This window comes from Dioscorea cayenensis, chromosome 18 (genome assembly GCF_009730915.1).
Source record: "Dioscorea cayenensis subsp. rotundata cultivar TDr96_F1 chromosome 18, TDr96_F1_v2_PseudoChromosome.rev07_lg8_w22 25.fasta, whole genome shotgun sequence".
Taxonomy (NCBI): domain Eukaryota; kingdom Viridiplantae; phylum Streptophyta; class Magnoliopsida; order Dioscoreales; family Dioscoreaceae; genus Dioscorea; species Dioscorea cayenensis.
In genome coordinates, this window is record NC_052488.1 from 19395599 (window position 1) to 19450894 (window position 55296).

The 55296-nt window shown below is 32.6% G+C and overlaps 6 protein-coding genes across 9 annotated transcripts in view; 2 read left to right on the forward strand and 4 right to left on the reverse strand.

Annotated features, from left to right (window-relative positions):
- The window catches only part of LOC120282216 (putative lipoxygenase 5), a 4106-nt gene extending 1851 nt beyond the window's left edge, over positions 1 to 2255 (reverse strand). The window contains exons 1-6 of the mRNA XM_039288976.1: positions 1743 to 2255; positions 1321 to 1601; positions 1004 to 1241; positions 506 to 829; positions 316 to 401; positions 110 to 217 (exon numbers count right to left, since the gene is read on the reverse strand). Coding sequence (XP_039144910.1) covers positions 110 to 217; positions 316 to 401; positions 506 to 829; positions 1004 to 1241; positions 1321 to 1601; positions 1743 to 2133 — 1428 coding nt within the window. The 5' untranslated portion in view covers positions 2134 to 2255. The remainder of the gene's footprint in view (positions 1 to 109; positions 218 to 315; positions 402 to 505; positions 830 to 1003; positions 1242 to 1320; positions 1602 to 1742) is intronic.
- Positions 2256 to 27461: 25206 nt separating this feature from the next.
- On the reverse strand, positions 27462 to 28553 carry LOC120281984 (protein BIG GRAIN 1). The gene has a single exon (XM_039288678.1). It carries the CDS (start codon positions 28414 to 28416, stop codon positions 27508 to 27510), a length of 909 nt encoding a protein of 302 aa, XP_039144612.1. The 5' UTR covers positions 28417 to 28553; the 3' UTR covers positions 27462 to 27507.
- A 2874-nt stretch (positions 28554 to 31427) lies between these two features.
- Positions 31428 to 36882, reverse strand: LOC120281979 (pentatricopeptide repeat-containing protein At1g09900-like). The gene is made up of 2 exons (XM_039288674.1): positions 33124 to 36882; positions 31428 to 32081 (listed from the first exon to the last, which is right to left on the reverse strand). Exon 1 carries the CDS (start codon positions 36553 to 36555, stop codon positions 34879 to 34881), a length of 1677 nt encoding a protein of 558 aa, XP_039144608.1. The 5' UTR covers positions 36556 to 36882; the 3' UTR covers positions 31428 to 32081; positions 33124 to 34878.
- Positions 36883 to 37551: 669 nt separating this feature from the next.
- LOC120281980 (eukaryotic peptide chain release factor GTP-binding subunit ERF3A-like) lies at positions 37552 to 52113 on the reverse strand. 4 transcript variants are annotated; one of them, XR_005542855.1, is made up of 20 exons: positions 51750 to 52113; positions 50881 to 50934; positions 50507 to 50617; positions 50093 to 50204; positions 47068 to 47113; positions 46757 to 46828; positions 45555 to 45617; positions 45322 to 45476; positions 45166 to 45230; positions 44489 to 44639; positions 44074 to 44179; positions 43849 to 43984; positions 42868 to 42932; positions 42541 to 42726; positions 42386 to 42458; positions 42211 to 42299; positions 41852 to 42066; positions 41226 to 41338; positions 39896 to 40114; positions 37552 to 39283 (listed from the first exon to the last, which is right to left on the reverse strand). XR_005542855.1 is itself a non-coding variant. In XM_039288675.1 (17 exons), the coding sequence occupies exons 1-16, from the start codon at positions 51871 to 51873 to the stop codon at positions 42229 to 42231; spliced, it is 1590 nt and encodes a 529-aa protein (XP_039144609.1). In that variant the 5' UTR covers positions 51874 to 52113; the 3' UTR covers positions 41511 to 42066; positions 42211 to 42228. The 4 variants fall into 4 exon arrangements, 1 of the variants encoding a protein (XP_039144609.1); XR_005542856.1 differs by lacking the exon at positions 41226 to 41338 and having other exon boundaries at positions 41852 to 42062; XR_005542854.1 differs by lacking the exon at positions 41226 to 41338.
- On the forward strand, positions 38686 to 39309 carry LOC120282886. The gene is made up of 2 exons (XM_039289718.1): positions 38686 to 38876; positions 38953 to 39309. Exons 1-2 carry the CDS (start codon positions 38700 to 38702, stop codon positions 39307 to 39309), a joined length of 534 nt encoding a protein of 177 aa, XP_039145652.1. The 5' UTR covers positions 38686 to 38699.
- LOC120281986 (serine/threonine-protein kinase STY46-like) lies at positions 39291 to 41217 on the forward strand. The gene is made up of 3 exons (XM_039288681.1): positions 39291 to 40361; positions 40685 to 40827; positions 40898 to 41217. The coding sequence occupies exons 1-3, from the start codon at positions 39854 to 39856 to the stop codon at positions 41081 to 41083; spliced, it is 837 nt and encodes a 278-aa protein (XP_039144615.1). The 5' UTR covers positions 39291 to 39853; the 3' UTR covers positions 41084 to 41217.
- Positions 52114 to 55296: the final 3183 nt, after the last annotated feature.

Sequence of the window (55296 nt, forward strand, 5' to 3'; positions counted from 1 at the left end):
AAAATTATTAATTAAATAATTTTGGGGGGAGGAGGGAGGGAGGGGGAATATTTATGTTTAAGATTTTAATTATTAGAAAAAATAAAAAATAAAAAAGATGAATTGGTACCTGCTGTACGGACATGCCGTGGAGATGGCCAATTATGTGCTCTTCTTTGATGGCTGATTCGGGTGGGCCATAGATGGAGGGGTCAAGCTTGCTCACGGGAGGGAATACCTGGAAAATTGGCAAATTTTAATGAATTAATTAATTATTCTAAAAAAAAATCAAGTAATTAACATAAAAATAAAATAAAATAAAATAAATATAATTACCTTAAGACACTCAATATTAACCGGGTTAATTCCGGCAAGAGCTTGCCGGGCGAACTCATCGTCTCGTAACCAAGCAAACTTATCCTCTGCAAAACATCATGAGCGCGCAACAAATTAATCCAAAACTGATTTATTTATATGTAAGGTAATTATATAAATTGAAAATGAATTATAGGAATGGTATGCTTACTTGATAAAATATCAGGAGTGTCATAAAGGAGCATAGCCTGACCAGACTGAGGGAGTTGTCCAACCAAAGGGAGCTTCTTGAAAAGATGATCTTGCAAGCTTTGCTGCAAACGAAGCCCTTCTTTGAAAAGATTATCAATATCATGAAATCCCTTAAAATCACGGCTTTCAGGAGCAAAACTAGCAACCAAAGAAGGTACTATAATATGTAACAATGCTTTCTTTGCTCCAGCTATCAACATCTCTTGTTTCTCTTCTTCAAATGCTTCATCTCTTGGCACATAAACTGGCAATGGATCCTCCACCCTACTCTCAGCCCTCATATCTGAAGAGAAAAAAAAAAAAGATAAGTATATGTTTAGTCAAATTGGTTTGGTTTGAAAGCATAATTAGTTCTAAAAAGGAGAGGGTCAAGTCAAAATGTCAAGGGTTGAAGTCAAAGTCAATGGTCAAATAATTCACATTAAACATTCATTGAAAACTAAGAATTAATAATAACCTGAATCAGTTGGGGAACGTCCAGTTCTACATCTTCTCGGATATGGCATTGCATCTCCTCCAAGAATTGGTCGGACATAATCTACACCCTTATCCGGATTGCCTAAGTCATTGTAGGTTGCATAATCATAAACCCGGTCAGTAAGTTTTCGCTCTCCGGTTCCATCACCTCTTAGCTCCCTTAGCTCTATATCTCTCAATGCTTTCAACCCCGGCGGAGTCTCGAACGGCAAATAAGGCTATAAACACATATATAATTTTAAAACATATATATATATTATTTGGGCTCGATTCAATCCAAAAGCTTTAATTACTCACTTTGTTACTGAAAAAGACTCTTTTGTTAGGGTGATCTTTGGTAGATTGAACCCAAGAATTGCAAGGGAAATGCACAGGACCAGAAGCAAAACCTTCAATGACAATGCTATCCAAGTAGAATTCCATTTGATGCTTATTTGTGATCAAGATAGCACCCGGCATGCCGAAGCTAGAGTCGACGATGAACTCGGCCGTGTAAACAACACGGTCGGCTTTTACATTTTTCTTCTCGAACCAATCTTTAAGCACGGCTTTGTTACTAATCTTCGGCTTCTTTGTCTCTTCAAAATATATATATAGATGATATATATTAGGAAGATATATATATATATATATATATATATATATATAAAAGGAAGATACAACATAAATTATTATAATTTTTTGCACATATATAAACCAACCAAATTTAACAAACATACTTGGTTCTATCTCATTGCTAACAAGCTCCAAGGCGATGTTCCTTCCAATCTTATCAGAGAAGGCATCAAAGTAATTGAAAATGTTCTCTTTTAAATCTTTCTTCATCTTTCTCTTGACTGTAACTGAAGCCCGGACTTTGAATTTCACCGGTGGCTCAACAGCAGCAACAGGGCTTACCACCATCTTTTCACTGATGACGGCCTTCACCGGATGTCTCACCAGCTTCTTAACTTTAAAAGAACTACTTCTTTGTGTCATAGGAACAAAGGAAGGAGAGAAACATAACTTCTTGTGATCTGATCTATGAAGCAGTAAAGAGCTTGTTGATGGGATTGCAAATGATCTTTGGAGAAAAGAAGAGCCCAATAACTCTTTAGTGGTAGTAGTCATTGCTGATCTTAATTTTTCTCTCTTTTCCTTTTTCTTTTCTTTGCTTTTACTTGAGGAGAGATTTCCCAATTTACAGAAAGAGAAGAGGAAGGAGAAGAACAGCAGAGGAAAATTTAGTCTTGACCGTGTGGGGGCAAATGGGGGGATTGGAGGAATTAAATAGATGAAGTGAAGGGTAAAATGGTAAAATTATATGGTCGCCACGGTTTGCACCGTCCACACGTTTTTAGTTTGCAATAAGTGTGGGAAATCAAAAAGGCAACTTCACTGCAGTTGATATGGCTTTGGTGGCTTGCCAGCTTGGTCCCGGAGCATTATTCATTAGCCGGTTTGGTCCCCACCCCAATTCCTTTCTTGGGAATAATTGTGATTTATCTTAACTTTGTTCCGTTAACATTATAGAGGTTTTTTTTTTTTTCTTTTAATTTCGAGTTAGAGTTTGTCATCTAAAATACCATTTAAAAAACCAATGAGCTTGTTGCCAAGTGATATCCCGGGTCCCTTGTTAGAAGAAACACGAGTTCAATTCTCTCTGACCACGCTACCCAGTTTCAAAACGGTGAATATGTTGTGGTAATTTCTCCGTTTGTATACGCCTTTAAGAGTTGGCATTTATCGATCTACCTCAATATATATATATATATATATATATATATATATAAAATTTAAATAAATGATATTAAATTTGATTCTTTTTATGTGTAAAAACACTCCATTAAAGAAGATATATCTCACTATTTCTTGGTCTATATATATATATATAATTTAAATAAATGATATTAAATTTGATTCTTTTTATGTGTAAAAACACTTCATTAAAAAAGATATATCTCACTATCTCTTGGTCTATATATATATATATATATAATTTAAATAAATGATATTAAATTTGATTCTTTTTATGTGTAAAAACACTTCATTAAAGAAGATATATCTCACTATCTTTTTAGTCTATTAGATCAATAGATATGATTGGACACATTTCCAAAAAAAAAATAAACATGTATATCTATATCAGATAACTCTCAATATTTCATTTTGAATTAGTTTAGATTTGTAATACTTAAAAAATCAGTATGTTAAAGGCAAAAAGAAAAATAATATTTGCCGGAATTTGTCTAGAAAATTACTTCCATACTTTGGAAAAGTCATATTTACTTGGCATCTCTATGATTAAAAACTAACTTTATAGTTATATATCAAAATTATAAATTTACCCTTTAGTAGTTTTGGTATGAATTTCATAGATTGCTTAAGTTCTTAAATCATATATAAACAAATATAATTTTTAATAATAATAATAATAATAATAATAATCAATTTTTTGCGGGAGTAAAAAAGGCAACTTTTTGCAAATCTTCTCATAATTTATATTACTTTTTATATTTCTCACATTTCCATTACTAACTTTTTCATTGTAATTCCCAACTCTTCATTCTTATATCTATCACCGGGATTAAAAATTTGAGAAAAATTAAAAAACCATATATTTTTTTTAAAAGTTAAATTGTTTTGTAACTATTTTTTTATTTTTAAATATTTTTATTATTTTATAGCTGAATGAATACCGAATGGATCTCTGCATAGGATATTTGTGTTTTATAAAGGAATCAGGATCGAATTTCAGCTCACACATTGTGAAAGCATATATATATATATATATATATATATATATATATATATATATATATATATATATATATGTTGATATAATAATTTCATATTTATGGACGCTCCTATCACATGGCATGCTCACGTTCCATCAAAATAAATAAATTAATAAATCTAATTTATTTTTAATTTGTGTAAGAGTTTGGCAGTTTTTTATATATAGTCAATCTTTATATACTAGAGTTGAGTTTAAATTAAAGCATTAATAAATGGAGTACGTCCATTAGCATTAAGTTATACACCTTATAATAACAAAATCATTTGTAAGTTAATTTATGTTTTTTATGGTACGAAGAGACCTTTGTTGTGTATGGCTCATATACACAAGTAAATTACCAGATCTGGGAACGGAGTGGAGTGGCGTGACAACATCTGTCATATTATGGGAGCATCAGTTTGATAGGTTGAGTGCGGGGGAAACGCCCCGCGGTAGGATGCAAGGGTAATTTTATATTTTGTTAGGATTATGATTTGATAATCTTGTAATTTGTATCCGGATAGGATTTGTATCCGGATAGGTTTAAAATATGGATATGTTTAGAATCTAGATAGGGTTAGGATCCAAATAGGTTTGTATTTGGATAAATTTAGGTTTTTACCTATAAATATTTGTCACCCTAGTCTTTTGTCTCAACTGTGAGGAGAGACAAGTGAATAAGAGGATTACGGCTGCTCCACTCCCGAGGACGTAGGCACATTGTCGAACCTCGTAAATCTTGTGTCCTTTTATTGTCTCATTGCTCTCTTGATTTTCCCTGCGGATCCTCTATTTTACCTAACTATTTTCCTAACAAGTGGTATCAAAGCGAGTTTTTTTTTGCTGGCAGGATGAACTATATTACAAAATTCGATGTGGAAAGGTTCAATGGAACTGGGAATTTCGGATTATGGCAGCGGAGGGTAAAGGATTTGCTAGTGCAGCAAGGGATGTTGAAAGCATTAGAAGAGACAAAGCCTCAAGGTTTGGAAGACCAAGTTTGGTTGGATTTACAAACAAAAGCGGCGGTACTTATTCGGTTGTGTTTGGCGGATGATGTTATGTATCACGTCATGGATCTCTCGTCTCCGGTGGAGGTCTGGAAGAAATTGGAGGGTCGATATATGTCGAAATCTCTAACAAATAAGTTGTATCCGAGCGAAAGCGTGACGGCTCGAAGATGCGGGAAGGTGCGGATCCGGTACAACATATCAATTTCTTCAATCACACGTCGATGATTTGCGAGAATCGAGGTCGTGATTGAAGATGAAGACAAAAGCTATGATTTTTGCTGTGTTCTTTACCGCCTTCATATGAGCATCTAGTGACTACACTTACATGGGGGAAAGATACGCTCAAAGTAGATGAGATCACTACGGCGTTGTTAGCCCCACAATCGCGGAAGCAAAATAATCTTTGAAGGTTCTCAAACGGAAGTGTTGTATGTGAAAGGCAACCAGAAAGCCCGGGAGAAGGCGGGGGAAAGATGATTTCGACAAAAGGAATTCCAGTAGTGAAGATTTGTTCAATGTTATAAGTGCCGACAGATGGGGCATATTAGGAAAAGACTGTCCAAACAGGAAGCAACAGATTGATGAAAAGAACAGTAATTCATCACGGTTTGCTAATGTGATCCAGTAGCGGTGATTCGGGATTGTAATGATGGGGATCTCGCTTTCGCTTTCATCATGTAAAACCTCGATTCATGGATTTTTGGATACGGGATGTTCGTTTCACATGACATGGAACAAAGACTGTTTGATTCATACAAATCGTGGGATTTTGGTTTTTGTCTACATGGGCAATGATAAAAGCTTGTGCTATTACTTTGGAAAAAGGCGCGATCAAGATTCGGATGCATAATGGTGTTGTTCGGACTTTGTGTGATGTTCGACATGTTCCGTAATTAAAGAAGAATCGATTTCTTTTGGGTACTTTGCATAGAAACGGTTTTGGCTATAAAACCGAAAAAGGATTGCATTGTGGTGAGTAAGAATGGTTTGATAGTGATGAAAGGAGAAAGGAGTGCTAGGAATATCTACACGCTGATGGGAAATACAGTTGTAGGTGGAGTTGTTGTTGAAGTTACAAAATCAGATCAAGGCAATCACTACAGGGAAGTTCAAGCATTGCTTGGACTTGATCAATGTCTCTAATGCTAAAGAGACATGGCACTCAATCTATTTGGAAGATAAGAAGCTCCCTGGTTTATATCTTCATGGGGTATATTCGCTAAGGTGGAGATTGTTGTGTATGGCTCATATACACAAGTAAACTACCAGATGTGGGAACGGAGTGGAGTGGCGTGACAACATCTGTCATATTGTGGGAGCATCAGTTTGATAGGTTGAGTGCGGGGGAAACGCCCCGCGGTACGATGTAAGGGTAATTTTGTATTTTGTTAGGATTATGATTTGATAATCTTGTAATTTGTATCCGGATAGGATTTGTATCCGGATAGGTTTAAAATATGGATATGTTTAGAATCTAGATAGGGTTAGGATCCAAATAGGTTTGTATTTGGATAAATTTAGGGTTTTTACCTATAAATATTTGTAACCCCTAGTCTTTTTGTCTCAACTGTGAGGAGAGACAAGTGAATAAGAGGATTACTACTGCTCCACTCCCGGGGGACGTAGAGCACATTGTCGAACCCTCGTAAATCTTGTGTGCTTTTATTGTCTCATTGCTCTCTTGATTTCCCCTGCGGATCCTCTATTTTACCTAACTATTTTCCTAACAACCTTGATATGAATTTGAATTTAGTTCAATAATCAAATATAATTCATGAAGTCAAAAAGAGACGCTGTTGGTATACAAACACTTTTTAAATTACTATTCAACTCAATCTCAATTTGAAATCAATTTGTTACAAATTGGATTAATAGAACTTTGACCCCCTTTCTTTTCTTTTTTTTTTTAATCAAAAAGCCCAAATAAAATGAAGAAAGAAAAAAGTGTCTATGTTGAAGACCGGAACAAGAACCAAGTCTTTAGTCTTCAAAATAAATACAAATAATTTTTTTTTATTGCAAGCCTAAGTACAAGTGTACAACGCATTGTGGTGCTCAATCTATTCTATTATAAGAACATGCAATTAATATACTCTCCAAAAGTTGGTCAAATTTCAATCCCCAATCTAGACCCGTTTCTGTAAATTTATATTCCACAAATAAACCTACTTGCAAAAAAAAGAATCTATTCCTCAAAATCATCACATCAATGAATCACATCAATAAAATCATAATCCATGATGCAAGTTGAGCCAATTTCTAGATATAAAACCTTCTGTAACTTCAACTAGTGCATGATGATAACCATGTTACATTAGCAGTGAAGGAAGTGGAGTCTATTCATGCACCAAGGAAAGAAAAACAAAAAAGAAAAATACATTGTTTTGGATATCATCAAACTAAATATGATATTTATCTATAGATCATTTAGATTTCATCGAAGAAAATACGTTTGAAAAACAATTTATTACAAAAACATGTCACCTCTTTATTTGAAAAAAAAAATTATCGTTAAAAAAAATGTATGTATTGCTGATTTTTTTTTCTCTTCAAAGTGCAATATCAATGAGAACTAAGGTCTATATATATTAGCTTCATCCTCGTAGATATTGATTAATGCGATGGTATGTTTGATTTAGTTATGTTGACTGAGTCAAAGCATGTGTTTTTATTTAGATAAGCATTTGATTGTTGTTGAAGAAGTGGCAACCGTGTGTTAAACATTCCCATCCTTGGTTTACAGACCATGGTTTTAGTATGCTAATAGTCTCCTTCACTTCATACCTACTAATCTTTGTTTAATGTATTCTCTTTATCCAACTAATTTCAACTGCATGTTTATTGTTCCTATTAGTATATGTTTACTGGTTTTATTATATAAAATATTACATATATTAGTTAATCATAAACAAGTCTATATAAACTAAAGTACAAGTGTGAGTGTATAGTTTAATACATAAAAAAGGTCTATGGTAGACACTATTAACATTAGAAATTCAAATAATCACATGTTTGTTGTTATCATTAAGAAAGGTATAATATATTGCAATATATATTATTGTACAACAGTGGAGGTTTATTATAATATCTTTTATTATAATATATTATAAAAATTCTTGTTTTAATTCCCTCATTTATTCTATATCAATCTTAGCAGAACCGGACAGAACATTGAACCATTTAAAGTCCCAGATCACTTTCACAAATTTAACCATTGGGTCAATATTCGATCAATATAAATAGTAATAATAAAATTATCATATTATATTATGTAATAAATAATAAAACATTATGTTACATGATTTCATTGTTTGAAAAGTAAAAAAAAAAAGAAACTATTAATTAACAAACAAATTTAAGCATGCTACAACCAACAAATTTGAAGTTTTAACATATAAAAACTAAAATTAAAAAACTAAATTAAAAGTCCATATTATTAATATCAAACACATCCATGATCCGTTCAATACACAACCGCATGAGTATTAACAACATATTTTTTAGTTTAAAATGACATAAAAGACTCTGTATTTTTCATATACTTTTTCCGTTCTTTTTTATCTGTCGTGATTAGCCGAATCTCACTTACCAAGAAACTTATTTATTTCACAAAATTTTATAAAGATTTAGTTATCTTCCCAAAATTACCCCTAATTTATATATTCACATTTCTCTCTCATATTTAATTCCAAGAAGAGAATTGAATAGAGTGTTAAGGGTAATTTTAGAAAAAAAATAATAATAAATGTTTCTTGATATTAAAAAATGACAAATAAAAAGAAAAATAGATTTGTGATAGATAAAAAAGAACGGAGGGAATATAAAAAATCTATTAAGGGCAATAATGTAATTTTAAGGGTTTACAAAACCGATCTGGTTTATTAAAAAATGGGCAGTTCAACGGGTTATTAATTAGATCCGCGATTCAATATGGCTCATTCTGGGCCAATTACAACTCTTGGTTAATTACAAAATTAGACCATGTCTATGACCGGTTCACCAATTCAATTGGTCAAACTAGCGGTCCGGACTTGTTCCGAAAACATTAGTCTATATATACTCTCCTAAACAATCACCAAGTTATTATTAAAAAGAAATAAACTATACAAACATGAGTCTAGTATTGCATGAGTGCAAAGGTCTATTACAATATTGTACCTTTATTATAAAATATAAATATATATTTTAATTCCCTCCTTTGTTCTTTTCTCCCATATACCATGAACTCTTTTATACTTCAATAATATATATACATATATTGAAAAAATGAACACAATATTTATTTTGACGGTTCATGTATTTATGTATAGTTCTGAAAAAAACAGACAACAGAAGAAAAGTATAGGACAAGCATGCATAAGCTTTTGAATTGATTTGATTGGTGATGGAGGTTAGCCAAGAATGGTGGGGCTTGAAAAGAAGGAAGAAGACACTTGGCTCTCATTCCCTAATAAGATGTGGCTAACCATCATTCATGTGCTTCTAATATTTCAACACATGCCCCAATATTTATTCATTTATATATATATATATATATATACATTTCTTCTATCACATATTATTGATATTATTCATTATCATGATATTTAACAATGATAAACCTCATCCATGAAGTCAGATTTTTTTTTTATTATACATATATTAAAAACAAAAATAACTATATATGAACGTACAAGCACAACCTAATATCAGATTTGAAAGATAACTATGGTGATAGAGAAAGTTCAGAGCTAGCATGGAAATTATTGATTTATGTTGCACTGTGCACACATGATATCCTCGTTGTTTTTTTGTTTTATTGTTTAATCTATTTAGAAGTGAATATATATATATATATATATATATATATATATATATTGAGAGAGAGAATGAGTAATGTAAAGACTTAAATTTGAAATTTATAGACGTCAACAGTAGTTATTGGATAGTAGCCTGACAGCAATTATCATCAGGAACAGTTCAAAACGCTTTCTATAATGTCGCACAATAACATAAACAATATAAAGATGTGCAATATTTATATAAATAAACGGTCGTTGAATGATGATTCAATAACTGTAAATTTATGATGTATATAAACAAGCCGGCGTTGGATGATGATTAAAAAAAAAAATTATAATAGTATGTTTTTACAGAACAGTATTCTAGGGGCGTATCTTTTTAATATATATATATCAAAATGACATGCAAAATGAATGAAGTTACAAGTACCAATTAACTAGCAATGAAGCGATGTAAACCCCCTGAATGATGTCACCCAAATGTTAACTTGTCTTTATTTAAAAAAAATCATGAAAATTAAGATAAAGAGTTTAAGAGATATAAAAAAAAATTAGCTGGGAAGAAAATGTAAGAGTTCTGAAGAGTGACAAAGCGTAACATAAAACAGTAAAATCAATCGATTATCTTATTTAATTGATCTTAAGTTATTAACTTATCCTAATTTGATTAATATTTTTTAATTCTTTCAAATTTCTATCAATTTTATGTACAAATAGGTTCAATAATTAGGCCAATGATCAGTGCCATCCATATCCTAGGACCTAGGATGCTCATCAAAGTGAGGAGTGAGAAATAAATTTTTGTGTGCAAGAGTACTGAGTCTATTGACTAGATAAATAATACTAGTACCTGAAGAGTGAAGTGTCTCCCTTGAGTCTTGACTTTATAGACTCTTTGGAATCCAAAGTCATCCAAATGCACTTAAAACGGTGAAACTTTCACTGTTTCCTCTCATGCTGCAACAGTGCTTCCCAAACTTTGCCCACTTTACATGATATGTCTTCTCCATTTCAACATCCATATTATTTGCTTTACACTTTTCTTTAAATAACACTCAACATCATTAGTTGATCATATCATATAATAAAAAGTATGTAAATATTAAGGTGGCTTCTACACGTCGTTAAAAAAAAACTACAAGTATTAGTAATAACTTGATTTATCTAGTTTTTAAAAACATATTATTGGTATAAATGCTTAATTTGTTTATTAGTTTTAGTTTTTTGAGGTGGATGTCTTACATCTAAGATGATAAAATTTTAGTAGTACTCAATAAAATTTTATATTGTAACCTTTGTTTTTAATCTCAATTATAAGTATATTCAAGTACAAAAATTAAATTATAATAAAAAATTATAAACAATATTTATTTTACCACTTGTATAATAATATGAAAGTTGGTATTTTATTATCATCAAAACTCAAATTCATAGGATTCGTTGTTTGTCTGTATATATAAGTAGTGAATAATAGGTGATAAATACCCGTTTTTATGAATATAAACAGTACTGAATAGTACTAAAGCCCCAGATGTACATTATTTATGCAGGATAAGAATCCCGTATGAACAGTACTGCTGTAAGAGTGATTTAAACCCATAATCTTCTCTTTATATTTTGCTAGGTAGTCAGAATCGGACCGGACCTTCGAACCGGAGGAGGCCAAGGTTCAAGGTTCAAGAGTCAAGAGGTCCAACCGGGGTTGAACCGGATCAAACCGGATTTAATAAATAAAAATATAAAATAAAATATATTAAATATTGTATTAATTTTTAAATCAAATACACATCCTATATTAATTTTCAAATCAAATACACAACCAATAAAAACAAACAAGTATTGATTCCATATTCAAAACACAACATTTAACAACATTTAGTTAAACTAAATTGATATGAAACACTAAATAATATTAATCTCATCAAGGCTTGAAGGCATGATTAATAATCAATAAGTTGATAAGAATCATTAATTAATAATCATTAAATCATAAGATAATTATTAATTAGATTATCATTAATTCATAATACTATAGATAATTAGATATAAATATAAGATATTCATATTACCAATATCATATTAGGCTGATTTATTTAAGTTTTTTTAATTTTTTTAATTAAGTTTTAAAACCGGGAGAACCGGCACGACCGGGCGGTTCTCCCGGTTCATGGCCGGTTTTCCATTGCCCGGTTTTCTGAGCTGAACCGGACCGGCCAAGTGCCCGGGTCCGGTCCAACCCGGTTGGACCAGCCGGTCCGGTCCGGTTCTGACTGCCTTGATATTTTGGTGTCATACCGTTGGGCTATGAATATACATATTTTTTTATCAAATATATTTTAAGAGATACAATAATAAATATAATATATTTTCATAAAAACAAATACTCTAATATGTGCTTATATAAACCTATATATCTAAAATTTCCCATAAGTTCATAAAACGACATGTGTTAAGAAGTTCCTGATCTCTCGTGGACAGCGGATCGATCGAATGAGATCCGGTGAGCAGTGGGACTCTAATGTCGTTGTCATGGGCAAAAGTGTCAAAGCGTTTGGGCAGGCTGTCTTGGACGGAGATCCGCGTTGACCGAGTTCTAACGGCACGTGAAGTCAGAGTTCCGCCCCTGAACCTGCGCCGAAATCAAGCCGGCTTTGCGGGCATCCCTAGTCTCTACCCAGTTATCTCCCCTCTGACACGTGTCATTACAGTGTATATGATGTATATATAATTTTTTCCATCATTGTCATTTATATATATATATATATTTGTTTTTTTTCTAAATTAAAAAAATTCACATTTGATATTGACTAGCTGATATATTGTTATTTGTTTTATGTGTAGAATATTTGTATTTTTTTGCCAAAAGAAAGAAAAGAAACAGATTTCGTATAACATCAAAGTAGATATAGATTGAGATATAAATTTTTCGCGTCTACATTTTAGATATGATTTATTAAAAAACAAATATAGAGATGTTTATGAAAAACTCGAAAGATTAAAAACGGATATTAACCGATAACTAATACTTTCTCCATTTAAAAATATATGTCGTTTAAGGATGTTATACAATAATGAAGGATATCATTAAATTTTTAAAATTTAACATAAAAATCAACCAAATTACTAAACTATCTCTCTCTTCAAACTATATATTTTTCTTGTGACTATAAATATTATTTTCTTTATTTATAAACTACCTCCGTTCTTTTTTATGTGTCGTGATTAACCGAATTTCACGTACCAATAAAATTAGTTATTTCACAAAAATTTATAAAAAAATTAGTTATCATTCCAAAATTACCCCTAATTTATATCTTTAAATTTCTCTCTTATATTTAATTTCAAAAAAAAAATTAAATAGAGTGTTAAGGATAATTTTGGAAAAACATAATAAATGCTTTTTATGTTAAAAAATAACAGATAAAAAAAAACATAGATTTGTGATATATAAAAAGAAATAGAGTGGATTACTTATGAAATCAAAGAAGGATAAAATTGAAAAAAAAAAAAATTTACTTTGATATTGTAAATAACAATTATTTTAGAATAATTATTTATTTATTTATTTTGGAATGGAAATGATTGAAGCAATGAGGTCATCATTAATATAATAATGTTTAAAAAAAGAATGAGGGGGCAAAAATTTTATTTCCTCATTTAATATTTCAAAGTGGTAGGTAATAAAAAATAATTTTTTTTCTTTTTTCTTTTAATATTTTAAAGCGGTACGTGGTAAAGAGCAAATGTTCCATTTGTGGACAAGTTCACATAGTCAATTAAAACCAGAGGATGTTTGGCTGGTAAATGGTGAGTAATATCCAAGAGTAATTCCGTTATTTTTAAAATAATGTTTACTTATTTAAATAAGTATATTTAATATTCCAAAATATTAATATTAATAAATATTAATTGTTAATTAAAATAATAATACATTATTTTAGATATTACAGTATCTACTCAAATAATTTTTGTAGCATAGATAATCCGCTAAAATAAGAATATATACTGTTAACAGTAATATGTAATTTGAATGAATAGAACATTATATTTTTAGTCTTATATTTTAAAAACTATGACTGATTAATTTCACTACTTGATGAGCCATAATAGTACTTTTAATTTAAATAATTCTTTTTTTAATAGAGTGTTCACAAAAATAGAAACCTCGTCTTGATTTGTAAAATATTTTTGTATATATAATATTTTTTTATTAAAAACCAATTTTCATTTTAAAATAAATATTATTCAAAATACTAATTAGAGTCAACATAAATTCAAATGGTAATATATAAATCATTGTACATATTCAAATTTACTTAATTTTATATTACCCAAAAAATCCATATTAAACTCAACCTAACAAAACAAGCACTTATCACAAACATTATATAATTGGAAAAGAAACAGCTTTTTAACATATATACTGGGATCAACGTGGTGTCGTGTCAAATAAAATCATTTTTATTAATTTTTTTAATAATAATTAATTACTATTGTTTTCTTAAATTCAATTAAACAAGCATTTGGAGGTCATTTGGAGGTAACCAGCATTTAGCATTTCAAATGTGTTATATTCATTAAAAATATATTATCTTTATATTTATATCATATTAATTTTAAATTTCACATATCCTTATATAGTTGCTTTCTCTTTTTTTTTTTTTGATAAATTAATGATCTATCCATTTTATTAAAAAAAAATTATAATATAGTTGCATCCTATAAGTAATCTAATTCATAATCTCTCGTTATCATAAATTAAATACTACATATTAAATAGTTTGTTATTGAAATATAACATGACACACAAACCACCCAATCGAATTGGTTTCATTATATTATATCAATTTAAATAGCATTCAAGTTTACAAATTTCAAATAAATATATCCGAATTAAATCACGTTGTTGTCAAAAGTACTTAATTAATCTTTTGACACGTTGGTGGTCATATCATGAAGAAAATGGTCCTCCACAAACAACTCTAAACACGTGACACATGCACCATGCATGCAAAACACATGCACACGTATATATATATATATATAATCCTCACTTTCTCGCCATCTCTTTCTATCTCAGTCTATATATATATCTCTCTAAGCAAATCATTATCATCCTCAAGTTTTAAAAGAAAACCATGACCTTCAATATATATATTCTTAAGTTTAGTGATGCCAAAACCACTCATCCACGAAGCATCTTTCAAGGTCTCCCTCAAAACAATATCAAGCGCAAATGTGCTTAAATTTCCAAACCTTATAATTGGCAAAAGCCGAATAATCCGTCACTCAAATCTTTCATGTTCACATTATTTAATGTCAAACATCACATATAATTGCTCCAACGACACTATTTTAGCTTCACATCAATTAATTAAACAAATATTAATGTGAAACATATATAGTTTATAAGGTGCAAGCTTCCTCGATCACACGATTCACACAAATGATTTGTTAGTCAATTTACCGACACAATAGACAATCACTTTCAAGTAGATACCACAACTATGATATTTTCTACATGATTTTTATCAATATATATATATATATAATATTATATGGACGGTGGTTCGTTCGTTGTTTTCAAACAAGTCAAGAAGTTTTTGAATTTCTTCAATATATTCTATGGTCCACGACTCCACACATGCACATTAAGCTTGAGCTGTATCCCAATCTTGATTTGATGATAAGTGAATTAATCAAACTCTCATTGTGTTCCCACATAACTTCCTTCACATCTTCAACCCCTAATAATGACATTAGTTTAAGTTTGGTGATAAAGGTCGAAGTTTTTTCAAGGTTAGATCAAATAGATGAAGTTGTATTAGTTAGTACTTGCATATATATATATATGCATTATGCATTCAAACCAAAGAGGACTAAAGACTAAGATTAGAAATGAATTATAAATTAAAGAACTCATTTCAACGTTCAAAAAATAAGAAGTATTAAAAGATCATCAGTGACGTAAAAAGAGTTGATATAAAGTTTGAAAAATTAAGTTTGAAAAGTGAGAGCTTGGACAAACTCGGTTAACACGTATTGAGGACTTGAGAATGTTCTAATGACAAGATGGGATGTGTGAAAAGTGAAGCACAACACACATAAGAAAGAAGAATATATGGAACAGGCTTTACTTTTTTTCATAGAAAACACACATATATATATATATAGTAGTGAATCTTATTTAGTTTTCTATACGGAAAGATTTATATGGTCCTACATACATTTGGCATCACCGTCCTAATTATTAATGCAATAAAATTCCAGATTGGGTGGATATCTGTCCACTTTTAAAGCCCTCTATCATATGTGTTTGGGATTGAAATGGTAAACTCTCAATTATAGAGATAGGGTTGATCAGTTGATTAGATATAATAATAATAATCTATATAATATTATTAAATTAACTGTAAAATCTGCTTCAAAAAAGTTTCAAGAAATAACTTTAAAATAATTTATTAAAAAAATTATTACATTTAATTTTTTTTATATTAAATATAGTATATATACATACTCTTTTTTTAATAAATTAGTGGTTTATCCACCTTATTAAAAAAAAAATATTATATATACATAAAGTTTGCATTGTAAAAATTTCTTAATTTATTTTCCTTTAGATATCGTATACCAATGGTTTGCATTGTAAGTAATTATTTAATAATAAACGTCTTTTTATTATTACCTTTGGTTTAATGGAAAATGGATAAAGTGACTTATAAATATAAAAGATCATCCTTTTCCTCATGCTGGGTTGGTTAAGAAAAAGAAAATTTCTTTATTCTCTTTCAGTCCTATACGGCTATATATATATATATATATATATATATATATATATATATATATATAAACCAATATGTAAGTCATAATTAAAAGTGAACTTTTACGTTGATTTATGTTTAAATAAAGTAGAAGAAATTAAATATATCAAAATATAAAAAATTAAAGAATAAGAGGTGTTAAAACTCTGAAAACTTAATGGGTTTGTAAAAGTTATGGTCAGAATCTTAATGCAATGGTTTTAATTTTGATTTTTGTAATTAGCTGCAGAAGGTATTATAAAATTTATTATTATTATTATTTTTTTTTTCAGAATATTTTTTTGTTGTTTTATTTTTATTTATTGAGTTGTTATTTAATTTGTTGGGTATTACACTTTTGTTAATTAAAATATTTTATTTGTGTTTTAAATTAAAACAAATTGATGTGGAGCCAAAGAATTTTGCTAATAATAATAATAATAATAATAAGAGACAATGACCTTTAATACATTATCTTGAGATGAAGAAAAGTTCATAAGACTTTTGCTTTGCAATGAAATAGTCGTTGCATTTTCTTGATGAGCGATTGAGCTAGGGAGGAAGATGGAAATTTTCAAAATTATATTTTAATGATCGATTACAAATAATCAAATAATAACAATAACAATATTAATAAAGTTACTTGTACAATTTCAACTAAACTCCATAGTTTTATTGTCTCTTATTAATATTATAAATAATAGTGTAGTGGATCATGAATATTAATTTATTATTTGCAATTTTTAATTAAGAAAAATTTTAAGAATTAACTAAGAAGAACAAGAAGCAATTCTATAAGAACTTCTAAACTTTGAATAGTTTAAACGCAATATATATATAAACAAAAGAGAAAAGGTAGATGTTATCAAATAAAATTTTACTAGTTGCTACAAACCCCTTCAAACATAGAATAATTTTCATTGTCGGAAATGTCATATATAGACCAAAGAAATAAGTCATTGTAAACATTTCCAGTAAACAAACATGTAATGAAGAAGGGAAAAAAACATGGACTTATAATAATGCATTAAACTCTAGACCTATGAAAACTACACAAGTAATTTTATAATATTGAACTTAATTTTTCCAAGCTTGGAATACATGTCTGAATTAAACAAGCCTACAATATTTTTGTCAAAGCAAGAATGTCAAACAACATGCTTTAATGCATACCAAGGCAGTACATAAATTTCATTGTGCATGAGTCATATGATAATGATCTTAATTAAGAAGAAGAAGATGAAGAAGAATATATTTATATAAGTCTTGTTCAACTTCTTAATGAACCTTTTCAACTATGTGCTTTTGAAAGAGTGATAATGAACCCTTGAACATTTCCTTGTGATTCACTTCCATTGTTGTGTCCTCACATCCTTAAGACCAAGGCATTGACAAAGCACACTAGAAAATGACCATTACCTTTCAAATCCTCACCTAACTCTTAAAACTTTTCTTTTGGTTTCTTTGAATGTTATGCTTTCATCTTCTCATTCTTTCAAAGATTGTTCACCATCTTCCAACAAAACTCTAGAGAGAGAGAGAGAGAGAGAGAGAGAGAAAGAGATGTACTTTTCATTAATTGATCTTGAGGATCAAGTAAAGTTAGTGAGGAGAATAATATATTGATGGAATTTGAGAGTCAAGAAAGAAAAAGTTCTAGGAAACCAGCAAAATGCTATAAAGATTAGAAGATATCTAATTAAGTTTGTGTTTTTGTAGGGCAAGTAAGCACTAACTAACAAGATTAATTAGTATTTATTAAAGGTGATTAATGGAGTGCTAATTCTAGTCAATTTAGTAGCCATGCAAAGATACGTACGTAGTTAGCCAAACTATTGTGGGTGATCATATATCATGTTTCTTTTGGGGATATGTTTATAATATTTAACATGCTTGAGGCTTAAGACTTAATATTCTAAATGTGAAAAGACTTTAAAAAAAATATTTTTTAATTGGTATAATTAATACTTAAAGAACTTCTTGAAAATTTAACAATGAAATCATCCGTGGAATTTCATGTATTATAGAAATTGACCACATAATCTTTAAATGGTATCATTTATTAGTTGAGGTTATCACATTTATTTATCTACCAATTGTGGGTATTTAGCTTTGTATAACATCCTTAAAGATTGTATTCTTCTGATTAACATTTTAAATTAGTCCAAATACCATGAAAAGCCCAATAATGCGTCTAAGCCCAAGGGCTTTTCAAACTATAAGGCCTTGTATTTTTCCTTCGTATCTTTCTTCCTTTCCTTCGGTTTTTGTTTTCTCATCTTTTGTGAAAAAAAGGCCACTGCTTGAATTTTAATTTTTAAAATCAATATGGATTCTGTTCTAAAATTTAAGTTAAATATATGCATCGATAAGATTATATTACCGAAAGTTAAAAGATTGATTTGAGTGCATACCAACAATTCATCTCCCATTTTTTTTATTTGTTATTTTTTATTTATTTAATTTTGATAAAAGGAACAAACTCCTAAATTAGGTAAAGGATGTGTGTAAAGGTAATACTCTCTCCATTCTTTTTTGTCTATCATCGTTAACCGAATCTCACATACCAATAAATTTAGTTATTTCACGGAATTTTATAAAAAAATTAGTTATCTTTCCAAAATTACCCTTAATTTATATGTTCACATTTCTTTCTAATATTTAATTTCAAAAAAAAAATTAATAAAGTGTTAAGGTAATTTTGGGAAAAAAAAATACTTCTTGGTATTAGAAAACGACAGATAAAAAAGAACATGAATTTATTAAAGTTCATATAGAATCTAAATTATTACATAGTTAATTATTCTACATGGAATTTGAACTCTTGTCACCTTTCCCCTTCTTCGAAAAACTTGTAGTAGTGCCATTTACCACCCAAACCAATAAACCATGTGCCTTTAGCCATCTTCCATATTTTTTGGAAATGGATTTTGTTTCAATTTTATGGGCTTCATTTTGAGCCTTTTTAACACACACACACACATATATATATATAGTTTATTTTTATGTTAGTATTTTACAAACAATGTCACAAGATGGAAATTATAATTAAGTGCAAAAACGAAAATATATGGAGTATTTATTTAGAATCAACACTTAAACCTTATGTCTTGTAAGAGTTGTATGAGGGATTTTTTTATTTTATTAAAATTGATTTTTAGAAAGAAAGTTTTTAATAAACTTGCCATACAATGACTCAATTAATGCCGTTCGACATTAAATATTTTATAATTTAAATTTTATTGAAATAAATAATATATCTTACTATATTCTTAAACAATTATTTCGCACATTCATTTATCTAAATAAGTCCTTATTCTTTCTTTAAAAAAAATGCGTTCACGGGTGACGCACCAATTAAACATTTCTCAAATCACTGTAATAATAATAATAATAATAACTCTTTTCACGGTTTATATCCAACCAGACCCACCCTAAAGCAAAAAGCAAAAAGAATAGAAGAAGAAGAAGCAATAAAAAGAAAAGTAAAAAGGAAAAGTCACGGGATTCCCACCCACAAGGGCAGAAGCTGTTTGAGTTGAAATTGAATTAAAGGGAAAGCACGTAATGCACGTGGGAAGGCTGTCCACGCGTGCCAGACTTTGTCAGCCATCTTTCCTGATTTCTCACCCCACCCCGACACCTTCTGCCCCATCCGGATCCCTCTCCCGGTCCCCCTCCCCCACCCGGATCCGATACCAATTTTTTTTCCCCTTTTTTTAATTATTATTATAAAAACAACAAGTATTATATATATATATATATAGGCAAAAGGTTATTTAGGTAAGTCCTTATATTATTGTTCTATAAAAATATCGAATTTAAAACTGTTGAATTATTATTCAATGGTTGTTTATTTTATATAAGCACTGCACATATTTAACTATTCATGATACTGTAAAACACGGAAGAATATGTTTTTGATATTGTTTATGATGATCAAAGCTGTTGGATTTCCATCTGATGATTACTTTGTACGTCCCTAGATTTCAAATTTAAGATGTCTTTAGATTATCAGTCCTCTATATTTATTAAAGAAGTGTGTATGATTGAAAATTGATCCAGTTCATATAGTTTCATTCAGTGATATAGAATTTAGACGGTAAATTCATATCCCCACTCAAAGACTTGTCTTTAATTCTCTTGTTAGTTTTTTTTATTTGTCTATTTTAACTAATTTATATTTATTAAAAAAAATAATTAAAATTAATTAGTAATATAAATTTATAAAAAATTATATTAATTTTTCAAGATAACACTTAGTTAAAGTATAATCTTTGAATATGATTTATTAAAATTTGTAAAAATATATTAAATAAAAAAATATAAAATAAGACAAATAAAAAGCTTCACATTTGCTTTTGATAACAGGATTAATATTGTTCAATTATTAGTTTTTTTTGTTTATTTTCTCTGTTACTCTTTTATAATTATTTAGATAAATATATATATTCCCTCTGTTATTTTTTATCTGTCGTGTTTAACCGAATCTCACCTAACAAGAAACTTAATTATTTCATCAAATTTAAAAAAAAAATTAGTCATTTTTTATAAAGTTACTCCTAATTTATATTTTTAAATTTTTTTTTATATTTAATTTTAAGAAAAGAATTGAATAAAGTGCTAAGGATAATTTTAAAAAAGAATATAATAAATGCTTTTTTGATGTTAAAAATTATAAATAAATAAAAATAAATCCTGATTTATTACATATAAAAAAAAAAAAAGAACGGAAAGAGTACATGGAGTATATACATAAGTGTGTGTGTGAAAACTGAAAAGAAGAGGAGGGGAATGGAATGGAATGGAATGGCATGGCATGGCATAATGGAAGGTTCATTGGGATCAGTGAAATGGATGTAAAATAGGGTTGTGGGGTTGTGGGGTTTCTTTTGCTGTTTCCAAAACTGTTTGTTTGCTTTAAAGTCCAAAAGAAGATCCGGCCCGTTTCTGATGTCCACCTCTTTCCTTTCACCAACAAAGTTTAAATAATAAAGCCTGCCACCTCACCTTCTTCTCTCTGCTCTGCATTTGCATTACTACCACCAAGTCCTTGCCTGTACCTATGCCTACCCTTCAGTATCCTATGTTCATCCCCTTCTCACGTGTCACCCCCATGTGACTTCTCACATTAATACTATTATTATATTACTCCTTATACCCTTTGTTAGTATGCAGTTTTTTTTTTTATTTTATGTATTTTATAGGCGAAAATTTGGAATTTATTTAATACAAGCATAACTTTATATTTTTTTTTTTGATATTTTTAAAAATTAAACTAATACAAAAATTTTATCAGAACAACTAAAAACACAAAATTATTTTGATTTGAAATAATATGATTAAAAATTATCCTTAAATTCATAATTTTAATAAAAATGTAATAAAATTCACTTGAAAATTAAATATAAAATAATATAAATAATTACATATTATAATCCAATCACTTGCATTGTGCTATATTATGAATCTAAAACAGACTCTTTAACACCGTAAAAAAATATATTAAAAAAAAAATAATTTAACACACCAGATTTATTTTGAGGACATTACTGTACTATATATAGTCTATATTACATAATTTAAATTATTATTAGTTAACTTAAATTAAATAATTATATAAAAAAAAATAGACACATACACAAAGAAAATAATAATTCATAAAAGGAAGTAAAGAAGTAAAGAACCAATCACATAAAATGTCAGCAAGGGCAATTGAGTAAAAAGACAACCGGCAACAGGCTCCGTCACTCGTGGGAGGAACTCATGATGCCGGGAGTGGATGTTACAAAGTAACGAATAGCCCTTCTCCTTCCACACGTGTTAACAAGATATCCTACACGTGCGATGGGGGGACACTGTCAGTGCCCTTCACGTGCGCCGTCCCGGTCCCGGCCCGACATTGTCTCCCCGTGCGCCTGCCATCCGGTCCAGTCCGGTCCAAACCAACCCAAGCCCAGCCCAGTCCAGTACGGCAAGCCACGCCAAAAATGGTGGTCGGGCCCAGTCCGTGGTCCAACACTGGGTCCGGTCCGAGCTCACTCACTTTGGGTTTCTTCTCATTAATTGATCTAATAGTGACGTGTCAGGCCAGGTGGGGTGCTAGATTGAACTCTTGTCTTCTTTATGTCCATAAATAATAACTAATTTTTATATGGTTGCTTTGTTAATGGATCTTGTTTACTGATTTGTGGTGTTTTATCACTCTAAGTCATATGGTTGGGTCCCTTGTGTCGTTGATTATTAAATTGAAAGTAACTCATTAATTATTGTGTTTTTAATGATATGTATATTTGTTTAAGTGTGCGTGGTTATTTATATATTCAATTCTTGGGTGACGTGAGAATAGTGATTAGGTTGAGATTAGGGTTTGCGTTGGTGATGTTATGTATCAAAGAGAGTGACTTGATTTTCAATAAGCTTTTAAGTAATGCATTAAAGAGCGTAAATTGTATTTTGTTTGCATGTGACGACTGTGACTATGTGATATTGATGCTAAGAATCGGGTCATAGATTAGTGGTTTTGATTGTGATTTGTGATTAAAGGGTTTTGAATTTGATGTTCTCAACTTGCAATACACATAAGTGAAATTTTTATGTGAGGACTAGTTTAATAAAGTACAGTTTTAAGATATCTATATTAAAATGTGTAAGGGGTTATTTATTAACATTTTTTACAAGTTTTATTTATTTATTTAGTTTATAATATTGATTATTAATAAACACATATAACCTATCATTAATTTTTTTTTAAAAATAATTAAAATTATTATTAATTGAATCATAATTTCGTAAATACAACAAATGGCCAACTCATATGTGGATTTTGATCTCTATGTTTTATTCTATAAAATACATCATATATATTTACTTTTCAAATATATAGAACATATAAATATAAAATTTTTAGGTTTTTTGTTTTTTTTTTACCTATGGAAATAGCTCATTCTTGAAGACACATGATATTAATAATGGAAATTGAAATATCATAATGCAACCATCATCCTCCTTATATAATAATTATTTAATTATATATATATATATATATATTTCATATATATTAGGGCCCCCATGAAGATGGGATGGTTGATCATCAAAGAGAACCCTTATCCAATTAAGAAGCCGGCTAATATTATCAACAGTGTTTGGTGGTTACTAATTTGGAAGCATCTCCTCCTCTACCTACTTCAATATTGTCTAATTTTATCTTATTTTCACAATCATTTTGTTGTATGTCTTACTACGGCTTGTGGTACCAATGATCTTACAACTCTTTTTACTTTTTATTATTATATGTGGGTGATCCAATTTATCAAAATATATATATATATATATATATATATGAGGTAGAATGAATTAGTTAACTTATTATATATGGATACAAAAAGGACAAATGAAATAGAAGAAGAAATGGATGCAAAAGATTCATAGGTTGAATGATGGTTGATGATTAATAAGGTTGAGAAAGACAAAGGGATACAATACAAAGCATGGTCTCAAGATAGACTTAAGACTTGAAAGGCACGAGTGGCATTATCAACCCCACTTTGTTGGAGATGCAATCAATCCTATTGCTTTTTATACTACAATCATCACTATCATTTCAACGCTATCTTTCCCATCAAATTTTTATTACTACACTTTACTTGATTTATCTTTTTTTACAATTACAAATAGTGAAAAGTTTAAATTATTATCATAGCGTCCACTGATTTTTTTTTTTCTTCTCATTATTCATTTGAGTGATTTATATATGGGATCTGTTAAAGATCAAAGTTGTTTGTTGTAATTAATTACTAGATATTTGTGAATGAGGTAATTATATCGAGTTTTATTTAGAATTTAACTTTTCTACATTATTTCTAAGATTTCATTACCATAAATAAATAAATAAAACATTATTTTAGTATGCAGTATTTGATTGAAAGTAAGTGGATTTTTAGTTACAATACAACTGTAAATACTTATATTTTAAAATTTAACATAGTAAAAATATCGCGTTTGGCTAGATGTTATTAAAGATGTATTACAAGATTTTGTGTTTAATTTGAGAGATTTATAAATCTACGTTTATAAACATATTCATTATTCACAGTGTGAGAAGCATTAGTGAGATAGTACAAGAAGTGACAAAGAATGGTGGAGTGGGCAGAATAGGTTTGAAGAATAAGAGAAATTGTAAGAGAAACACTAATGCTAATAATTATCCCCACCCATTGAATTTTAATTTCTTTGATTTCTTCACAAGAGGGATTTTAAGTTATGGGATTTTGTTTTATAACCTATTTGATTGTAAAACAAAAATTTGATATGATGTGGTATTTATATGGATTTTTTAAATCTAGTTAACGAAACATTAAATTTTTAAAATACCAACAACTTGAGTTGCATATAATTCAAAATTCATTTAAATGAATATTACATTAAAAATTTAGGGTCATGTTCAGGGATTTTTTTCTTGGTACAATGTAGGTAAAGCCACTTCATAGACATCTTTTTATTGGTAAACTTCAATCTTGTATTGAAAGGGGGGACAAACACCCAATTTTCAGTATGGAGTCAAATGTCTTATCGCACGACTATTGTATATTTAATCATAATATATTTACAATAAGAAAATAAATGAGCTACCCAACAAATTTTAATTATATATATATATATATATATATATATATATATATGCTAATATATTATATTATAAAATATGAAAAACTGATTTATCCCTTAATTAGTAGTTTGAGTGAAGTTTGACTTTAAATAAATCAAATTTAAGTGAGCTCCATATATACAAGTTCGTAACTGTATTACTATTGCAATATGAAACCGATTTTTACCATTTCAATCAATGCAAACTTTGTTTGCTATAGTTATCATTGTTGAGAATGATTAACATTAAATAAAAAATGAAAAAAGCATTCCATTTTTTATATTTGTTTGAAAGATACATTATCTTGAAGTACAATTTTATATAGTCTAAAAATAAAAGTAAACATGGTTTCCAACCGCTTGCATTGGGGCATGGCCTTAATTATTTATTAAACTTTTTATCAAAGGCTAAAAACCTCATTAGATACTCCTACAAGACCTATTCCAATTATTAATGAAGTCTCACAAACTCAACACTTGTAACCCCCCTCTTCAAACTACATTAGTGGGATTTTAGTCCTAGTACTACTACAAAGCAATTGGGAATATAAAAAGATCCAAGTTTTGGAATATCTTGTGTTTTTAAACTAATTTAATCTAATTAAAGTATCACACTAATCAATCAAATATTCCCCTAGATCATATGCATGTGATTTAGTGTCTTAGAGTATTAATATATTCGCATAATGGCGGCGCCTATATAAGTATATTGTGCATTATAATAAGAGATTTATTTTAATAAAGATGTGTAATATCATCAAATGTGCATTTTATTTTAATTCTCAATAGTTTATTTGCCATGAAATAGACTAGAGTAAGAGGTTAGGGACTATGAATAATTTTAAATTTAAAATGTTTATTACATTAATAATTGCAAATTAATAATGGAATTAGAAGTAATATTCCCCATTAAGTCACATTTTTTTTTTTGAAAAAAAAATTGAACCATAAGTTATTTAATTTCTCTTCGACTTCTTAGATGTTGACAAGTAATCCTAAAAAATTATTGTTTTATCAAAATAAAACATGCTAAAAAAACATGATATATGTATGCACCTCTAATAATGGATCGATAATTCTAAAACTTTATGAAAAAAATGAATATGTGCCGCAATTTCAACAGTTTGTATCATTTATTATTGATGACCCTACATAATATTTATTCATTATGATGAAGTAAAAAAATACATAACATTTTCAAAATGGTCCAAGTCCCTAATAGATATCTTCATAATATATATTTACACGTTTTGCATAATTTTAAATTTTTTTGAAAGATAAAAAACAATGAAAATAACACAACCAAAATATCATTCATAACCCCAAAATTTGAACCCATAAAACACAACAACTACTTTGTAGGTAGTTGTAAGAGGCAAGACAAAAAGGCTAATCTAAGATAACTCTTCCTAGAAATTTATTAACAATATTAATCATCCAAGCTAAGTTATTAGGGTCAATTCCTAAGTGATTAGGTTGTCTTAATCCTCATTTTTTAATCCTCAACAACACTCTATTCCCTATTCTTTCCCATCATAGAATGAGGCTTCCACTATACCAACTGTACGGTGTAAAAATAAAATAATAAAAAAAATCACTTAAGAACCTTGATTAATATAATCACATGAAAGAACCTTTCCATGTGGATGCTCAACCAAAAGAGCACCTTTAATATTATCAGGACAAGCCAACCAACACCCTTGCTACTAGCCTTTGGTCTTTATATTTTATTTTATTTTATTTTTTCCAAATTTTCATAAATTTTGAAATAATACATTTAATGGTGTAAATAATAGTAATAATATTTATTTGAATATATTTCTCTCTCATATGATAAGTCCTGATCACATTCATCTCGTGTCGAGAAACATGTTGATCTTTTTTATTTTTGTTATTAAAAAAAATTTATTTAAAGTCGAGCGAAATCAAGTGATTAAGTGGTCCAATATACTTTGGAAATCAATATATTAGAAGGTTGTGATGCTTGTAGAAGCTTGCTTTTTAATATTTAACATTAAAAAAATTATTAATTATCATTAACGGTTTAATCTATTAGTATTAGCTTTTTTTTTTTTTAAAAAAAATATTTATTATACTAAAAAGATAGATTCAAATTCTATCTATCTCGCACAAATGCTTGTTCTCACAGAGTGATTTGGTCATGTACGTGAAGGAAAAAAATTATTAATTAATTTTTTTTATAATTTTGAAAATAAATTAATATTTGATATTTTTGATTGGACTTAAAGAGATTATTGGGAGCGTGGATCACTGCTTTTGACTGGTAGAATAGCAATAGTAGGAACTAAAAAGCAAAAGAGTCACAAGTACTCCAAATATATTAATTAATAATTATCCCAATTTTCAAATAAACCATGAAAATTAAGAAACATTAGCAAAAGCAAAAAAAAGCAAAAAAACTCCCACTATTTCTTAGATATTTTTGCACAATTATTTTTATTTTATTTATTTATTTTTATTAATTTTTACAGGAAACCATAAGCAATGGCGCGATTTGTGCCGAGATTCGTGGTCTCGTAAACGGGGAGCTCGTCGTGATAACCGGAGCCGATGGCCGTTAGATTCTCCAGCTCAAAGAGATCCGAGCTCGCATCGCTCGCCACGTCATCGTCTTCCTCCATTTCCTCTGGAAAAGCCCCGGCAGCGGGATAGATGCACTTCTCGCCGACCGGCCGGCAGTCCTCGCCGACGACGACCCCTACCGGACAGAAACGGACGCTCCTTGGTGCTCGCCGGCTCGCCGATGATGGGGTCTTGCTCAGGCACGATCGAGTGTATGATGATGCCGATGAGCATGGGGTCGTCTCCTCCGGCACCGGCGCAGGGGCTCGGTGTTTTGGTTTCTTATGGGTGGCGGCGGCGGTGAACAGGGAGTTGAGGAAGCTGGCGAGCCGCGCGCCGGGGGATGCCGGAGCCCTGGATTTTCGTAGATCGCGGAAGCGGCTACGGATCGAGCCGGGCTTCTTCTTCTCCTGCGCGGGAGGAGGGGGATCGGAGCGGGAGGGGACGCGGATCGGGCGAACGGAGTGAGCCGCCGACTCAGCGTCGGAGGAGGAGAAGCCACCGTAGCTGGAGCCGTCGGAGGAGCTCGATGTGGAGAGGAAGGTAGGGCGGTGGCGGTGACGGTGGTCGTAAGTGCGGTGGGGGAGAGGGAGGTCGGTTACCGGGGCGGTGATTCTATCACCGGACACGGGTTTTCTAGAAGGTGCGGTGGTGGGGATGGAGAGGCGGTCTGGTGCTCTGCGGGTATGGTTTCTCGATGACGTGGCGTCTTCTGGTTCGTCTATGGAGCGGTAAATCGCGTCAAGGAGAGAGGAGGAGAAGGACGGGTTGTCCCTATTCCGGTGTGGCGGCGGTCTATCCCACCGATCCATTAGCTTGTTACTTGAGTTTCCGGTTTTGTGCTCCAGTTTTGTAGGAAATGGCAGTGAATGGTGATGGATTTCGGTGTTGTTTTGAAGGGTAGAAGCGTAAATGAGGAGAGCGAGAGGAGGAAGGCGAGAAGGGCCTGAAGGTAAGAGAAAGGGGAAGGAGTGGGGGGCTTTGTAGTGTCTTTAGAGAGAGAGAGAAGGGGGTTGCTTAGTTGGAATGTTTGCTGACGTGGCCTATTAATGTTTGCCAGGTGGCAGGATGGGCGTGGGGTCCATCGGGTGGTGGCTTAGCATTGATCGTGCGGATTTGAGCGTCGTCACTCACTCTGGCTCTGGTGAGTCCCTCTTTCCTTGCTATTTATTTATTTATAATAATTAATTATTTATAATTGTTATTATTTAGTAATGCTGAAAAAATGGAAGCATGGGCTACCACTTTTTTGGGATTTGATTTATTAAAATGTAAAGTAAACAACCAAATTAAATTAAGTCATTCCATAATTGGTTAAAAGAGGGAAAGCTAAGATTATGCTTAGTTAGCTAGCTGTACTTAATATTCAAAATCAAACTTTCAAATCGAACCCTCTAAAATTTGAATTCTATTTTGTTTGTTATTGGATTATGAAACTTAGATGTAGAGATAATTAATAGTGAGCACTAGAAACACTTGGTTGTTTTGACTTTTGAGTCCAACGCTCTCAAATTGAGGATGGTGTCTGTGCCTAAGCTTTGGTAGAGCAATCCCTCAAATTGTGTCAATCTTGGTACATTATGATGTACTCCCACGAGTCCAATCTTGTTTCATGCCAAGCGTGCTAACTCAAATCATAGTCATGGTCTTCTCACTTCCCCCCAAATAATCTCTATTTTCTCATTCAATATTTGCATCTTCATCAACCGACAACCCATGAGAGATTCATTTTATACTTCTAATTTCTAATTTTTCTTATAAGTTAGATGTGCATTCTTTTGGTAATGTATATATCTATATATATATAGTTATGACTTAGAAACAATATAGTATATATTTCAACATTGGGCCGCTAACCAATGGATAAAGCATTCGCTCTCATGTGAAGAATCAGATGTTCAAATCCCATCCATCCAATGCATGGTGGGTAAGAGCACACTGTGCGCAGACGGTAGAGAATCCCTTGTGCATAGGTTGCCATAAAGGGTCTTCAGTGTGGGAGCAGGCTTGTAATCTAATTCCCGTGCCACCAAGTGAAAGTGTACGACCAAATGATCAATTCCCGGTTGTGCGCATATATCGTATTTGTTAAAAAAATAAACTGTATCAGATACAAACAAAATAAAAAAAAGTCATCTAATTAAATTCTTATGAAATAATATGTAGAAAATTCAGTCAAAAGGTTATTTCTTCACATGTATGTTATTTATTTTTTACATGATTTTGAAAAAAATATAAAAGGAGACAAGGTTAGCAAGACAAGCGCACGGGGATTCTTCTTCTGAAAACGCATCTCCTTCCCATTATTACTCCAGTGTCTAATTCAGTCCCCCACCATAGCCTCACTTGTTGTTTCCTTTAGCCCCAGTTTGGATTTGGACGTGGTTTCTTGCTCACTCTCCATGAAATAAAGAAAAAGGAAAAGTGAAAGGAAATTATTCATGAGTTGATATTACTTGATCATGAACACTTTATTTGACTCCCTCTTTGATCATCACCTACCCACTCACTCACCACTTCTATTTTGAATCTTTCTTTTGTGTAATAGTTCTTCCATGTTGTAGGACATTTCATCAAGCATTCCAATTCTAATTAATCCTGAATGTTCTGCAATAATGTTATTGTAAATGTTGTCTTTCTTATTACAGATTTTACAAAAGACATTAAACTATTTATAAAATCGAGTGCTTTATATATATATATATATATATATATATATATATAAAATTTATAAACGTATTTATATGCAACTGAAGATTCAAGAGTTTGGGAAATATGGTTCTCATTGTCATTGAGCACTAGATTAGAGTTACTTATCCATTCATGAACCACCACCTTGAATGTTATCCTCCTAGACTCATCCCTCATATTAGAGGTCCCACCTGAAATTTCTTGTTGATCTTTTATAAACAATCTTGGCAACAATTTGGTTGGTGCTAGTGCTAAAGGAATAATCTTTTTAAATTCATGCTCATACTCAGTCCTCATGCATGGCTGGAATCTCACTTAGCATTTATATTTCTCTGTGTCGTGCATGAGACTTTGTGGCAACTTCCTAGCTGGTGGACTAACCACCTATGCTTGTCTTTGAATAACAATATCAATCATTGAATCATAGAAGAGAAATTTTGTGGTTTGGTTACATCAATGAACTGGTGGTGTTTTATTTGTTCATTTGTCTCCCTTTTTTAAGCGTCTGATTTCCTCATTCATTAATAATCCATTCAGAATCCAGTGATATAGGTGTGCTAGGATTGAACAAAAATTTAGAACACTGGAAATGAAGACAAGAACGGACTTCTTGTCCTGTGTTTGGTTAAATGAAGAACCAAGAAGAATTATTATTAGTGAAGTAGCCACTGATTTTATTATAAACAATTTTAAGTATGTATAACTAATTTTGTGTTATTAAGTATATTATAAATATGTCAATCATGTACCTCTACCTATCAGTGTGAAAGGAATTCTTTTTGGTTATAATCATTTTGACCAAACAAAGTTTTGGTATGTTTGGAAATTCTATTGTTTGATTCCCTATCCGTCTACCCAATTTTTTTTTAATCTTTTTTATTTTTTTAAATATCAGCAAGTTTTTCACCATTGTTAACACATAATCTTTCATCATTAAGGTGCATTAAGATGCTGATCATCTATGAATTGCTTTCATTTCTTAATAAACATTTAGCTTTCGTCACTTGGATAAGCCTTGCACCAAACTCTATCCAGACATGGCTCCTGTTCTTTCCAATGGTGCTTGTTCATTGGTCCACCACAGTAGAAATTTCAAAAAGTAAAACTACCAAAAGAAAAGTAAAAAAAGCAATGAAATGAAATCCCCTGCGTGGGTTAATGTTTTCTCTTATTGCATCCCAGCCCACATGCTTATGCACGTCAATGAAGATGTTCACTTATCTTCTCACCACCAATGATACTAGTAAAATATGCAGCAAAGCTGAGATGACTTTTTTAGTACTTACAGAGATTCATGTAGGAAAGTGCAGCTCCATTGGTCAGAATCTCCACTTAATCTTCGAGACGAGAACACTCTATCGCTATCGAGCGAATTGATTGATGGTCTGGCATTACACTACCTGATTTTTGTCAAGATTCTGTGGATTCATTGGTAGTTTGGCATTAAACCACCTGATTTCGTCGCCATTCCTTCCACGGCACCTCGCCGACTTTCATGGGCAACCAAGCACATAAAGATGATAATGACTCATTCTGGAGCCAATCAATCAAAGAAGCTAAGTCTACCACCACCAACAAACAAGAGCGACAGCTCATAAGAAGGTATACTTAGCTCATCTTCTGATCAGCAGCAATAGTAGTAGTAATAGTGGCTGTCTTTTGTGCAGTGGAATAAGTCATGCTTGAGATGATTTCAGGTGACCCACTTCCCACTCCGAGCCAAATGGTTGGTGATGCTCTTCAAGCTTGTTTACAGGTGCTTCAGGCCCTCATCATCCCCTGTTACCTACTTTTTCCAGCATATGATCATGATTCTATTCTATTGTAGTCAGCCATTGAAGTGATTTATGAATGCAATGTCACTGTAGACATCTTTCATGCTTTGCATGCTTTATTCCTTTGCAAGTATTAGTGAGTTGATGTGGATTTCACTCCTCAAACTATGTTAGCATAAGTAACACATAATAATTCATTCAATCTGCCAGCATTTGTATCCCAGAAAAAAGTTTAAATTTGTGTGTATATACACCTCTAGATACCTCCAAATTGTGCGTGTGAGAATGAACATGAAAAATTGTGTCAAATTTAGTTTTGTGTATTTATCCTAAAAAATGCATGTTATCATGATTTGCATACAACTAATAAGGTAAATTTTGGTATTTCTCCAATTTTAACTATGATTTAGTTGCTCCATGTAGGCATCTTTCCTGGGATCTGGTGACGACAGGGGTGTACTAGTGCAAAAATCTGAAGCCTGTGAGAGTATACATGCAGATACACACTTTTGTGGGGGTACATAAACAAAGGTTAGTAAGCTACCGAAAACTCACAAAACATGAAATATTTTGTTATTTGACAATGAAAAGGCCACATGATAAAATTCTCTGAAGAAAGTAGTTGCCCAAATTCCACTGTCACAATCTGTGAAATCTATTTTGTTGATATGCATTGACAAGTCTATTATCAATCTGACTGACTGAGAAATAAAGTGATCTGGGCCCAATAAGTCATAAATTGGTCAATATTGTAACTACCATCCTAAAGATTTGTCTCGGAGAGAACCATAATATATCCCTTCAAATATGATTTGCTTGCTTGTTAAAGCTGGTGAGTTGTACAATCTAAGTGACTGTTCATCCAACAAATGACAACCATGTCTTCTAGGTGTGATTTGACAAATCTAAGTGCAACATTGAATGGACAAGAAGTGCACACGAGTAAATAAAGTTATAATATACACTCATTTAGGTAAAAGCTCAACTCATCTTCTTTGTAAAAGCATATGTTTAGCCAGAATCTGTAAAATAGGATAGATTTGGATAATTTACCATTCCGCGCACTTTGCTCAAGTGCTTTCAAGTATAAGGTTTTCAGATCTTCGAGCCTGGTAGGCTAGTAGTGCGGCTTCCAGACAAAAGTAAAATGCACTGGAACTCTGCAAGGATTTCAAAAAACAAAACATCAAATTTTGCAGGGGTACAAAAGGGCAAGTAGCTTTGGTTTGTATGATAGATGTATGCACTAGCAATTTTTGCATGGTTAGATATCTAATTGAAAATTTATTGGGGCATATAAAGAACAATAACATATGCACCAAAGTAGCTGCCAAATGGCAATTGGCCATCAGCCTGAAATACATGCAGATTTACCAAGAGATACATTTCACCCAGTTAAACAAACTCGGTAAGTTGTAGTTTCACATCAAATATCTTACAGTTATAACCTGGCAGATTCCCAACTGGAAATAGAAATATCTTGATAATAGAGTTGTGATGCTTGGAGAAAGCATATAACAGTGCGAAGAGCAAGGATAAAAAGGGCTTCCATGTACATTAATGTCATAATAAGATTTGCAAAAAGTGTAAAACATATGGGAAGGACAGATTCAACAGAATAGGTAGCAATTAATAGAAATGCACAAGCACATTAAGCAAGCAATATTTGCATACAGGACAAACAATGGAAATTGTACATGTATCAGGAAAACATTCATTTCCAATCATTAGAATTGTACATGTATCACGGATATTACTTTCATGTAGAATTTACAAAGAGTGTTAATGTATATTACTTTCATATAGAATCTGCAAAGAGTGTAAAGACATATATAAGCAACAGATTTGAACAAGCAGTAATTGAATAGAATGGCACAACACATTATGCAAGCAATATTTACTTGTGCAGGAAAAACAAAGAAAATTGTACATGTATCATGAAAGAGTTCCAACATAATTATGTGTCTATAGAGGATATCATGGTTTACGTGATGCATAGCTGCATACAAATTAGGCAAGCAATGGTCACTGTAAAATGGGTAAGAAGGTGACATCTTACAATTATGAGCATGCTTGTGCTTTGTTAATTATAAGGACACATGTTTGTTGAAGTTGCAACCTATGTATATTGCAGATCAAGCAATAAACTGATTACTGCAGTTAATCTCTTAGAACATGTAGACACAATAAGTAAATAAACTTCAGCACAATGTTATTTATTCCATTGATTTCTCACTTAAAACAAACCTATTATCTAACAAAAGGTAATCGAAAGCTCGAAAGGTTGTTAAATTTAAGACAAACATAAACTGAGAACACACTGGAAGGTGCTAGTATTGTGACTATATGCCAAGCAAACATACCTCATGTGCAAAACTCAAACTTACAATCAGGAATATGTCAACTTGAAGCTGTTTGACGGAATTTAGTAACACAATGAAGAAAGAGGTCAACTCAATAAACTTATACAGGCATTAATAATGCAGATTTTTATCACATATTCTTTTTCAGGAAAGAGAGATGATGAAAATGTTTTTCTAACAAGAAATAATGTGGCAGGCTGAAAACCCATCAATCATGTACAACAAAACCCTCAGTTTAATAGTGTTGAAATTTTGGCATCCCCAATGTATTATTCTCTTGTATTTAGCTTCCAGCAACGTTAACTGAAGAAGCATTTCAGTGCTTGTACAGAAAATCATCAAGTCGGTTTCCTAGTAAAATGGGAGTTAGCGAAATCCATGGAAACCAATTTTCCAATACCTCCCGATATTCAACCAATATCCTCAAAACAATCTATGCTTCAACCTACACCTTCACATTCTGCATTGAGGTTTTCTTCACAACCCCTCGAGAACACAATTCACTTAGTAACTCCAAGGCCTCCTCGGACATGCCTTCATAAGCTAGTCCTTCTATGAGTATAGTGTAGGTTGATTCAGTGGGCATACATCCCAAAGACACCATATCAGCATAGAAATCAATAGCCTGATCTGTTTGCCTGGCTTTACAGAGTCCAAGAATGATTGAATTGCAAGTGATGGCATTAGGCCTGATACCATCGTCCTGCATTTCATGAAATACCTTAATCGCTTCCCTGACCTTGCCTTCTCTACTGAGCCCAGCCACAAGTGAAGCATAAGTAATTATATCAGGATGCAGACCCTTTGTCTTCATCTCTCTGAGAAGTTCAAACGCCTTTTCAGTATTCCCGACCTTGGAGAGTCCATCGATAACAGTATTATAACTAATCAAAACAGGATTGCATCCCTTGCTACCAAGCTGACTAAGCAACTCCACAGCCACATCAACCTTCCCAACCTTGCACAATGCTGTAAGCAATGTATTATAAGTCACAATATCCGGGTAACACCCTCTCGAGACCATCACCTCCAAACATTCAATTGCTCTGTCCATCTTCTTCTCCTTGCAGAACCCGTGAAGCAATGGGTTATAACTCAACGAGTTAGGCGTACAGCCATGCTCCGGCATTCTCTCCAACACATCCATAGCTCGTCCTAACAATCCCTTCCGGCACAAGAAATTAATCAAGATGTTAAAAGTCACCACACTAGGCGCGCATCCCTTCCCAACCATATCAGCCAACAACTTCTCCGCATCCATCCACCGGCCGGTGCTACACATACTCCTCAATATAATGTTATGGCTTATCACATTCGGATTACATCCATAACTCGGCATTGCATTTAAGAATCTTATAGCTTCATCCAACCTCCCTTCCTTGCAAATTCCATTGATGATCACATTGTAAGTGACGACATCCGGCTTGCAACCTTTGGCGTGCATTTCATCCAAAAGCTTCATCGCTTGCCCGACACCGCTATCTTTGCACATTGCTTCAATCAGTATAGTGTAAGTGAAAACATCTGGAGCACAACCTCTCTGAAGCATTTCATCAAGCAACTCAAGGGCTTTGTCAAGTTTCCTCCTTTCACACAAACATTGAAAGATGGTATTGTAGGTGACCACGTCGGGAGGGACGGACATGCGGCGGAGGAGCCGGAGAGCGAGCTCCGGCTCGCCGGACTTGCAGTAACCACTGATCATGACGTTGAAGGTGATGACATCAGGGGAGGCGCCGGAGCGCTCGACGAGGTCGAGCACGCGCGCAGCCTTCGCGGTGCGGCCGGCGCGGCAGAACCCACGGATGAGGCTGGTGCAAGGGATGATATCGGGGATGCCGCCACGGAATGCCGTGCGCTCCAAAAGCTTGAGGCCTTCCTCGAGATCGCCATTGCGGACGAGGCGCTGGAGTCGTTGGTTGTCTTCGCGGTCGGCGTCGGGGTCTTGATGGGCGGAGCCAAGGGTGAGATGGCCGTTCAGAGTCTTGGAGCTCGCGAGCGTGCGGAGCCGATTGATGGAAACGCCAATACTAACCCTAACCCTAACCTTGGGGACAGGGGTGATCTTGGGGTTGGACGGGAAGGGAGAAGGGAGGAGATTGGGAGGGGCCAAGAGATCCATGGTATGTGGTTGGGGAGCTAGGGTTTAGTGGGTCGCCATTGTTAGGGTTTTGGAGGTTCTTGTGGAGAAGGAGATGATGATCCGCAGGATCAGCGAGAGAGGGTTTATGCACAGGTTAAGGAAGGAAGGGATAACGTTTTGAGTTGGGGATGAGGTTTAGCGGGCTTGAGCTTGAAGATGATCTCGTGGGACCATCAGAACCTTTGTCTGAACTCTGGAAGTGAATAATGAATGGATGAAGAGTATGCTATTATCTCTGCCGTTAGATTACCTTGAGATCAGTTCAAGGAGAAAATAAGAAAAAAAATACATTATTTATGTATTTATCAGGAAAGTTTATTATTTATTTTAATCAAAATTTAGGTTTTTATATAATTTTTCTGCGAACATCTTATTATTCACCATGAAATTTATTTATTTAAAATTATAATACAAAACAACCACCGGTCAGGCCACCAGTGATTGTTACAAATCAGTGCGTGAGCAAGATGTAAAATCAAATCTTTACACTGAAATACTGTAGTAGTAATGTATTGATATTGTAACAGTATTGTTCATGCACTGTCAGGCCCAAGCACTATTTATCATTTTTGGATGAATCCTCTATAAGAGATGGTGTATATCTCTTCTCCAAAATTACATGATAGCTTGTCCTTTGACAGTGCTTATCGCTTTCATAACAAAATTAATAATACAAAATTTGGTAAATAATACATGTTTTCACACAACATCAAATTCGACTTGTAGAATAATGAAATATCAACTTGTAGAAGTGGCATGCAACATATTTATAGTTAATCAATGAATTTATTTGATTTGTCAATGTCTGAGAAAATATAGAATAGATGATTTTATGTTTTCCCAAGTAATAAGAGCCTGGAATGCAACTTAATCAAGTTAGTAAAGTTCAGTATCTATTTAATGCATCATGATTTACTTCATTTATTTTCAATTTAATTTTATCAGATAAGAAAGGCATACAAAATAAAGTAAATATGTTGACATTAGTGTAGTTTTATTTTAGTTAATCCACTCTAATTGATCAAGCTTGCCCAAATCCAACAAAATCTCTCAAATATTTAACTTTTACAAAGATCACATCCCCTCCAAAAGAAAGATACAGTGTTACAGATAACATAAAGAGTAACGATAATTTGTCACATGAATTCAAAATAATATATCAAGAACTATAACTCAATTATGATAAATTCTCCTAACTTAGGATTCACAAAGATTTAATAAATAATACTATACAACATATTCATAATATTTTTGCACAATATTACACAGTGCGTAATTTTTAACTTACACCTCTCATCTACCATTCGGATGACTTTCCAAAGAAGTATCCAATGGTTGTCATCTTTGTCACAATTAACCTGCTTCCATCCTCCATCCGACAAAATTCTTCAAATTTCTTTTATATTACAACAATTAACAAAATAAAATCTCAATGGGCCTCTTTGAATGCTTGGTAACTTTGACTTGTTAAAACATCCTTTCTATTGTTACACATAATAGGTTTTTCACAAACTGATTTGATCAGTAAATTAAAAATATATAGTAACTTACGGGTAGTTTTATTTTAATTTAATTTAATTTTAAGTTTTATAAATATAAACAAGTCACGTGTCAAAGTGTACATTGACTTTTTAATTATATCACACCCTCACCTTGCAACAGCAAGGAGTTGAGTAAACTCGTGACTTTATCCATGTGCAGTGTGACTACAAAAAAAACATTAATTTACCAGTACTTAATTAACTAATGTGAAACTATTAACTATTTATCAATTACTTAGAAATATCAGCTACTAAAATATTAAAAAATCATAAGAATCAGCTCCCAAATGACTCTCACTATGCAACCAATTAAACAATAGTCAGAGATTCGTACATGGCCTGCATTCTCATGAATATCTTCGTTTATAAACCATCCCAAAAAACAAGAACACAACTTATCTTATTAATCTCATTGAATTAATCGTCTAATTAGTCATTTTCCTTCACTAACCAACAAATTAATCAGTTTCCTCATAGAACAAAAATAACAAGAAATTCAGTATAAAAACACTTGGCTAACTTCGTTCTTTTCCTCCTTTTCTTCTCTTTGATTCATTTCTAACAAAGTTAAACTGAAGAACAATGAGCAGTGAGCAAGAAGAACAGCAAGTAAACCAAAGAAAGTCACTAAAAGTTCGATCTCCGATTATACAACAGGAAGAACTACAGCAGAAAACCGGATGTCGTCAAAGCATTTCGAACATCTATTCTATTATCTCTGAAACATGGTCTTTGCCTAAGCCTAAACTTCAACAACAGGTACGCCTGTTAGCACTTCATATAATTAATTTATAAAATTTTTGAATTTTCGTTTTCCTTCTATTGTTTGTGCAAGATTGCGGAGCTTGAGGAGGAAGTACGACGACAAACAGAACTCAAGGTTTCTTACAAATGTCAGCTTGATAGAATGCAAGATTACCTAATGCATTGCTTGGAAATTGCCCGAGATAATGGATTTTTGGATCGAGTTTCTGCTATTGATCAGCAAAACTATTCTCTTAGTCCTGAGATCAGACCAAGAGTTTCTGCAACTGTTAATGATCCTCATTTAGCTGCCATTACATGTCAAGCAATCCACAATGGATGGTCCATTGAACCTCATGAGGTATGGAAATGCTTGAAAATTTTTTCTCTGAGAACTAACAGATATGTTCATGCTGAAATCCCTGAGAATTTGAGGATGAATTCATGAGATTCAATGGCTAAACAATTCCTAAAACCATTTACATGTTAAAGTTAGAGATTGTAGGTAACATTGCATGGATTCAAGAGATTGACTGTATAAACCACATTGCAGCAAAGAATGACACAATAATTAGATCTTTCTTCAGTTTTCTGGTTCTCATTTACAACTTGTTAGATGTATATTTTGACCAATATTTACATGATTAATCGTTGTGATGCAAGAATACTATGACTATTATTATCCATGTTGCAATTCTGTTTATACAAGCTAGTCAACAACTTGTTAGATTGGTTCGAGTAGATCTAAAAGCACATACATTCTGGTCAGCATTTAAATAATTAACCAATGTGAGACTACTAACTTCAGAAATATAAATTGAATGATACATGATAATATCGCATGAATTCGTTTGCTATTCCTCATCTACAACTTGTTAGATAGGTTTGATTCGATTGAAAAACACATGTTTTCATATTAGAATTTACTAAATTAACCAATGTGAGACTAATAACTAACGACATAAATCTGAATTGGATGATAATAGATAACAATGCAAGAGACAATAGGCCAAGGAACAACAGCGGAAATATACCGAGGAAATTGGCGTGGCCTTGATGTCGCAGTTAAATGGATAAATCCTCAGTACTTTGAACCAAATGAAGGAGGCGAAGCTTGGTTTGCTCAAGAACTCGAGACACTCTCACGACAACGCCATCCCTTTGTTTTAAGGTTCCTCGGTGCATGTCTCCTCCCGCCGGAGAACGCATGGGTTGTAACAGAGTTATTAAGTGGGCAAACACTAGGAGAATGGCTGCATGGATGTAAGAAAAGGCGAAAAGAGAGTTTAAAACCGTTGCCATGCTTAAAAGAAAGGATTGAGAAGGGTGTAGAGATAGCTCAGGCAATGCAATATCTTCATGAACAGAAGCCCAGAGTAATTCACAGGGATTTGAAGCCTAGTAATATACTTTTGGATGAGTCTATGCATGTAAGAGTTGCAGATTTTGGGCATGCTCGTTTTCTCATTGAAGGACAGAAAGCTCTTACTGGTAGAATGGGTAAGTGCTAATAGTCTATTGATTAGTACTTCTAGAATCTAGACAATAGTTCGATATTTTGATTAAATAAATATATGTTTGGCTTGAATACAATAACTTTCGGGAACTAGATTTCTACAACCAACAGCATGATACAACTTGAGATGAAACACTTATACATGATTATATCTAGATAGTTCTGTCATAAGCTAAATTTACATAACACGCACATAAACAATATAATATTAACAATTTATATATGCGAAAACAATTTTTAGAAATAAGAAACCAGCTCTAATTTTACCAAATGATAAAACTGATATTAACTAAGCAATTGTTTTCAGGGACTTATGTATACATGGCTCCGGAAGTAATACGAAGTGAGCCATATACTGAGAAATGTGATGTTTATAGCTTTGGAATCATACTAAATGAGTTGATCACTGGTGAACGTCCATACATAGAAGCTACATTAAAGCCTATTGAGGTATGTTGACTGTTCCCAAATAAAAAAAATTTAGGCGCTTAAAGATAATTTTTATTTTTTTTATGAACAGATTGCAGCTGGAGTTGAACAAGGAAAACTGAGGCCAAGGCTGACAGAAAACGAAGAGTTAGACACAACTGAGCTTACAGAGCTCATAAATTGCATGTGGGATGGAGATGCTACTGCTAGACCATCTTTCAGAACTATCACTTGTAATCTTAGAAAGATTCAAGACAAGTTCTCTGGATCTATTTAGTTCTACTTGTTTTAACTATTCTCTTAAAAACAAAAATAAGAGAAGGGCAAAGAAATTAATAGCGTTTTAGTTTAGGTTTTTTTTTGCAAGATGGGTTGAATTTATTTGTTACGTTTTTAATTTAACAATGTAGATAAGATACCTCAACCCCTCCACCAATGTCACATAAAAATTAATAACACTACCGCCACCTACTGCCACCAGCCTATTGCGGTAATAATTTTCGGTTTAATGTCATCATCACCATCATCATCCCTGTAAACCAATTTTCTCAAATTAGCTTGGGTTTACTTTGTGTTCGTACATAGATTTAATAAAAACAAATGTTCTAAATTGTCAAATTTGACTTTTGTTCTTTCATGGAGCATAGCTTAAACTAGAGCAATTAAAGCATAAAAGTACACACACAACAACAATGTTTAAGGGGTAAATATGCAAATTCTATAACATTTGGATTGTTCAATGCATACGGGAAATCAAACTCCCGTAGGACATAGTTCGTGTCTAGCTCTCAATCTAAACAGCATTAAAGTCACAGACAGTAGCAACAATTAAACATCCCATAAATTGATTGATAGACCAAATTATTACCATGAAGCCAATTACTCACTCTATGAAAAGTACTCTATAAATAAAAGGTAGAGATTTCCCACAGAGCTGGGAAAATTAAGAAAGCATCATGCAATAATAATAATAATAATAATAATAATAATAATAATAATAATAATAATAATAATAATAATAATAATAATATTGACAAGAAGGCACCTTGTCAACGCAAAGGACTAGAGACCCATCCATGCATGGGAAAAAGGTCATGTAGTATATGATTCCATAAGTAATCTATATGATGCTGCCATGGGATTAGATTCCATCAAATGCATCTGCCAAGGCTTAACAACTCTGAACTGGATGCATCTGTTCGATACACAGCATATTCGAGCAATATAGTCTCTTCTGAACTATACACACAGCCTATCTTCCTGCCATGTCAATCCATTTTTAGAGAGCAGGGGAAAAAAAGAACACAATGAAGAGCAATTACTATAAAATTAAATTGTACAAGTAGAATGTGATATTACTGCTGTTAATTGCATGGTGACATAGAAAATTTAAGAAATGTGTACCATTCATAACAAAATTGTTCAAGCTGAAGGGAATGTTGAGCTCCCAGCTGGAGGAAGTTCAACTACTTTTCCTATTGCAATTGTCTTTCCTGTGAAAACAATGGTATTTGTGATGTTAAAATTACTAAGAAGTCCTGTAAAGAGAATAACTAGCAGTTCGTGTTTCTTTGTTTACCTTCAGAACGAAGAGTAAACCTCCCAAGCTGGGGGAAAACAGAGAAATTCTCGATGCATACTAAGTTGGTCACCTGGAAGTTATTCAATGGTATGAGCATCAAGTAAAAGATGATCTGAAGTTAATCTTTAAAGGAGTTTGGTAAATTTCTAGACCTGAATACGGCACAAAACAACAGCACCGTTCTTAACAAAACGGGGCTTTCCTTTTTGTTTCTTTTTCTTCGTATCTGTCTCTTTCTTTTTCTTCAGATCAATTTCTTCTATAAGATCAGTAATCTCACATTCCTCAACAATTGCATGTATGTGCAATACTGCCTTGTAACCAGCACTTAATATTGCCTATAATGTTAAACAAGTGTGAGTTAAGAAAGCATTCATTCTAAACAGGAGGTTTCCTCTGCTTGCATAACCCAAACTGTGCTGCTAGTACAGAAGCATTAAATTAATACAGTATCTTTTCATTTAACAATAAACACTTACATTGTCCAGTAATTCAAGAATCTGCAACTGTGCATTAAATTCAGAGACGGCACCAACTGAATTTGCTGAGAAAACAATAATAATTAGGACAGTACATAACACAAAAAAGGACTTGCATCACAGAGGAGCAGTGAATCATGTCGATTTGGACTATAATTTCGTTCTTCATATCCATATTGATCAGAACTAGTATCAAAAAATTAATGCAGCAAAGAACAAGAAGAATTTGCTTCTGTTAGATTCAGATCCAGAAAGAGGCTCTGTGGAAGTCTGAAGCTTGTATGATTATTACCCTCTGCAAAAGCAGAACAGGGCAGCGTTCTAGGCAAGAAAAAAGGGCAAACACATCCAATATCTATTCAACGATAATTGCTCTAGATCTTGGCTTGCTCACATCTGGGAACCATCAAGATTAAATCAATACAGGCAAATTGGTGTAGATTTCCTAAGCCTCGAGTTCATTATTTAAAAAAAAAAATCAGTAATTAAGCTGATATGTCCCACCAATGAATAAGAAAGGAAACTAGTTGAAAGAAAGGTCCTACTGACAGATGAAAACTTCCATAAATTTGTCAAGCAATTTGAAGCTTATGCAGGTGAAATAGAGTTCATTGAACATTTTGCTCAAAAACTATACCATAAATGGTCCTTATATCAACAGCTAAGCCCAATCAAAAGATGGAAAGAGGGCAGTCAAGGTTTCGTTTCCTGTAGAACAAGCCACTGAATAACAGTGAACAATCATTGCATGATGAATTATTATCCGCAGAGGTAACTATTATTATGAAACTATTTTTATGCAAATTATAAAAACAAATTCAAGTAGATGACTTACGATATGAAACAAGAGGAAAAATACTATTCACAAGACTATTATACCTTAAATTGTTTAATTTCAATGAAAATGTGAGTAAATGAGAAAGCTTTTGAGAGAGAGAGAGAGAGAGAGAGAGAGAGAGAGAGAGAGAGAGAGCTAAATACCAAAACTTGAAAGAACAAAACCAGCTAATATATCATCTTCTTCAACTCCTGCCAGTTTTACCCTCACATTTTCACCAGGTCCAGCCTGCTTTACTTTGTTTTCATCACACTGCACAGACAACACTTTCACATTGGCCTGCGGAAAGAATAAAATAACCAACAAAGTGAATTAAAATATTTTGTCAAACATCCTTAAACAAGAGATCACAAAAGAAAGAGAAGTACTTTGTTGGGCATGACCAACAAGCTATCGCCTTCATATATAGTTCCCGACTCTATTTTCCCCATCACAACTGTTCCAATATCTTTGTACTTATCGATAATCGGCATCCTACAATTCAAATTGTTTCATAAATATGAGAAAAAGAAGCTCATCTAACCAAAAGTGTAAGATCAGGAACAAGATCTAAACAAGAGAGGCATCTGAAAAGATGAAGAATCAGGATTCTGTCTGAAGTGAACAGTATATGCAAAAATGGAAAAGATATTGCTTTGTCAAAATGAAATTTAGAAATAATATTTGATGAACATTACACAGAAAAATGGAAAAATAAAATTTTCAACAAAATGAATTTTAAAAATAATTTTCAGAATTGCTTACAATGCATGGCTAACCAATAAAGAGAAGTTCACAACCCACCTAACAGGACCTTTAGGATCCCGTAAGGGAACTTCGACAGAATCCAAGACTTCAAAAAGACATGGTCCATTCCACCAACTGCAAATGCTCTTGTCCACTCTTGTCTTCATGTTGATGCCCGCCAAACCAGATATGGGAAGAAACTGAACATCTGCATGCAGATCAAAGGGCATAGGAAACCATTGTATGGCAACTACATAGAAATCATCAATCAATTCATCCCTCACGCAAATATGTAATGCAAATCTAGCTTAAACAACTTCAATAAGAGGCCATTTTAGAATAAGAGATGTAAAAAATTAGGCATATAAATTGTAAACGAGAGTTAAGGGTGTTATGGGTAAGTAATAGTTATTCTATTGACTGAGACACCATTTACAGAAACAAATAAATTCAATTAATCTGACTAGACTAGAGTTAAACTATCTATCTGCTTGCAATTTTTGTAAAAAAAAAAGAAACAAATAAATTTGACCACACAACAAATAAGAAGTCATGCATGTATGGTTATTTTTTTCCTATATGACACAATTTTAAAAATACAGATTAATACCACAAAAAAGGGAAAGCAATTATGTCACAAGCATACATACACCTGAGACTAGAACCCCAATAAGAAGTTGAATGATAAAAGAAATAAACACCATTAAAAGCTGGAAAAATTCCCATGTTTCTACCTTTCTTGACATTATAGCCTGAAGATTTCAGGAAAGGTGTCATCTTCGATTCTATTTCACCAAACCTGCAATTAGATCATGAACCTATGAGCATTTTGCTAGGAAAATACAAATGAAAATCCATCTAAATAAAGCAATGAATAAACAGAAATATACCTGTCTTTGGACCATTGAACTGTTGGCTCATCCATTTTGTTCACAACCACAACCAACTTAGAAACACCCAATGTCTTTGCAAGTTGGACATGCTCACGTGTTTGTCCTCCTTTTTCGTATCCAGTTTCAAATTCACCCTTTCGGGCAGATATCACCTACAATAAAGAAAGACAATGGGTACTCAATATACCCCTACAAGAAGTACCGAACAAGACAAATAAAAAGGAACTTACAAGAACACCAACATCAGCTTGAGAAGCACCACTAATCATATTTGGCACATAGCTTTTATGCCCCTGCAATACAAGTAATAAAATACTTATGTGAACTTAAAAAAGGATAGCAAAAGTTGATCAACTTTGACAACCACTAGGCAGATTTTAAAGTGTAGCCTGCCCTCTATATGCATGATTAGAAGGTGAACTGAGCAAAAATCAGGAGAGCAAAAGAATGGGCAGAGAATTTCTGCAACAATTTCTACAAAATCATCTGTGCAATACGCAAACATGACCTCATCACAGGTATCATTCTCTACGCCACAATCTTACATAGACAAGATTAATTTCATTGCCAACCAAAACCGATAAGTTACCATCCAGTGAATATGAATCAGCATATGGAAAAAAAGGAAACTCCTATGACTCTTGTGAAGTACTTTTGTCAGTAAGTTTGTGTCCAACTGTCTATATGATTTGTCCTCATCCCATCCTAGAAAGGTCACATTTATGTCAGTTTCGGAATCTCAATACTTACATGTTACGAGTTATTTTAGGCCAAGTCAAACTTATCTTTAAACCAAACAACTTTGAGGAACCAATATAAAATCATATAATAGTTTTCAACAAAATCCATCAACCATCATTGATACACAAGGATAAGACAGGTATCTGTTGCTACATAACATTGCAGAAGTCTCTCTTCAGAAGCAACCATCTTCGCATGAGGGGCACATAAAGATCATACAATATCGTTGCTAGTTCAAATGCATAGCAGTAAACATAGATCGCGCATATTAGTACAAAGTTATACAACTGCTACTTGCTGGATCAAAAATTCTTCCACCCATGTTTATTTAGATCATAGCTTGAGTGTTGCAATTGTTAAAATGGCTAACTGTTCTTCACTTCGATGTTCGTGAACAGATGCAATGCATAATATCACATGTGCCAAGGAAATCAAAGTAGTTTAACAAGCATAGTCATTCAAAACCAATCTCGAACTAGTACCTAGTATATATTCTAGAATTTATTGGCATATCTTGAATTTAGACTGCATAATTCCATCAAGCAGTCATACTCAAAACATTAAAATCTATTCACATAACCAATAGCATTAAAATGGCTAACTGTTCTTCACTTCGTGTTCGTGAACAGATGCAATGCATAATATCACATGCACCAATATACATGCACCAATGTAATAGCAGAAAGATTACCGGAGCATCCAAAATTGTAAATCTTGTGTTTTCTGTCTCAAAATGAGCTCTGCCAACCTCAACAGTTTTTCCCTGAAACGCATACAAAAATAAACAAAGGAAAAAAGAAGCAACGAGAAAAAGCATACAAAATCTTCACGATAAAAAGAAACCCCAAGTCAAAACATATCTAAGGTATTTACATGCAACTAACATTAAAATGTACATCATGGAGAACCATTAAATTCTCACATATGAGATGTGAGATGGGTAAATGATCTGTAATGTGATAAAAAACTTGAGGCAGAGAAAATGCAACCAGTAAGAGATACCTTCACACGCTCTTCCTCACTTGTGTCCATAATATATGCCATGTACCTGGAAAATAAATGAGCAGTAACATAAGCAAATCTCCTTGTGAACAAGAACTGCATGTGGAGTATAATAAGCTACTTCAAAGCATGGGAATGGCTTATAAAACACATCAAGATATAGGAGTTTAATAATATCTAGGTATACAAGGGTATCAAGCAAATAGTCCAGTTTCCAGACTAGACCACAATTAAGGTTACATTTGGATTATGGAATGTATCAAAATCCCTTGAGAACCACATTCCCAAGAAAATCAAAGATGAGAATCACATAGACAAGAATATTACATAAACTCAGATATCTTCCAAGGATCAAAGAGTATCTCACAATGAATTGTTAGATTTCCTTAGAAGATTGTTTGAGAATCAAATATGCTTAGTGACTGATTACCTAAATACCCCATACATAGAAGGATTTCAAACAGCAATATCTTCCAACACATTTTCGTAAAATTCAGTTAATAGGTCAATTAGCATCATATGAGATATGCTCGTAAAATCAGGTTCCATATGCAAAGAAATGGAAAGGAAACGAAGATTCTATTAAAATCATGAGATATATAAAAAACAAGTAAAAGGAAAAAAAAAAATTCTTCATTGGTAACTTCCCACCTATGAGGGGATGTACCATTATCAACTGTTCAGGTGAGACAACTTCCCACCTATGAGGTAAGTATCATTATCAACTGTTCAGGAGGGATCCAAATTCCCTAGAATCGTGAAAATCTAAATCCCACGGATATGTTACATTCCAATCAATAAAATTATGAAACCTAAATCAAACATGGGAATTTGAAATAGAATAGTAATATACCAGGAACCCCTACAAATTCCGCAAACAAAATGTGACTTGAGTTTAATGGCCCACTACTTTGATAAAATGCCTGTCAATTCTTGGTCATTTCCAAGTCCTCGTGAACACTTCATAATTTTATAACAATAATGAAAAAGGTTGAAGCCATTGAGTTAACTTTTAATATTTTTTCAGAACATGTAAATCCAAAAATGCAAATCAAGGAAATATAGCCTTCAAAAAGATGGCATCCAACCCACCAGCTACACAGCTTAAATTATAATGCCAAATAAAAACCTAAGTCTAAATAACCGCCAGAATGATGGAAACCTATGAAAATTCCATCACCAGGACAGAGAGGAAGTATTGAGTGAAAACGACAATGAAGAAAGACAGATCTTTGGAGGAAATGGATTCATGAACACTCAGCAAGCACCGACATAGAGAAGGCACAATGCATAAAAATTTCAAAAGAAATATTGCCACCAAAACCAACAGTACCATAAGAATATATTATACTGATCTTTGAAAGAAATCAACCTCTTATTAAGAAAGGATCACATATGAATCTACTGGGTGCAGGCACCCTAGAACAACATTTATTTTCTTTAAAGCAAGCTTCTTCCCTTTTCTTTAAATCCCAACATACTGATCAAGTGATAGAAGGGTACTTACAAACTTACAATCAAAAGAAATGATCAACTAGAAGAGATAATCACAAGTGAGAAAATTCTCAGCCTCTACAAAAATAACATGAACTTACAATCTATAAGTTCCTTTGCACTAGGCCTGTTTAAAAAAGAAACTTAAACTTGTTCCTAGAACCCAAACAAATGAAGCAGAAATCAACAAAGAGGAATGAAAAATAAAGAATAAGAAAATGAAAATAAAAATTAAATACAAAAGTCAAACAAAAACAGAACAGAAGGAAAGGAGAGCAACCTATTATGGTGCTACAGAGATGGAGAAGATGAAAGATATTAAATAAAATTCTAAATAATGGTTGCTAATTTTTTTCTAATTACTCATGTTTCTACAGTATAAACATAGTTATTAAAAGCACAAGGCACATTAAGGCCTAGGGGTTCAAATCGCCTAAGTGCAAGGCACAAAGCTCAAGAGCACAACTTTATAGAGCAGGTACAACAAAATTTGAAAGAATTAAAAAAATTATAAAATTCATAATACATACTAAAATTCCAAAAAATAAGAAAAATTAAATTTTAAAGTCCAAATTTGGATAAAACACGCATAAAGCGAAATAGCATATTATCAATGGAGCAAAAAAATCACCAACTGTTACTACTCTGCTATTACTAAGAAACACCATTACATTAAGAGATATAATTGCTACCAAGCTTAATAGCTTCATCATTTTCTTCATCGCTATTCTCCCATTCATTCGCATATTCATCCTCTCATCTTAACATTCTTCAAATTCAGACCCCCCCATCCCTCGAATGGTAAGTCTTAAAAAAAAATAATAATAAATTTTTTTTTTATTTGTAACGGTTGGGATTTAATTTGATGGTCATCTAATGGCTTATATTTGTTCAACTCTTAAAAATTAAAAAAATATAATTAAAAAAGACTGCACTTTACCAAGGCGCGCCTCGAATCGGCTTTAGCCTTAAGACAAGGCGTGCATTTTAGGGTGACTCTTTAATGTTGCCCGCCTTCGAGGCAACGAGCATTTAGGCTGGAGCTTAGCCCCAGGTGCGAATGGGGCACACCTTTAATAACTATATATATATATAAGAACTAAGAAGGGCAAACATCACGATGAATACATCTGATGAGTCAAAATATCATAAAAAGGAGTGGTGTTGATTACGTAAAATAGGAAGGCTTAAATATCAGCAGAAGTAACTCATCATAAATCAGGAAATAATGTTTAGCCAGAGCAATGGATGGATAACCCTAAAGTTACAACAACAGATGGACAATAACCATCAAAAGCAACATATATATATATATATATATACAAATGCTAGAAGGGCATCCAAAAAGTAAAGATTGAGTATTACCAACATTTGCTAGGAAAACCATCTGTTGTCATTGTTCAAGTAGATCAACAATTGTTATTACAATGAATCCCTATGACATGTGTTTTCTTTTTCATGCATTTTATAGTAGTAAAGGGCCATTTCTAAAAAACAATTCTTATAAATTCAGAACAAATCAAGAATATACCAGCTTTCACGACTTTTATCCTTTGCTTCTTTCTCATACTTTTGAATAGTTCGGTCATCAACCTGACCACTAAGGAAAAGTATCTGCCCTCCAGTTGTCGATTTACCTGCATCTGCATGCAAAACAAGTAGGAAATTCAAACTCAACTAATTGGACATAAACTAGTTTTGGCAAAGTGTACAAGTAGAGCTCTGAGCATTTTTGAAAATAATCTGAAGTGGCATATCAAGCCACAGAAATCAGATAAGGATGTCCAAACCATGAATATCCAACCAGCAAAAATTATATTTGAGTTTTTTGTTACTAAATAAATATTAAAAGTAAAATAAGCATATATAATGTAGAACTGGCTTAATAATTAACTGATTAATCATGAATCAAATTAAAAACAGCACCAGTATTGAGATTCCATACCGACATGACCAATAAAAACAACATTCAAGTGTCTTTTCTTATCTTCTTCATGGTCATTAAAATCTTCAACTTCCTCGGGCACAACACCAACTTTATCTTTCACATGAGTTCCTGTTGAACAAGAATACCAAAGAAGAGCATCAGAATAAAATAAATGCAATAACAAAAATAATAAATAGCTCTGGCAGGTCATTTGCTGAGCATATGGAGATAAATAATTGACAAAACTGGTCACAGAGTAATGACTGAAAAGCTAACAAAGAAAAAAGACAGAAATGAAAAACAGAGCTCAGAAAGTCAAACATTAGATATCATTATATGGCTATCCTTTAATTATTAAGCAAGTGAATCTAAAGAAAATAATAGCATGGCACCTTTGGTTTCCAACTGTAATGACTCAAGCCTTGACTCAATCCCCTGGTTGCTATCTGTAAGTAACAAAGACAAACACCATCAACAACAAAAACAACAGAGGGCAACAAGACCTTTATTTGCAACAACATAAGTGCATCCCCATCATTGAAGAACTAAGTGCAAAAATTTGCAGACGCATGTGGTGTACAAAGACAATTTAAACACTACTCGGTTTGCTATAGTTTTCAAACCTCATTCTATAATGTTACGCACTCAAGAATCAATAAATTTTATAAACATAAACATGTGATGATAGAAATTATAGACTATTCATCTATTATTTTATACTAAGCAGAAATGGAAAGAGAAAAACTGTTCGTATATCAAAAAAATAAAATCCAGAAAATAAGGATCACTATTTTGGAAATTTTGAAGATAAAAAAATAGTTTCAACGTTAGTTACAATTGATGGTATTGACACGATTGGCTATATAAACCGGCTGAAGGTAACTTATTTCAAATGAGCATCTTTCTAGAGTGGTAAGAATCTACTGGAAAACCAAAAGGAAAACGTGATACTATTAACCTCCATGAAATATCTAAGTAAAGCAAAACATCAAATGGTATACATATTCATATGAAAATAAAAATCACAAAAAGAAACTAACCAGCAATAGGAATTCTAACTCCCATGATTCCACAAACGCATCATCAAGATCCGAATTAATCAATTAAAAAAAAAAATCCACAGTAAAAAATTCTCAAAAAATCAGAGTACTCTAAAACTGAAACTATCAATCGAATTCCCAGATCAAAACCATAATTCTAATCCTTCCCCAAAGAAAAAAAAAAGCAAGAGAACAACAAGAGTTTTGATCGAGTTATAGACCTTCGGAAGCAGCTGGAAGAGGAGCAGCGGTCTCAGGTGGAGCGACCTCCATGGGTTCGTCACAGTTCCCGTTCCAGTCCTGAATCTCCTCATCGTCGGGTGGAGGGTGCGTAGCATGATCCATCTTCACGTCCTCCGCATCGCCTCTGTGGCGGCGGTGGGCACCTTCGGATTGGAACCTTAGGGTTTCAACTTTCAACCTCTCCAGCGACAACGGCGAAATCGAAGTCGGTGTTCTTCGTTTACGAAAGCAATGGGTGTCACTTGAAGCAAAGCTTTGGAGAAGGAGCGAATCCTTCCAGGCTTTATAAAGGGTGGATGTGTCCTTATTGACACGTGTCTTTCGTTGAACCGCAGGATATTTGACACTTGGTCTCATCGGAGAATGTAATTTCAGGTTTAGCTCGGCCGAAATCTGATGATAGTGTTTTTTTTATATAATTGTTGACAATAAATAGATGTGATTTAGAAGTAAAAATAAATAAATACGGCGGATTATATGTGAGAGGTTGTTTTAAATATTATATTTGAAAATATAGGAGAGTCGAATCTTTTCATCCTCCTGAATTAGTCTCTTTCTTCCACCCATCTCTTGGATTATAAAAATAAAAAAATATTTGAAAAGATAATCAAAATGGAGTGGTTTTGAATGAGAATTTTAAAATTATTTAAAATTTTTAAAAAATATATATTTTGAGATATATCACAACTAATTTAAATGGAGGGGAAAATAAATTTTAAATTTTAAGATTTTAATTATATATAATATTTATATAAAAATTGAAATAATTTTGAAATTAAAGATATACAACTAAATTCAGTTTCTTATGATAGGCTATATGTTAGAGAAAGCAGAGATTGAAGAAGGATTGAGTAGATTTTAAGGCGGGTAGAAACACTGTCTTTTAGGAATTTATCACCCTCAGGTTTGCACAAGTGTTATGTAGTGAAAAATGGGGAGAGAAGCAAGGACAGTGAAGTGTGTGGAATGTGATGAGTCAGCAAGTACTGGGTAACAGGTTTCAGCCATTGGATCAGTGTTTGAGATGCTGGATTAATCATAGGTCGTTGGATATGTCGTAATGAGATGGGCCCCGTGGTAACTTGTAATCTTAGCCTTTAATCTTGATTGTAATCGCAGTCGTTGATGGCTGATATAAAAACAATTGAACATCTAGATGAGAAGTTAATAAATGAATTGATTGTTAGTTTCCCTTCCTTTCTCTAGTTCTCTTGTTTCTCTTGTTCTGATTTTGGTTCTTGTCTTTGTTCTTGAGATCCTTGTTTCCCTGAAGGATTACTTCATACCATTTGGTATCAGAGCGTTCCGATCCTGGTGAGCTTCAATGGCCAACAATGGCAAAAAGCAAGGCATCCGAGATCTAGAGAATCTCATCAAAGAATCGAATGAAAGACATCAGAAGGCTATGGAAGACATGAGAGAGTCCAATGCCAAGGCTTTGGAAGAGTTGAAGCTTCTAATTACAGGTATGGCAATTCAAAACCCTGAAACAACTATTCCAGTTCCTCAACAAGGTTCTAGGGGTGTTGGAAATGGAGTCTTGGGGTATGTTGTTGGAAATAATGGCCATGGCCATTATACTAAGCTAGAGTTTCCAAGATTTGATGGTTCAAGAATGACTGAACCGCAGGATATTTGACACGTATTTGACACTTGGTCTCATCGAACGGAGAATGTAATTCCAGGTTATGCTCATTTATTGGTTAGATGAAAGTGCTTTTTTTTAATTTTTGACAATAAATAGATGTGATTTAGAAGTAAAAATAAATAAATACTGTGGATTACATGTGAGAGGTTGTTTTAAATATTGTATTTGAAAATATAGGAGAGTCGAATCTTTTCATCCTCCTTAATTAGTCTCTTTCTCCCACTCATCTCTTGGATTATAAAAATAAAAAGAAAAATATTTGAAAAGATAATCAAAATGGAGTGGTTTTGAATAAAAATTTTAAAATTATTTTAAAATTTAAAAAAATATATATATATTTTTTGAGATATATCACAACTAATTTAAATGGAGGGAAAAATAAATTTTAAATTTTAAGATTTTAATTATATATAATATTTATATAAAAATTGAAATAATTTTGAAATTAAAGATATACAACTAAATTCAGTTTTTATGATAGGATATATGTTAGAGAAAGCAGAGATTGAAGAAAGATTGAGTGGATTTTAAGGCTTGTCTATTAGAGAAAACGACATCTCTTTACTTTTCTCAAATTCAATTATTTAATTTTTTTTATTATCTTGTATTATGTAAACATATGTTCATTCTTCTTTTTATTCGATGTGGGACTAAACTATTCACACATACTACACTAACAATATATATATATATATATATATATATATATATATATATATATATATATATATATAATGAGATAGTTGTGTTAACCACTCAAAAAGCTTGGTTCTATACACATGAAAAATATTCTAATGCCTTGAATTTTGTTGCAAAACCAAATTCTAAGTTAGATTAAAAAATCCATTGAAATCAAATGAACCACATTGAATTTATAAGGATTTAATATTCCAAGTTATGTGCAACTCTAAATCCAGCCAAAAAAATGACATCCAAAAAAAATTGTAACTCGTAATAATAATTAATTAAAATTTTATTACAAATTATATGAGTTGTTTTTTTTAAAATTTTTTTTTTACAAGTTTGAAATTTTCAAGCAAAAAAAAAATCAATTAAAACAGGTGGGTTATTACAATTGCAGATGGAGGAATACAACAAGTGATAAGGCACTACAAAGTACAAAGGGTTACAACTTTTTTGATAAGGTTCTTATAATACTTTTATTTTATTTTATATTATCTTTTTTATTTTTTTTTAAATATAATCTATATTAACAGACCTATCTAGCAGACTAATGTAAGGGTTTTATCTTATGCGCTCGATGGAGGATGGTTTCATGCCGAGGGAGGATGACCGATGAAGCTAAGATAGGTCAAAATCCAAGTTCGAACAAGACGTTAGTCGTCCGGTGGCCTATATGCGGATTGCGGCCGCGTATGATCAAGAATCCCCGCCGGGGGTGCCAAGCGCGCATGGCGTGATGTGCGTGGCGATGGGATCGCGACCAAGGGACCGGGATGATCGAATGATCATAGATATTTGGCTAAGTATGGGCCAAAAGAGCCAGATCGGCGTTAGTATCGGCAGTACGATCGATATGGACTTGTACGGTCGGTCAGCTGATTGGGCGGGCGGAGCGGGAGCTCTTAGCCAGCCGTGGGCCAGCGTGACTCGAGGCGCGTGGGCGCTACCGAGTGTCTTTACCGAGAGGAGCGGCCGAGAGCCAGACTGACTATCGATGGGCATCGGCACCCTTGGGCTGACAAGCGGGCGCTGCTGGCAGGCTGGGGCGCATTAGCCGGGTGATACCGAGGCCGTTACCGTAGGTGAACAATGCCGTTGGGCGGGACTGTAGCACGATCCCGATGGTGGCCGGCTGAGTCTGGGGCACTATAGCACTGTGTTTTCTCGCATTGTAGCACTGTGTTTTCTCGCAT

Coding starts and splice junctions, on each gene's coding strand:
- LOC120281984 (XM_039288678.1), bottom strand. CDS start 28,416: ATGGATCGGTGGGATAGACCGCCGCCACACCGGAATAGGGACAACCCG.
- LOC120281979 (XM_039288674.1), bottom strand. CDS start 36,555: ATGGATCTCTTGGCCCCTCCCAATCTCCTCCCTTCTCCCTTCCCGTCC.
- LOC120282886 (XM_039289718.1), top strand. CDS start 38,700: ATGAGCAGTGAGCAAGAAGAACAGCAAGTAAACCAAAGAAAGTCACTA. Junction 38,877..38,952: donor AGCCTAAACTTCAACAACAG/GTACGCCTGTTA, acceptor TGTTTGTGCAAG/ATTGCGGAGCTTGAGGAGGA.
- LOC120281986 (XM_039288681.1), top strand. CDS start 39,854: ATGCAAGAGACAATAGGCCAAGGAACAACAGCGGAAATATACCGAGGA. Junction 40,362..40,684: donor AGCTCTTACTGGTAGAATGG/GTAAGTGCTAAT, acceptor AATTGTTTTCAG/GGACTTATGTATACATGGCT. Junction 40,828..40,897: donor CTACATTAAAGCCTATTGAG/GTATGTTGACTG, acceptor TTTTATGAACAG/ATTGCAGCTGGAGTTGAACA.
- LOC120281980 (XM_039288675.1), bottom strand. CDS start 51,873: ATGGATCATGCTACGCACCCTCCACCCGACGATGAGGAGATTCAGGAC. Junction 42,727..42,867: donor TTCTTGAATTACTGGACAAT/GTAAGTGTTTAT, acceptor TTAACATTATAG/GCAATATTAAGTGCTGGTTA. Junction 42,459..42,540: donor TTGTTTTGTGCCGTATTCAG/GTCTAGAAATTT, acceptor AATAACTTCCAG/GTGACCAACTTAGTATGCAT.